The 71,497-nt window shown below is 28.9% G+C and overlaps 7 protein-coding genes across 22 annotated transcripts; all 7 read left to right on the forward strand.

Annotated features, from left to right (window-relative positions):
• Positions 1-353: 353 nt before the first annotated feature.
• Positions 354-7,463, forward strand: LOC111678826 (protein white-like). The gene is made up of 7 exons (XM_023440242.2): positions 354-808; positions 5,091-5,325; positions 5,397-6,051; positions 6,118-6,249; positions 6,313-6,502; positions 6,562-6,693; positions 6,755-7,463. Exons 1-7 carry the CDS (start codon positions 731-733, stop codon positions 7,367-7,369), a joined length of 2,037 nt encoding a protein of 678 aa, XP_023296010.2. The 5' UTR covers positions 354-730; the 3' UTR covers positions 7,370-7,463.
• Positions 7,464-8,125: 662 nt separating this feature from the next.
• Positions 8,126-17,996, forward strand: LOC111678827 (transmembrane protein 120 homolog). Of its 8 annotated transcripts, XM_046946934.1 has the most exons (10): positions 8,241-8,624; positions 8,839-8,982; positions 10,953-11,226; positions 11,293-11,411; positions 14,784-14,913; positions 14,985-15,124; positions 15,200-15,417; positions 15,494-15,720; positions 17,211-17,363; positions 17,675-17,996. In XM_046946934.1, exons 3-10 carry the CDS (start codon positions 11,152-11,154, stop codon positions 17,789-17,791), a joined length of 1,179 nt encoding a protein of 392 aa, XP_046802890.1. In that variant the 5' UTR covers positions 8,241-8,624; positions 8,839-8,982; positions 10,953-11,151; the 3' UTR covers positions 17,792-17,996. The 8 variants fall into 8 exon arrangements, with proteins under 8 accessions (XP_046802892.1, XP_046802896.1, XP_046802890.1 ...); XM_046946936.1 differs by lacking the exons at positions 8,241-8,624; positions 8,839-8,982 and adding an exon at positions 8,126-8,162; XM_046946940.1 differs by lacking the exons at positions 8,241-8,624; positions 8,839-8,982 and adding an exon at positions 8,145-8,162 and having other exon boundaries at positions 11,060-11,226.
• Positions 17,997-22,416: 4,420 nt separating this feature from the next.
• LOC111678831 (syntaxin-4) lies at positions 22,417-28,593 on the forward strand. 6 transcript variants are annotated; one of them, XM_046947191.1, is made up of 10 exons: positions 22,417-22,766; positions 23,157-23,412; positions 24,862-25,084; positions 25,224-25,331; positions 26,876-26,969; positions 27,044-27,286; positions 27,753-27,826; positions 27,927-28,064; positions 28,121-28,231; positions 28,299-28,593. In XM_046947191.1, the coding sequence occupies exons 3-10, from the start codon at positions 25,052-25,054 to the stop codon at positions 28,368-28,370; spliced, it is 873 nt and encodes a 290-aa protein (XP_046803147.1). In that variant the 5' UTR covers positions 22,417-22,766; positions 23,157-23,412; positions 24,862-25,051; the 3' UTR covers positions 28,371-28,593. The 6 variants fall into 6 exon arrangements, with proteins under 6 accessions (XP_046803147.1, XP_046803151.1, XP_046803146.1 ...); XM_046947195.1 differs by lacking the exon at positions 23,157-23,412 and having other exon boundaries at positions 22,417-22,720; positions 24,951-25,084; XM_046947190.1 differs by lacking the exon at positions 22,417-22,766 and having other exon boundaries at positions 22,793-23,412.
• Positions 28,594-32,278: 3,685 nt separating this feature from the next.
• On the forward strand, positions 32,279-39,007 carry LOC111678835 (syntaxin-4-like). The gene is made up of 8 exons (XM_046946435.1): positions 32,279-32,663; positions 32,736-32,849; positions 36,897-36,990; positions 37,229-37,471; positions 38,047-38,120; positions 38,188-38,322; positions 38,387-38,497; positions 38,570-39,007. The coding sequence occupies exons 1-8, from the start codon at positions 32,631-32,633 to the stop codon at positions 38,642-38,644; spliced, it is 879 nt and encodes a 292-aa protein (XP_046802391.1). The 5' UTR covers positions 32,279-32,630; the 3' UTR covers positions 38,645-39,007.
• A 5,394-nt stretch (positions 39,008-44,401) lies between these two features.
• On the forward strand, positions 44,402-46,130 carry LOC111678836 (syntaxin-4-like). The gene is made up of 7 exons (XM_023440268.2): positions 44,402-44,506; positions 44,569-44,685; positions 44,837-44,930; positions 45,005-45,247; positions 45,399-45,472; positions 45,753-45,890; positions 45,950-46,130. Exons 1-7 carry the CDS (start codon positions 44,468-44,470, stop codon positions 46,079-46,081), a joined length of 837 nt encoding a protein of 278 aa, XP_023296036.2. The 5' UTR covers positions 44,402-44,467; the 3' UTR covers positions 46,082-46,130.
• Positions 46,131-48,655: 2,525 nt separating this feature from the next.
• On the forward strand, positions 48,656-53,841 carry LOC111678837 (protein cramped). Of its 2 annotated transcripts, XM_023440269.2 has the most exons (9): positions 48,656-48,898; positions 48,960-49,283; positions 49,363-49,768; positions 49,923-50,126; positions 50,186-51,489; positions 51,554-51,721; positions 51,892-52,366; positions 52,438-52,586; positions 52,646-53,841. In XM_023440269.2, the coding sequence occupies exons 2-9, from the start codon at positions 49,044-49,046 to the stop codon at positions 52,745-52,747; spliced, it is 3,048 nt and encodes a 1,015-aa protein (XP_023296037.2). In that variant the 5' UTR covers positions 48,656-48,898; positions 48,960-49,043; the 3' UTR covers positions 52,748-53,841. The 2 variants fall into 2 exon arrangements, with proteins under 2 accessions (XP_023296037.2, XP_046802584.1); XM_046946628.1 differs by having other exon boundaries at positions 48,656-49,283.
• Positions 53,842-64,961: 11,120 nt separating this feature from the next.
• Positions 64,962-66,018, forward strand: LOC124418858. Of its 3 annotated transcripts, XM_046946545.1 has the most exons (3): positions 64,969-64,983; positions 65,115-65,212; positions 65,266-66,018. In XM_046946545.1, the coding sequence occupies exon 3, from the start codon at positions 65,282-65,284 to the stop codon at positions 65,906-65,908; it is 627 nt and encodes a 208-aa protein (XP_046802501.1). In that variant the 5' UTR covers positions 64,969-64,983; positions 65,115-65,212; positions 65,266-65,281; the 3' UTR covers positions 65,909-66,018. The 3 variants fall into 3 exon arrangements, with proteins under 3 accessions (XP_046802499.1, XP_046802501.1, XP_046802500.1); XM_046946543.1 differs by having other exon boundaries at positions 64,962-64,983; positions 65,115-66,018; XM_046946544.1 differs by lacking the exon at positions 64,969-64,983 and having other exon boundaries at positions 65,018-65,212.
• Positions 66,019-71,497: the final 5,479 nt, after the last annotated feature.

Below are 71,497 nucleotides of genomic sequence, written 5' to 3' on the forward strand. Positions count from 1 at the left end.
TAATTCAGTTCTAATTCAGTTCGAGTTCAGTTCTTCAATTGCATCAACCATAACTTTTTCTTACACCTAAGATAAAGAATTTGTCTACATTGTTGAAAGAAAATAGATTTTTTTGATAACACATCTTAATTTTTTTGATGATTATTTCCTTATCAATATCCAAATAAAAAATAAAGAGCAAGGTACATATTTGGTGAACCTAACATCTATGGGATTTAGCATTTACATTTATTGTTCTCATTTATTCTCTCTCTAACTAGTCAATCAGACATTCACTTACTCATCTTGTGGTGGTGCACCCATAAAAGTTGCTACCAAATAACATTACTTACTAACAAACTAACTGACTTGCCGGTTGGATGACTGAGTGGCTAACCAAGCTAACTTTACTACTCAGTACCTGTACTAACAGTTAATTCCACAAAAATATTTCTTACTTACCTACCAGTCGTTACGCGTAACTACTTAAGTTAAGACCTCAAAAAGATTAACCTGCAAAGATAATAAATAAGAAGAAGTTAAAAAAAATATTTAAGTTACAAAATATTTCTAAAGGAATATAATAGTGACAAACTTTAAGTCACAATATATATTTATAAAAAAACAACAACGACTACATAAATCTTAAGTGATTAAAGTTTTTCTTCCTTTCCAAAAATATTTTATCGAACTAAGTAACGTGTAAAAAAAACAGAAACAACTGATACAGGAAATTTATTAAGTGTTAACAATGGGTCAAGAGGATCAAGAATTTTTAATACAGGAACATAAAAAGCGTACAGCCACCTCTGTGGAAAGTCTAAATAATGTGAGTACAAAAGAGATTTAAACCAAACAAAAAGGAATAGGTGAATAGAACAGTGGAATAAATATAAAACAGATAATAAAGCACAAACACAAAAACTGCGTGTTAAGTGAAGTTATTTGACCAATGACCTTTGTTAAAATTCAAATTTGTTTACAATAAAGCAATTATATAAGTGATAATTTCTCTTTTTGTCAATTGTTAACAATTGTATTAAATTATTAAAAATTAAGTTCTCTATTTTACAGGAAATACTTTGTGAGAAAAAAATAAAAGAAAAGGACACAATTACATTTGTTATGAAAAGTTGTACTTGTGTGAGCACAATGTATTTTTTTTTTTTTTTTTTTTTTTTTGCAAAAATTCTTTATGTGTAACAAACCAACTGCCGCAATCATTTGTAACAAAACAATATGTTCATGTTGCACATACATGTTAAAGGAACATTAACAGAGCTCGAAAAATCATGATCGTATTAGATATAAAAATTGGGTTCAGATCTAAATTGGGAATTAGAAAATGGGATGATTTCTTTGATTGAAAAATCGTTATCATTTTTCAAGGCTCTAAAACAGCATCTGTATAGATAGATAGATAGATAGATAGATAGATAGATAGATAGATAGATAGATAGATAGATAGATAGATAGATAGATAGATAGATAGATAGATAGATAGATAGATAGATAGATAGATAGATAGAGAGATAGATTGATAGATAGATAGATAGATAGATAGATAGATAGATAGATAGATAGATAGATAGATAGATAGATCTCGGACTTTCTTACAAGAAAAGACACAAAAACTTCTTTGACCCTTTAAAACTAGGACCACCCAAACTTATATGTTGTGAATGTTTGATTTTTTTTTTAAATTTGTGAAATGTATGTATATATGAATGAATGGATTTATTGTATGAATGAATGAATGTAGAAACGAATGAATGATTGCATGGATGGATAGTTAGTTGAATGGAGAAGGATGGACTTCAAGTAGAACAAGTACTTGTACATGCACACATATGTACGGATAAATGTATGTATTATTATAGCATTGTACTAACCAGAGCTAGTCATCCAAATATATGTAAATACAAACATTCATTCACACAAAACACTTGGTTTTTGGAGGCTCTATTCAAAATTGAACACATTCAAATGAAAATATATAACGTCAAAGAAACGGATATTGTATTAAGTATGTAGTATATATTTGAGGGTTCAACTATTTCAATAGGTAACTGGACACAAGTAAAGCACTGGCCTATAAAGCATTATAATATTTGCTTAATTTGAAAATACTGTCTACCGATTATTGAATTTCACCAGAGTTTTACTAGATAAGTTATTTTATAAACAATTTTTAACTTAAGTAGACGTTCTTACAAAAATTGCATAAAGAACAAAAATAACATTTTTACTACCTCGAAACATAAGACCTTGGCAAAAAAACAATAAAAAATCTTCGCAGATAAAGATGAAATTCTTTTTAACAATTATAAAATAATTATAAACTTTCTGTCTCAATGGCAACTTACTAATCTACCCACTTTAGTGAAATAAATAAAAACTACAATTGAACATGAATATAATGACAAAATATAAAAAATATTTAAAAATTATAAATGTGCGACTATATTATACCCTACCATAGTGTATAACTTATCTTCTTTAGGAATAGGGGTAGTGGGAGAATGTATGAAATATGAAACATTTTAAAGCGTTACAAACATATGTACATTAATTAATCCTTATCCAGAGGTGTAGGGTATATAAAAATAAAAAACAAGTTGAAACGGACACAATGTTGAGTATTGAAGCGAAAAAATACAATTGTAGGCAAACGAATAACAAACTCAAAAGAAAAAACTTTAAATATATACACACATACTTCAACACACTCTTCACATCCCTACAAATAAATGAGATTATGCACCTACATACAAACATCTGTACATACGTATATGCAGTAGAAGAGACTTACTTACATACCTACCTACATAAAAGATGAGCTCCAACATGTTCCAACTTCCCCACAAACATACACAAACACTCATCTCTTATAACAGATAATAATAACATAGGAGAGGGAGAAATATAAACAACAACAAAAATGAGGTTACTTTGTGGTCGGTAAATAATGCTTTGTTAAACATGGTACAACTCTGACTGACGACTGTAAATGTGATTCTATTGTACAATCTATTGAGATTGTTTTGTTGTTATATTGTTAGATGATTAATCTGTAAACTAAGTCATTTTTGACTTCTTTTGATAACCTAAAAGTAAATAATAAGTTAAACGCTTGAAAAATGACTTGAAAATTATCCCGATATATGATTGAAAACTGAATATTTGAAAAACAATAACAAAATGTATAACAATCATAAATTGATCATCCTGGTGTTTAAAATATGATGGTTTTAAAAACTTATTTTGTGGTCATATTTCAAGCAGTTGAAAGATCTAAAATTGTTCTATATGTAATTGTTTTTGCTTGTAATGAAATAGCAACACTTACACTTAAAAATGTGGCCTGCTGTAGGTTAGTGGTTAGTGTTCTAGTCTGGTGGTGGGTTTGATTCCCACCTGAGACACTGGTTAAGGAGCGCACAACAGGCCCGATAGAGGCCTATGTGTATTTCTTCGAATTTGATGTATATACATTCTCTTTTCAAACTAACTAACTACATTAAAAATGACTCAAAACCGATTCAAAAATGAGTCGAAACTGATTACTAAACTGAAACTCAGAAAAGACTCTTTTTGGAAGAGTTAGCAAAACATTTTGTGTGGCCTAAATGTATAATGTATAAGTATTTGAATTTGTGTAATATTAATAAAGTCGATTTTAATTATAATAATTTTATATGATTAATGATCTTCTACGGAAGATATTTGGGCGACTAATCACTAAACTAAGTCTAAACAAATAGGCCATTCAGGTGTTTGAAATATGATTGTTTAAAAATTCAGTTTGTAGTTAAATTTCGCGCAGTCAAACTGTTTTCCGTTGTATTGTATTTATCAGTAACAAACATAAAAATTACTCAGAAAAGACTCAAAAATGACTATAATATGATTCGAAATAACTCAAAAACGACCAGTTATTTGGCTCATTAATGACTCAAAAAAGATTGAAAAATTAGCCATAATTAATCAGAAGTGGGACTCATAAATGACTCATTAGAAGATTCATTTAAAAGGGTACCATTTTCTCCCGATGAATGTTTCATTTATGATCAGAAAATGAGCGCATATATGATCATTTTAATCGTACAGGAGAGTCATAAATGACACGAATGTGATCAAAAAATGCTAGCTGGGTAAAGAAATGCTGATGATATCTTGTAGGTGCCCATTTATTATGAGGAAATGTTGTGTTTTTCCAGTTTATTGAAATTTATCTAAATCATATGAAACTCTGTTAAATTTTAAGAGATTTCCTAAATCAGCATTTCCCATATCATCATAATGCTTATTTTTTGCCCTTAATCCAGTTTACCAAATTTGGACGTCAGAACAACCATTTTGTATATCTTTTTGTTATAAATACAAGCGGGTCCACCCTAATGTATGTATATATATTTAAATTCACGTGTGTATATCTGTTAAATTTTAAAATTTAAATTTATCAAATAAAAAACCAACAAACAAACAACAAAAAATATTGTTTGTTGTTCATTTAATCTGTCATTGTTCTCATATGCATGTGCATGTCGAAGATATCTTTTTGTCTGATTATTTTTGTTACGAATTTTATTTATTTTCAAATTATCTAGATTTTTTTCTTTATATAAACATATATTTATTTACATATGTATATATGTACATACATGCAGGTATTCTTTTACAGCATTTATGTAATCAATCACAGCATCACTGATAAAATGCATTAAACAAAATTATATTCTACAAAAACACATTTTCCCTAAACCGTGAATGTAGTCTTATTAGGGTCAATTTTAAGGTGGGAGATTAGAGATAACCCGACAATATGAGTGCTTAATGCACCGCCATTCTAATTAAAACCGAAAAAAAAACTTTTAAATTCATGATTAGTACAAAGTCTTTAGTTTGGCCTATAGTCTAGTCCGTATTCTATTAAATAGTGTGACCTATAGCCTAGTCTATAGTCTACTCTTTTATCTAGTCTTATCTATAGTATGATCTGTTTCTACGTTTATAGTCTATAGTGTTAGCCAATACAGGGTTAATCAACAATATGTAAATAAAAACAATTTTAACATTTCTATTTACTTCCTCTGTTCTTTAACATTCAGACTCCGGGAACACTTGAAGCATCGGCTATCAATAGCGGTTTTAGCAAAAGTTATGGTTCTTTAGTTTCCAATGAGTCCGCCTCTGAAAAACTTACATATTCCTGGTGTAATCTAGATGTTTTCGGAGAAGTTCATCAACCAGGTTCGAATTGGAAGCAGTTGGTAAATCGTGTCAAAGGGGTATTCTGCAATGAAAGACATATACCTAAGCCTCGTAAACACTTGATAAAGAATGGTGAGTCCTTTTTCATAGAAAAAAAATACTATTGATCTTATTTTCCTTAACAATTTTGTTGATATTAACAGTCTGTGGCGTGGCCTATCCCGGAGAATTGTTGGCGGTAATGGGTAGTTCTGGAGCGGGTAAAACTACTCTATTAAATGCCTTAGCATTTCGTTCGGCTCGTGGAGTACAAATCTCACCTTCCAGTGTACGCATGCTTAATGGTCATCCTGTAGATGCCAAAGAAATGCAAGCCAGATGTGCCTATGTCCAACAGGACGATTTATTTATAGGTTCTCTTACCGCACGCGAACATTTGATCTTTCAAGCTACCGTTCGTATGCCACGCACTATGACCCAGAAGCAAAAACTACAAAGAGTCGATCAGGTTATACAGGATCTGTCGTTGATTAAATGTCAAAATACCATAATTGGTGTACCCGGACGTGTTAAGGGTTTATCGGGGGGTGAACGTAAACGTTTAGCTTTCGCCTCGGAAGCCCTAACCGATCCTCCGCTCTTGATTTGTGATGAACCCACCTCGGGTTTGGATTCGTTTATGGCTGCAAGTGTGGTGCAGGTTTTGAAGAAATTGTCACAGCGTGGTAAAACTGTTATCTTGACTATACATCAACCTTCTTCGGAATTGTTTGAATTATTCGATAAGATCTTATTGATGGCTGAAGGCAGAGTGGCTTTTTTAGGTACTCCTGTCGAGGCGGTAGACTTTTTTTCATTGTATGTTTGGAATTGGACAAATATACTAAGATTTTTTTTAATGTTATATTTTTAAATTTCTCTTAGCATTGGCGCCCAATGTCCTACCAATTACAATCCAGCTGATTTTTATGTTCAAGTCTTGGCTGTTGTACCCGGTCGAGAAATAGAATCTCGTGATCGTATATCCAAAATTTGTGATAATTTTGCAGTGGGAAAGTACGTTTAATAGTTTTATATTTTGAAACAATCCATTCAAGATATATTTTCATCAAATTCTAGAGTTTCTCGGGAAATGGAACAGAATTTCCAAAAGATTGCTGCCAAGACGGATGGTTTGCAGAAAGATGATGAAACTACTATACTTTACAAGGCCTCTTGGTTTACACAGTTTCGAGCGATTATGTGGCGTTCTTGGATATCAACATTAAAGGAACCATTGCTGGTCAAAGTGCGCTTGTTACAAACAACGGTAAAAATGTGAATCGAGTATTCTTCCGAATCTAACTAACCATTCATATTGTTTTTCAGATGGTTGCAGTTTTAATTGGTTTAATATTCTTGAATCAGCCCATGACCCAAGTGGGAGTGATGAACATTAATGGCGCCATTTTCCTTTTTCTTACGAATATGACTTTTCAAAATGTTTTCGCTGTAATCAATGTATGTTTTAAAGGTTTTAGAAAATTTACAATATTTATTAATCACATACAATCCGTTGCAGGTTTTCACCTCTGAACTACCGGTCTTTATGCGTGAAACACGAAGTCGGCTCTATCGTTGTGATACTTATTTTCTGGGTAAAACTTTAGCCGAATTGCCGTTATTCTTAGTGGTACCATTTCTGTTTATCGCCATTGCCTATCCCATGATTGGTTTACGTCCCGGCATTACCCACTTCCTCAGCGCTTTAGCTTTGGTTACTCTGGTAGCCAATGTTTCTACTTCCTTTGGTTATTTAATATCTTGTGCCAGTACCTCCACTTCCATGGCTTTATCGGTGGGTCCTCCTGTAACCATACCTTTTCTGCTATTCGGCGGTTTCTTCTTGAATTCCGGTTCTGTGCCTGTGTACTTTAAATGGTTATCCTACTTCTCATGGTTCCGCTATGCCAATGAGGGTCTCTTAATTAATCAATGGGCCGATGTACAACCGGGTGAAATTACCTGCACCTCTACCAATACCACCTGTCCCAGTTCGGGTAAAGTTATTTTGGAGACTTTAAACTTTTCGGAGACAAATTTACCTTTCGATTATATGGGTTTGATTTTGTTAATTTTGATCTTTCGTATTGCTGCTTATGTGGCTCTGAAAATGCGCACCAAACGTAAGGAATAAAGAATTTGGAGTGGAAAAGTTGGTTACATACATATTTAGATTTTAAGATTTAAACACAGATTACTGTAAATAAAGATATATAATATATCCATTATCAATTGGTGATTTTTATTTGATTTTAAAAACTGGGGGATAATTAGTTCTGCTCTAGTTCAGTTCAAGTTCAGCTCCAGTTCAGTTCTAGTTCAGTTCAAGTTCAGCTCCAGTTCAGTTCTAGTTCAGTTCTAGTTCAGTTCTAGTTCAGTTCTAGTTCAGTTCTAGTTCAGTTCTAGTTCAGTTCTAGTTCAGTTCTAGTTCAGTTCTAGTTCAGTTCTAGTTCAGTTCTAGTTCAGATCTAGTTCAGTTCTAGTTCAGTTCTAGTTCAGTTCTAGTTCAGTTCTAGTTCAGTTCTAGTTCAGTTCTAGTTTAGTTTTTATTTATTTAATTTAATTTAAAATTAATTTAATTTTAAAATTAAGTTACCGATATATATTATTTTCTTACATTACAACCCTGTACGAATTTAGTACTTTTTTATATCATGTGTAAACCCAGTCTGTTTTAATTCACCATTGATAAGCACTGACAAACAGCTGTTAAAGGTGAAAATGTTTGACAATAGTTTTTTTTCCATTTTAACCCAACACAATAAACATACCGGCATAGAAAAAAACAATAGAATTTAGAAGAAAAAGGAATACAATTTTGTGAAAATTTGTCACAATTCTATTAAATAGAATTAAAAATAAATTTGAAGTCATTTTGTGTTTAAATAAGTGAGCAGTGTTGATAAAAATTTTAAAAAATTTTGAAGGTAAGCTGTTTTGAGAGACAACGTCATCAGATGCTAAAAGCAAAAATGGAAAAAAATGCCGTGACGTTTAGACAAAAGTTTTTTTTATATGTATGATGATATGAATAAAATAAAATAAATAAATAAAAGTGGTGTGACGGGAACGTGCATTAAGAGAATTAAGCTTTTTTTGCGGTTGCTGCTTATTTTTCCATACAAAATATAAAAATATTTTTTGCTTATTGGTTTACCTTTGGCTTTCAGAGCAGCAGAGTGCTAGAGAAAAACAAAAGCAATAACAACAACGCATTTTGTATAAAGAAGAGTGTATAAAAAAAATAAAATAAAACTAATCTAATCAAGAAAATATAAAGGAGAAAAAAGTGAATACGAAGAAAAATAAAAACAATTTTGCAAACAACACAAGAGGTTTTAACTAAATAATTATTAAATCTACAAATTGTTGAACAGCAAAAAACCACAGTAATAACAGCAACAACGACAACAACAACAATAAAAAGTACAACTAAACATACAAATCATAGTCCGAATTCTGCTGGATAACAATAAACTAATAATAATACAAAATTTTGCCATTATAAGTATTGTTGTGTTGTTGTTATTGTTTTAGATTATTCAATTTCATATTTTTATTTGTTTTTTTTTCGAGAGTGAGTGATTTGCTGGCTTTTTTTAGCTGGTTCCCCACTATGGATGTCGAATAGTTGAAAACAGTTATTTTCATAGCGCACACAAGGTGCCAAGCCAGAAAAATATTATCGGTAAACGGTCGTCGAGGCGCTCGGTAGTTAAAGAAGTTGTCAATTCTTAAGTGTAAACGGTGAGCTGAAAGTTTCCTCTAGGCTTAAGGGTCATAGGAAATTTCAGTATAAATTTTGCTATAATAAGAAATATGTCAAAAAGTGTATTTTGTTGTTGTAGTTTTTAAAGGAAATTTAACACGTGTAGCCATTAATCATATAAAAAAAAAAACATTTTATTTTTTAATAGAATTTGGAACTCAAATTCAACAATTTTGTAAATTAGTTTTTTACAAAACTTAAATTTTTTTGTAAAAGCTTTAAAACACACAAAGATTTGTGTAGTCATGTTAAATCTCATCATTTTATTGTTTTAGTGAAACATTTTTTTTGGTGCTGCTGTAGTTTTTGCTAGTGTTGTTGTTGTTTTAACTGCGTACTTGACAGCCAATGAGTTCAAGACCCTCAACATATAAAAAAACACTATACTTTAGTCATAAATATTGGCAAAGGTAAAAGGTTTTTTCGTGATATTACAGTAAAATTTTAAAATTTAATAATGTTTAAAAACAAAAAAAACAATTGTATTAGTACTAGTTCTAGAACGCATGATTATATTCCGAACTCGTTCTACTTTGGCGTTGACACGAATGATTTTGTTCGGAATAGTAAAATTTGGAAGTGTTATTGAGTCCACACTCGTTCTTTGGAACGTTTCCGAAACTAGTGCTTTAAATAATGGTTTTTGTTCGATTTTGCCAAATTCGGACCTTGTTCAAAATTTTGCGAGACTGTTGAGGAATTATTATTATTTTACCAATTTTTATACCCTACACCACTATAGTGGGGAGGGTATTATAAGTTTGTGCTGATGTTTGTAACATACAAAAATTTTGGTCCAATACCCACCTTAAAGTATACCGATCGATTCAGAATCATTTTTTTTTTTCAGTCGATTAAGACATGTCCGTCCGTCTGTCCGGCTGGCTGGCTGTCCATGTAAACTTTGTGCGCAAGGTTCAGCCCGCAATTTTCAAGATAATTTGATGAAATTTGGACTAAGCCTATTGAAAATGGTTGAAATCGGTCCATTATTTCACATAGCCCCCATACAACCGTACCTCCCGATTTGAACTTTTTATGCCATAATTACGTCAAATATTATATTATCTCTCTAAAAATTGGCACAAATATGTTTTATATAAGTATAATTGACACTGCAGATTTTCGTAAGGATCGGCCCTTACTTGACCCTAGCCCCCATACAAAACTCCCTTCAAAAAATGTCTTAAACGTCTAAAATTGACTTGTAACCATTTGTATCGCAATGAAACTCAACAAAACTAACTGTTATTTAAAAATATATCCTTTTCCCAAATTTACCGCGGATCGGCCCATATTTGACCTATAAAAAGCCTCATTTAGAAATTTTAGTTTTTTATCAATAAATTGCTTAAATATTTTGGAATTATGGTAATATTCAAAATAAAAGTTTTTTTTAAAAAATAAAAATTTTAAAAATATACTCATGGTGTAGGGTATTATATGGTCGGCCATGCCCGACTATACTTTCCTACTTGTTTTTTTTAGAAAACTTACTTACAATTATTTTACATAAAACTCAACTGTAAAGCAATTTGTTGCACAGGATACAAGAAACCAGTAGCTAACTTCCCCAGTAATACCACAAAAGTGATATTTGCAAAAAACAGCTGTTTATGTTTTTGACTGAAAAGTTGACAATACTAACCAAGTTAACTGATCCTAGATCCATAACTGAAAAACACAACCATCGGTTAAAGTCAGTCCAAATTTGTTCCGAGTTTAAACTAACAACAAGTTAAAACTGGTTTAATTGAGTAGTAAGAAACCCGCCCTTAGTAACAATTCTATGTGTTCCATTATAGCATGTTTTTTAGATTAAAACAAATATTCTTTACTATAATACTTTTTCTCCTAACCAATAATTTTTTAATTTTTTATTTTAATATTTTAATAACATCTAAAACTAATTGACAATATTTTACCTTGTCTGTTTTTATTATTATAGAAGATCACTCTCTCTCTCTATCTCCCTCTCTTTGACACTCTTATAACAAAAATAAAAAAAAACATATAACTGCAACTAAAATTATTAAAACAAATCATTAACCCAAGGTTATACAACCTACAAGATCAAGGCCGTTTAGAGGCATTATTATTTAAATTTTAATTACTGGCGTGATCATTTTGCAAAACATACCACAACAATGGCCAATAATAATAATATAGATACTTTAACAAATGAATGGGATGAATTAAATCGTGAATTTGTAGATTTGGAGGTAAGTTAAGAGAAAGTTAAAAAAAGAAAAAAATAATTAAATTAAATTATTTTGATATTTTTGTAGGACTGTAATCGCAAATATATTGAATTGCTGGAACAATTACATTCTCATCAACAGAAATGTTTTAATGAAATTAAACATCAACGTTATCGCATGAATCAAATAAGCGCCTCTTTAAAACAGTAAGTTTTGTTTTCTTTTATCGGTTTAAACTTTTGAAAAATTTAAAATAATTTCGTAATGAATAAGCAATTTAGGTTTAAAATGTATTCTTTAATTTATTGAAAATTTCTCATTAATATTCAGATATTTCATAGTACTAAACAAAAACAAACAAAGAATTCCATTAGTAAAAACAATTTGTTTACTAATTTTATGTTAGGGTTAAATAAAAGTGCAAGTATTTGGTATTTTTGTTTAAATTATACCATTAGCATAGATTTGCATTAAGAATTGTGATAATTTTGTTTAATGAAAATATTCTTCTTTAGTTAATCTCCATTAAAAAAAAGTTTAGTTAAATTTAAAAAATTAAAATTATAATTTTTACATAAAAAAGTGAACACTATTCAAAGATGATTTTATCTGATGTTTACAGACATTGATTGTAAACGGAAATTTTAAATTTGAAACCTTAAACTTCATTTAAGCGGGTTTAGTTAAACTTGCTTTAACTGAGTTTAGTTTAAATTCAAAAATTTTAAAAGCTTTTTAAAAGTTTTTTTTTTTGTCAAATTTTTAAACAAATTGTTTTAAACAATTCATAAAAATAAAAAAAAAAATTAACTCGAACATTTGTTTTTAAAACCTTAAACTTGTTGTTATTGTTGTAAAAGTTAAAACTATACAATAATCTAGTTAGGAGGTTCTAAATCAATATGCAATCCTAAAAATTTGGTTACTTTAGCTGGATGCGTCCATAAATCCCTTGGACAGAGTGAAGTAAAGTTGGCCGAGCAGTTTAATAAGTGATGGGAGTCATGACAATCCTGTCCACATGCAGGACATTCGTTGGGCACGACACAGTCCATACATTCGTTCCCACGACAATTGAATCTTCGCTCCCGAACGACCCGATTCTCAATCGGCCAAAGATTGTCAACTCAGCAACAGCTGTATCAACCGGAAGTTTTTTCCCCAGGGAAGAACATTTAGTTACAGCCAACCTGTTACAACAACAACACAGTCTATACGTGACCAGTAAGCATTGAGCGTGTTTTTCCATTCCGTTCTTAGTTGTGCCAGAACTTCACTTGTTTCTTGTTTGCGATACGTGTCAAGTGGGTATGGCTGGGTTGACAATCCTTGGTCGTTGTTCGTTGAACTTCGAGTCGTTCCGGTGTGAAGAACCGATTGTCGTGGGAACACTTTCTTGTTTGTTTTCCGCGAATGCTTCCTTCAAGTAATATATTCATGCTGTATTCTGTGACCACCAATTCATGGCGTTTCTATGAATGTTTTTAAAAGCTGTTATATAGGATTAGTCCTCTTATAAGGATATGTTTAGCTCTAATATATGTTTACCTCGTATATATGAAGATCCTTCCTGACATGTCTAGGGGGAGTATCCATCTGTAGGATGTTTAAGAAGGAACTGTTAAGTCAACATGACATTGTGTTCCTTGCCTGGGAGGATCTTCGTTTTCTCATGCAGACGATGTTCTGAGGTAATTTGTAGGGAGACCATTACAGTCCTTAGGACTAGCATTTTGGCAGCTTTAAATGTTTCTCCCCTAAGTATCACTAAACGAAGGTGAACACTCCGGAGCAGCATAATTAACAAGTGGACGAACAAACGTTCTATATGTAGCTAACAAGGTTTCATAAACTTTGTTTAAGCGCGTTTAGTTAAACTTGTTTTAAAAGAGTTTAGTTAAATTTCAAAAAATTTGTAAACAATTCTTTGTTAAAATGTAAATTGTTTCTCAACAAAATTTTTGACATAGTGTTCCCTTACTGCGAGGATCTTCGTTTTCTCATGCAGGCGATGTTCTGAGGTAATTTGTAGGCAGATCATTACAGTCCTTAGGACTAGCATTTTGGCAGCCTTGAATGTTTCTACCCTAAGGCCGGGTTTCTTACTCCTCAGTTAAACTAGGCTTAACTTGCTGTTAGATTAAACTCGGAACAAATTTAGGCGGACTTTAACCGATGATTGTGTTTTTCAGTTTTAGATTTTAGCTTAGTTAACTTTGTTAGTAATGCCAAGTTTTCACTCAAAAACATAAACAATGAACAGCTGTTTTTTGCAAACAATACATTTGTGAAATGGAAAATTTTGGAAAAATGTTAAATAAACATTTAAAACAATAATAAATAAAACAAAACAAATCAGAAAATTGCAATTTACTTAAAATATTAAGTTTTTGTTCTTCCGAAATCATTGTTTTATTGTTTTTGTTAATTGTGTTTTCTCACTTATAACTTGAGTTTAATTGACCAATTACACTCAGTTAAACTAAGATAATGAATAACTTTACTGATAACTGAAAAACACGAAACATATTTTAAACCAGATTTAACCAAAGAATGAAGATTATCTTTATCAGAAAAACTCGCCCTAAGTATCACTAAACGAAGGTGAACAACGCGGAGCAGCATAATTCACTATTGGCCGGTTACAAAAATTTTTAAACTTTGTTTAAGCGCGTTTAGTTAAACTTGTTTTAAAAGAGTTTAGTTAAACTTGTTTTAAAAGAGTTTAGTTAAACGCGTTTTAAAAGAGTTTAGTTAAATTTAAAAAAAAATTGTAAACAATTCTTAGTTAAAATGTAAATTGATTCTAAACAAAATTTTTCTTTTTTAACAGTTTTAACATATTTTTTTAAATATTTATTTTGGATACAAAGTTCTTAACAAGATTTCCTTATTAATTTTATATCCAGCAATAATTTGATTAAATTTCTTTTCAATTTCTATTTTATGAAATAAAACAATGCCGCTTATTCAAAGATAATGTTTTATAATTGCTTTTTATGCACTTAAGGAATTTTTCTTTACATTCAAACCATTTCGTTTTATTATGGTTATCGATATCTATTATATTTATTTTCAACAATTTTGTGAGTAAAATGAAATTTGTACCTTGGATTTCTTGTTAATATTTTTCGACTTTTCTAAAAAATACGATAAGAATTTGTTGTGTTGTTAATTGAATTGACAGAAAAATAGCTGTTATAAAATTATTAGTAAATTATTAATAAAAAAAATACATAAAAAAGAAAACAAAATTTTGTTGTTGGGTATCCAAGCCCCAAAAATAAAACAAAAACATTTATAAATGTTTGCAGGTGTATTTCCTTTTTAACAAAGTTCTTAATCAATCTTTTAATGTTTATTTCTATTTGACCATTTTGCCATTTAAATGATAAGAAAACTTATGATGACATTTATAATCAATAGCAATATTATGTTTTGCTTGTTTTCTTTCTAAAGTTTATAGAGATAAAGAAAAATTTTTAAAATGATATAAACATTTTGCAAAAATAAAATTTCTCAAAAATTTGTTTTTAATTCCTTTTTACATTAAAACTTTCCTTTCTCTCCTTTTATAGATTCAAAAACATCCAATCACCCGAAGAAAAAGAAAAAGTTGCTGAATTACAGAAAAATACTTTGAAACGTAAAGCACAACTTTATGAAATTGAACAGTCATTACCTGCAAAATCGGGACGTTATCTAAGAGTAAGTTTTTTTGTTTAAATAATCAAAAAAGAAAAAAAAAACAAAAACTAATATTTCATTTTTATCAACAGATAATTTTGGGTGATGTTAATGTCTCAATTCTCAATAGAAATGATAAAGTACGCTATAAAGATGAATATGAAAAATTCAAATTGATACTTAATGTCATAGGTCTGTTAATGGCATTTGTTAATTTGATATTTAATTACAGGTAAAATTGTTAATTACATTTCTTTACTTAAAAATATAAACAAATATTTTATATTTATATTTTTTTCGTCACTAGAGCCCTCGAATTATCTTATATTTTCTTGTTAGTTTGGTACTATTGTACCTTAACTATACGTGAATCAATTTTAAAGGTAAATGGCTCTCGCATTAAGGGATGGTGGCGGGCCCATCATTTTATCTCCACCGTGGCAGCTGGTGTTTTATTGGTTTGGCCTCAGGGTGAACATTGGCAATTGTTTAGAAATCAATTTATGTACTTTAATGCCTATATAAGTAAGTCTACCATATTTGTTTTCCCTTTCTGAAGTTATATTAATGCTTTATTCTGTTGTTTCCCCTCCTTTTTTAGGCATGGTCCAATATCTACAATTCGGTTATCAAAAGGGTTTACTGTATCGTTTAAAGGCCTTGGGTGAACGTCATAATATGGATATTACCATTGAGGGCTTCCACTCTTGGATGTGGCGCGGTTTAAGTTTCTTATTGCCTTTCTTGTTCATGGGTTATGCCTTCCAGGCCTATAATGCTTGGACTTTGTATAAATTGTCTATTACTCCACCAGATGCACCATGGCATGTAAGTGTTTGGAAAATTTTCTACAAGTAGCATTTTAATATTCACAAGACTTCAAAAAAAAAATGGTGAAAATATGTTTTTAATGAAAAAGCTTTTTCGATGTGTATAGAAAAGTTTTACGATAATTTTTTTACACAAAAATTATTTTTCAATGAAAAAGCTTTTGCTTTTTATACTAGAACGTTTTTTCAAAATTAGTTTTTAAGCCTTAAGATTAAAAAACAAGCTTTTGTTTAAAATAAGATTCGAAAAAGCTTTTTTTTTCTAAAAACAAAAAGCTTTTTTATAAAATAGTTAAAAGGCATTTTTGATAAACGATTTTATCAAAACTTTTATTTTAAAAAAAATATATTCGAAATAAAAGCTTTATAAAAAAATTTCTTTTCGAAATAAAAGCTTTATAAATAAAAAGCTTTTTATAATAAAAGCCATGTTAATAAACAATTTTATCGAAATACATAAAAGCTTTATAATAAAAATCTACTTTTTTTAAATTAAAGCTTTTTTTAAATTATTTTTTAACATAAATACTTTAGTTTTAATAATGAAATATTTAGAAAAGCTTTTTCAAACTTTATTTGCAAAAATAGTTTTAGCCTCAAGATTTATTCTAACCTTTCGTAAATAAGCTTTTTTATTAAAAAAATTAAAACTTTTATCTCAAAACGGTTTTTTTCAATAAAAAATTTTAGAAAAATTGTTATTAAGCGTAAGAAAAATGTTTTTTTAAAATAAAAAGCTTTTCTGAAATAAAAGCTTTTTTGAAGACAAAATTGTTTAAGATAGAAAACCTTTTAATAAAAGATTTTTCGAAATAAAAGCTTTTTAATAAACAGCTTTTTTTGAAATGAAAGCTTATTTATTTCAATAAATGCTTTTAATAAAACTTTTTCAATAATGTTTTACATTTAATTTATTAAATAAGCTTTTTAAAAAAAATAAAATTTTAATGAGCTTTTTTTCCAAAAAAGTTAAAAAAAATGTTAGAAAAAACGCAAATAAATTGTTAAAATAAACTTTTCTATAAATAAAAAAAGCTGTTTTACCTAAAAGCTTTTTCATCATATCTTATAATGAGCTTTTATATGCATTAAAAATGAAAATTATTTAGATTTTAAAGATATTATAAAATTTTTTTCTTTTAATATTTGTAAATTTTTTCGAAAAACCTTTTGCAAAAATATATTTACAAAGCTTTTTTTAAGCATTTTTCAAAAATGTTTAAAGACCCCCTTTTTCACAGTTTTAATAAACATTTCTCTAACTCTTTAAAAAATATCCTTTTTTGTTATAAAAAAAGCTTTTTTCAATGTACTTTATAAAAAGCTTTATTTAAAGTTTCCAAAAAAAAAAAACATTTGGCTTTAAGGTATTTGTTTTTTTTTTTTAATTATTTTCTAAATGTTTTTTGCCAAAAAGCTTTTTTACATTAAAGCTTTTCATGAGAAAATTAGTAAATTTATTTATTTATTTTTTTTTTTCTTTTCCAGGTTTCTGCTTTGAGCGGTTTGTTCTTCTTGCTATTTATTGGCAACATTACTACAACTCTGCTGGTGGTACCCGAAAAGATACGTGAACGTGCCAAGGAACGTTATCGTTTGATCAGTATGGGCAAATCAATGAAATTGCGCAAACAAATGAAGGTGAATTTCAAATAAGAAAAGCATAAATATCGGATTTCTAATTGTTTAATAGAATCAGTAACTGAAACCATAAACAAATTAAGGAAATCATATTTGAAAGATCATTAGATATTCTAAAATTAAAAACCTTTTGTTCAAAGTCTAACGACATTATCTTGAATTTATGCACAAGTGCAGTGCAGTGCAGTAATTCGGTTATTGATTTTTCGAACAATTTATCACTGACAATGACAATCGGTTTATACTTATTGATGAGAGTCCAATACACACGTTTCATTATATTAATATATTCTTTAATTTTCTCTTTACAGAATAGCATGAGCGAATCTGAATTGTCCTCTAAACAAGCCACTACCACTACATCACCCATGGCCGATTCTACCACATCATTAGACTCAACAACGCCCGAAGACAAGAAAAGCAACTAGTGATAATAATCTATAAAAACACACACACACAAAACTATTAAAGGAAACAAGAACTTAAGTTCCATTAAATTAAATAAAAAACCATAATTTATGAAACAAAATACATAAAAAAGTAACATGCAGACTTAGAATATTTATAATAGAAACACTAACCTACCGAAATATGAAATTGAAAAAAATAAAAAAAAACATTTCAATTATAAAATAATAATACAACAATTAAAACACAAACATAGTAAAACCCATACAATTTCAAAATAATACAACTTTTCATTTTAAAAGCATGTTTTAGAATGGAAAAAAGTATAATTTTGTAAAAGAATATTATAAAGAAAAAAAACAAAAGCTTTAAAGTTTGACAAAGTGTTTGGCTTAATAAAAATAAAGCCAAACTCTTTCTAACTTTAAAAGCTTTTCTCTACTGATATTTTAAAGCTTTGGTATTTTAGTTTTATAGTTTTGCTTAGAAGTTTAAAAAACTTCAAAGGTGATTTGTAGTATAATTTTATTAATTGCATCATTTTTTCTTCAAATTTGCTCAAAGTTTTGTAAGTTCCATTACAAATTCAATTATTTCTACATTTAAAATTGTAATAGATTAAAATGTAATGTAGAATTGTTTTTTTTTTTTTTTTAATTTCAATATCCTTATTTATAGTGTTATGATGTAATTATAGAGAAACAAAAAAAACTTTAGTTTAAATCTTACTCTTTGTTTAATTTATTATTTTATGTAGTTTCCTCTTTTCTAACTTTAAGTTATAATTAATTACTTATTATTTATAAATATCATTTGTTAAATAAGTCTGTCAGTTAAAGCTCAGGAATATTCATTCCAGAAAACAAAACTAAAGACGAAAAAATAAAAAAAGATTGCAGCATTCTCTTAACACAAACTCTATGAGCTAAATGGAAAACCAAATCACTAAATTACACACTTTAGTAATACAAGTATTTGTAACATTTCTTTTTGTATTATTTCAAATGATAGCATTTAACTGGATAAAACTAATAAAACAAGTTAATTTAGCTTAAATCATTTAATGAATTGAGTTTAATTAATATTTATATAGAAAAAAATCCTCCCAATAAATCATCATTAGAGGAATAATTACAAATTAAAAAAAATTTTATTAATATTTAAAAAACTGAGAGAACCCAAACAAAAAATATGTTTAAAATTTAAATGTTCTTATTTTAAATTATTAAATAATAAAATTTAAGTAATTGTGTAAAAATAAAGTGGAATTTTAACAAAACAAATAGGACAAAAATGTTTAATCTTTTTTACTATTTCAAGGGGAAGAGCAATGGAAAGCTTGTAAAAATAATAATAGATAGATAGATAGATAGATAGATAGATAGATAGATAGATAGATAGATAGATAGATAGATAGATAGATAGATAGATAGATAGATATATAGATAGATAGATAGATAGATAGATAGATAGATAGATAGATAGATAGATAGATAGATAGATAGATAGATAGATAGATAGATAGATAGATAGATAAATAGATATAAAGAAAGAAAGAAAAATATATAAATAGATAGATAGATAAATAAAAGCTTTCCTTTTTTAGCTAGCAACCGTTTAATACTAAATCATCTTTAAAAACTTAATTAATTTACAGAACAAATTCTCGTAACAGAAATCAATGTTTATATTAAAATACAACAAAAAATGTGTAACATTCCATTTTGCAATTCAATCTTAATGTACAGACATTGTGTCCCTTAAATATAAATGCATTTTTATGTTGAACAATTAATTTATTTTATTTTTACAACTTACTTTAGCTTTAACTTTTCATTTAATAAATTTCAAAAATCATTGAAAAAATAACAAATAGTTAACACACCTGTGACAAGGTAATGTAATTAATTTTCTACCATTTTTAAGAAAATTTTTTAAACGAAATTAAATCACAATGTTAATGATAAATATATATTTTATTCATTTTATACATAAAAAAACACAATATTTTTATGTATGTATTAACAGAAGCACATACATTTAAATAACAGTGTTCTTCCATCAATCATCAATCATCAATCATCAATCAAATCAATCCATTAGGGATCAAAGTGCTTTGACTTTTTTCGATATTAATTTCAACAAAGATATGTATTTACTCGTTTATAAGTTAATGATATAGTGGAAATGTTATTTGCAATTTTCTATCTTTGAATATATTTTCTCAATATAATTGCCTTGATTGGTCAAGTAGTGTTGGAGCTGGTTTGATGAACATTAGTAAAATGTTCATATTTATCCCCAAATGATTTGATGTATTGTACACAAAAGCAATCGCGCAAAATTTGATTGTAGTAGGATAAATTGGACCCTCAAGTATGGAAATATTATTAATGCACTAAGCTTCCTTCCCAAAACTCTTAATTATATGAAAATATATGTATTTAAATGTGTTCTAAGCAATTGAGCTTTTTTATAGACCAGCAAACAAATCAAATTAAGAGAAACCCTTATACATGTATTAACTAAACTATAATTAAAGTAAATTTGTTAAATCGATTATCATAAATTAAAGTTTATATAGAATCATTTACATCATCATTATCATAGTGGCCTCTGGTAGGTTAGTGGTTAGTGTTCTAGTCTGGTAGACCGAAGGTGGTGGGTTCGATTCCCACCTGTGGCACTGGTTAAAGAGCGCACAACAGGACCGATAAAGGCCTAGGTGTATTTCTTCGGATTTGATCCTCCTTTCAAAATAACTAACTATCTGACTAACTAACATATCATCACTGGGGAGTCTTACAGATTTAGTTGACACGCCCCTATTTAGTTAACACGCCCCTATTTATGTCTTATAAATGTGATACATGGACAGATATTTATGTCCATATTTTAACTCCCATTTTGTCGATTAACTTTTTGTCTTTAAAATTAAAATATTTGATTAAATTTAGAAAATATTGCAAATTTAAAATGAAAGTTTTTGTAAAACTTAAAAAAAATAATAATATTGTTTGCTGGGTTATAAATTTTACTTTACAAATCCAATTGAATGTAATAAAATCCATGACAAAGAGGCCAACGTCATATAGACTTTCAGACGACTATATTGACGCAAAATTTCTTTTGATGATTTTTAGTTCTAAAATAAACAGAGCTGTGCGTGCATAAGTTATATTGTTCTATAAGATGCATTTTCATAAAAACATATTTATTATGGTGATAATAGATTTTTAATGTTTTCTCGATTGGACCGATATTTCTACAGAGGATTTCAAGTTTTTCATCCGAAAATAGTTTTTTGTTAAACAATTTAGGGGAATTACAAATTTTTGCTATTTTCTCGACTGAAACATAATTTTTATTATGTTATTAGCCAGTTCAGCCAAAAACTCCCCTTTAAGGGGATTCCTTTTAAAAATTACTTTAAATTTTATAACGGATCATTGTTTTACATATTTTGTTAATTATTTTTTCATATTTCTCAAATCTTCACTACTCTGAGTTTCATTGATTCCTTTTAAAATTTTAGATTTGTTTAACCATTACTAACATTTTGGTAATCCCATGCCTGTATTAAGAGAATTTTTAATAAGTTCTCATATAAATCAATAATTGAGAATGATTTTAATAAAAAAAAAACAACAACAACTTGCATACTTTAATTGTGCAATACAAAATATTATTAATCAGTTGTGGTTGTTGTACATATTGTTTACATTAGAGTGTATTAAAAAGTATTGGCAGAGCTGGAGCTACAAACCATTATTACTCAGTCTTAATTAATATGCACACTGGCAAATATTTTAACATAGTAAATATGAGTAAAATAATGTAGCTGGATATGGTCGACGTAATAATACTCTACATCAGGTATGATAATACTCTTCAATATGTATGAAGAAATTGAAAAAGGTATAACAAATAAAAGTTGGGATGAATTGAGAACCCTCTGGAACTTAGGACAATCATTTATTTATTGCATTAATATCTATCTATCTATCTATCTATCTATCTATCTATCTATCTATCTATCTATTTATCTATCTATCTATCTATCTATCTATCTATCTATCTATCTATCTATCTATCTATATATCTATCTATCTATCTATCCATCTATCTATCTATCTATCTATCTATCTATCTATCTATCTATCTATCCATCCATCTATCTATCTATCTATCTATCTATCTATCTATCTATCTATCTATCTAGCTGTCTGTCTGTCTGTCTGTCTGTCTATATTTCTATCTATCTATCTATGCTGTCATGGAACCACTAGTATTTACTTAGTAATTGATAAACGCAGGAACAACGGCACATGGTGGAACAAAATATGGAATACATGTTCCGTTATCTTTAGATACATTCCTATTAAGCAGTCCAATAGATAGAGTCGAAGTTGTAATTTCGACAAACCGAAAGTTTTTACAAAACAAATAGTATTATTACAAAAATTATCCAGAGTCTATTTATAAACTTTAAGTTGTCTACGAAACATTAACATTTAGCCGTTGCAAACATAAGCACGAAGGCGTAATACCCTACCGATTTTAGTAGAGTAGTTTATATTAAACTGATTAAAGCTTTATACGGTCTTAATATACACGATTATAAAGAGAATATTTATTATATTATCGGTGTGTGAAATTCGCTAATCGAGATCTGAGAAAAATATAAAAGTTTTTTCTTTTCAAATATTATGTCAGATTTCTTGACTATATTAAGGAATTTTGCGAGTGTCGAAAATTGTACTAAGTTTAGTTAGAACAAGGCGAGACGACGACGTTATAGAAGCTTACAAAGATAAAACTGTTTGTGGAATAAATAAGTAGAATGGAATTGAATTGAATTGTGTGCTAAAAAAAATAGAAGACAAGAAGAGTGTTTGGAATGAATTATTTCTCTTTATGGGTTTTAGTTTAGCACCGTCTATGACAAAGTAAAGTGTAAAGTGAAAAAAAAACTATAACAATTGAAAATAATACGTGTGTAAAAGCAAAAACTACATAAATTAAAATACAAACAAATTACTAAAGCAAAGAAAGCAACAACAATAAGAATAAACTACAGAAATAAGGGCAAAAAATAAAAATAATCAAGAATAACATAACATGACTTGAAATACTTATTTCTTTGAAAATTTTATTTTTGTGATTTTGTTTTGTTGTATTTAGTCATTGAGACGACGATGACTACCAGAGCTACTACAGCTACTATACTAATGACTATCAACCAACTGACTGATAAACAGTATTCATAAGTGTTTGACTGCAAATCAATGCTGTTTTTTTGCACTTGAAACTAAAAGATACAAAAACTAACAGATAAATTTCATTTTATAACATTAATAACAATAAAACTAATTATTTGAAAAGAATATTAAAGTGTTCCAAAAACAAAATTACTTAAACTACTCAAGACTTAACGTTGCTAAACGAAATTTTACACTAATTTAAAAAATAAATATTATTAACGGCAACAACAAATTACAAAAAAAAAGACCTTACTTACTCTCTAGCTTTACCAAAGCAAAATCTTATCAAAAAATTCTGAAATTGTGAAAAAAACTGATAAAAACCTCACACTCACACACACTAACTGAGGAATTACAGCAATTTTTGAAAAACATAAGTAATTGAGCAAAAATAAACTAAAATAGTGAAAAAAATTAAAAAGAAATAGAGTATGTAGTACAATTTACTTTTAAAAATAATAAAAATTAAACAAATAAATAAATTTGCAATGGTATTAGTAATTAGCAGTGTTGTCAATTTAGTGCTTAAAGCAACAGTGTTGGAGATTTAAAAAAAGTGCATGTGATACGTTAAGGTCGAATACCCACCACTAAAACATGTAACGAATTATTAGAGAATATCTGGCTAAATATCGAAGATATTAGAGTTCTCTTAAAAGTTTTGAAACGGCAGACAGACGAACAGAGATCTTAGAGTTCTCTTTCAAGTTTTGGAACGGCAAACAGATGGACGGATATTGTCTCTTGATGTTTCTTTTCATTGAGTGATTAGACCCATATCAGGTAGTTTTGATTAGCTCTGAATATTTTGCTATAAATAATATTCCTCTAGATCGATCTATGATCTTTCCATTTGTGATCCTTTCATCTGCGATACTGTTGATAGTTTGCCGTTCAAAAACTGGATTAATTTTTTTCCAATAGCGGATGGATTGACATTTTCTTCTAAATTTCAAACTTTTAACTGTAAACAAGTAGGAAAGTATAGTCGGGCATGGCCGACGATCATATGACACCCTACACCACGTGTCTAGTTTAAAAATTATTTATTTCTTATAAAGAAAATTTTATGTTGAATTTTCTATAATTTCAAAATAATTTATTGATAAAAAACTAATTTCCTACAAGAGGCTTTGTATGGGATTTTAGGGTCAAACATTGGTCGATCCTCATTAAATTGGAGAAAATACTTATGAAGAACTTATTTGTAAAAATGTTTAATAAGATTAATAAATTTGAAGTAATTATGGCATAAAAATTTAAAATCGGGAGGTCCGGTTGTTTAGGGCCTAGGAGAAATAGTATAACAGTTTTAACCATTTTCAATAGGCTTTGTTCCTGCTTTTGGTTTAAATCTTATTAAATATATTATTGAAAATTACGAACTGCATATTTTTGGAGCGGGCGCCTGTCTCACCGCAATGAGAGTATTCTCCAATTTCTCATAAAACAAGTAATTTCATTTTTATAAAAAATAGATTAAGTTTTTATTTTCAAAAGTCTATTTTTTAATGCTATCGATTCAACAACAATAACAACATCTTATAACAATGGTATTGATAAGTTTTGATTTAAAAAAGTTTTTGGTTTAAAGTCGGTACCTTGGTTTAGGTCCCGTCTTAATTTCACTTTAATGGCAGAATTTGGGCAATTTTTTACAAGTATCAAAAATATTTAGAAAACATTGACATCGCCCTAGGATTTGTCTTTTGTTTTAGGCAAACGGAAGGACAAAGCTGTAAGAATGATGAGTTCTAAGACCAATATTTTGATATATTTGGTGGTGGGTACTTGAATGAAAATAAGCTTAACCCAAACTTTTTCAGTTAGCGCTTTTTTAAATTAAAAAAAAAAAACGTTTTCAACACTATTATTTGACTATTCAATTAACTGTTGTTTCACACTTGCATACCAGCCAGACACAATACACAGATACTCTGCTGCTGCTCTCAACTACCTCTATATATGAACAACTAGAGAACAAACCAAAAAATTTAAAAAAACACACAAAAAAAAATGGCAAGAGATCGATTGCCAGAATTAATACAGGTAAGCTAGAGTTATACAATACGCAACGTTATCAACATAGAACAAAAATAAAAACAAAGAAATTTTGAAATATAATTTAAGAATAAAAAAATAAAAATTCATTATTCATTTAACTTATTCGGCTAATTACTTTTCGCAGCGCTCAAATAGCTGTAATTCAACGAATGGTACAACAATATCGTTGGAAAGGCAAAACTCAGCAGCCAATATGCAACAAAATACACCCGTAGATGCCATACTAAATCCGGTAAGTAAATCTTATAATCTAATAGCGGTCACGAGACATTTGTAGCTTTTTATAGGATCCAGTTTCTTTTTGTTTTTTTTTTTTTTTATTTGTAAAAATAATTGACCCAGTATTTTGAATTTTTTATTATTCTAAGTATAATTTCATTTAAAGTGGCATCTTTTTTCTTTAAATAAAAACAAATTAAAACCAGCTTAAATTTTAAACTTTAATAATACCAGTTTGTTTTTACAACAATTAAATATATTTAATTTATTCTTGTGCTCGTTTTTTTCATTTTATTTCTATATTTAATAAGTTTATAAAGAATCTTTATATAAAATTATTTTCATATTGTGCAGAGAAAAAAAGCAAACAATTACTAATATTTGTACGAACTCATTTAAACATGCAAACATAAAGACATACACAATGCTCGCTCTACTATAAATAAAAACAAGTAAGAAGAAAGTAATACGAACGGTCAAAATCGGTCAGATGAGATACCCTACACTAAATTTTACATCTTTAAAAATCTAAATTGCAAAGGATTACTCAATGCAGCTTTAATAAAAAACAGTTCATAACTAGCCCAATAAATCGTCTAGAAATTCGTAATTAATAATTTGATCTTTAAAATAAACAAATTCAGAAAATTTCGGTTCGATGTTCGGCATAGTCAGAATATGATTTTCATAAGATTTAAACATTCATTACACATTTTTTAAGTCGTTAATTCTTTACATTTACGATAACGGTATGAATCTAAAAGGTTGTTTAACGATAACAGTAACTAGGCAGCAGTAGTGACCCAACCTTGATTTTGATAATTAGAAAATTATTTACTCATACGACCGGAATTATGTTTGTCAACACAACTATATAAAATGTTCTTTTATTTAAAAACTAGTTGGTAGATACTCTGTCATTATATTTGTTTAAAAGGAAATATGTTCATTCAGTAAGTCATTCATATTTATTCTATCTTCTAGTTCTAATTTATTCTGTTCTAGTTCAGTTCATGTTTAGTTCATGTTCAGTTCTAGTTCAGTTCTAGTTTAGTTCTAGTTCAGTTCTAGTTCTAGTTCAGTTCCAGTTCAGTTCTAGTTCAGTTCTAGTTCAGTTCTAGTTCAGTTCAGTTCTAGTTCAGTTGTAGTTCAGTTCTAGTTCAGTTCTAGTTCAGTTCTAGTTCAGTTCTAGTTCAGTTCTAGTTCAGTTCTAGTTTAGTTCTAGTTCAGTTCTAGTTCAGTTCTAATTCAGTTCTAGTTCAGTTCTAGTTTAGTCCTAGTTCAATTCTGGTTCAGTGAGATGTGAATTCTATTGAAAACATACTTTATGTACTTAGTATACATTCTAATAAATGCATATGTATATGTATGTATTTCCACACGTAAATCATTTTAGAAAAGCCTAAACAGATAAAAATTTAAATACTAAAATTATCTTTAAACCTTAAACAACACATTCATCATTAAGTCAATAAAATCTCAATATGTTAATTAAATAGAAACGTTTCACTCATACTCTTGTACATATTTTTCTTTTTTTATTTAAATAATTGATAGTATTCGGAAATACGCACACATTTAGCACAAATAGCTGCAAATTTGGAGTCAATGAATCGTATGACACAGGCAGCAAACATACGAAGTTTTAATGGTAAATATTTGAATTTTTAGTTTATTTTAAATTGTAACGAAATTCCTTTTATTTTGATTTGTTTTTTTTTTTAGAAAATGAAATGGATCAATTGAGAAAACACAACCTGCGTTTGGGTAATCAATTGATGACAAAATTTCAGGAGTTCAAAGCAAATCTACCGGCCGAAAATGATTATACGCTAGAGGCGCGTATGAAGAGAACTCTGTTCTATGGTCTGCATCAGAGTTATATAAATATGTGGACCAAGAATGAGGCATTTTTACAGAATTATGAACAGAAGTTGAAGAAAAATTTACAAATGCAATCGAAGATAAGTGAGTATTTGGTAAAAGAAGGAAAAAAGTTTAATATACTTTAAGGCGTAGGATGCAAAATTGTAACATAGCTTTTTAGAGAACCAAAGCATTAAATTATAATAACATTGTAACTGTTCAGTTCTAGTACAGTTCTAGTTCAGTTCTAGTTAAGTTCTAGTTCAGTTCTAGTTAAGTCATAGTTCAGTTCTAGTTCAGTTCTAGTTCAGTTCTAGTTCAGTTCTAGTTCAGTTCTAGTTCAGTTCTAGTTCAGTTCTAGTTCAGTTCTAGTTCAGTTCTAGTTCAGTTCTAGTTCAGTTCTAGTTCAGTTCTAGTTCAGTTCTAGTTCAGTTCTAGTTCAGTTCTAGTTCAGTTCTAGTTCAGTTCTAGTTCAGTTCTAGTTCAGTTCTAGTTCAGTTCTAGTTCAGTTCTAGTTTAGTTCTGGTTCAGCACTTTATTAATTAGCGTTTACATTTTCTATTTTTAGTCAATTGTAATGCCACCGAAGAAGAAATCGAAGAATTAATTGCCAATAAACAAACTAGTCTATTTGTAGGAAATGTAAGTTCTGCTAATGAAATCACATCTGTTAAATTGCCAACAAATTATGTTATCGTTAATATAGCTTTCTTTCGCCAATATTCCATTTCTATCCATATAGATTTTAGAAGAAACCGAAAAGGAACGCAAAACACTGCAAGATCTCATGGATCGTTTCAATGAACTCAAGAAACTAGAGAAATCCATAGAAGAAGTGCATGCATTATTTTTACGGATACAATGTTTAGTAATGGAACAGGTAATATACATTTTTATGGAATATCTATAAAAAAATCTTTAACTTTTATAATTTAGAGTGAAACCATACAACGTGTTGAGTTCCATGCCCAACAGGCCACTCTGTTCGTAGACAAGGGTGCTGATGAACTGGAAAAAGCTGATAAATTACATAAAAAAGCTTTGAAGGTAAAATTTATTAATATATATTTTTTATATAAAAAATTAATAAGTTTTTTTATTTTTTTTATTTTAGAAAAAAGTGATGCTTATTTTAATCGCTATTGTTGTATTACTGGTGCTAATTTTAATTGGTGTATTTTTGTGATGTCTGTTTTAATTAATTTTTCGTTTTAGTTTTAAACTATTTAAGTACTTTATGTTATAAGTTAATTTAACTTATTTGTGTGCAAAATAAGAAAAAGTATTAAAGTCCAAAGAATGTCAATTTAAACTAAACGGAAGTGACTTTCGTTTTAGAAAATTTAACTGAATAAAATAATTAATGTTTATGTAGAAAATATTAATAAATTTCATTACAAAAATATAAATTGAAATGAGTTATATTAACATTTTATATGAAATCGGAAGGAGTTATACACATTTGTAAACAGCGATCTATAGATGAAATAGTGATATTATCTGATCAATTTTAGTTTTCACCAAAAATTTATTTCGCTATCACCTTCCTAAAATCGTATCTATCGTATGGAAACTTTTTTCAAACTTTGAATTTATCAATAATTTTTCAAAAATATCAAGAAAAATCCAATTTTTTCAATTTTTTTTTAATTATTTTCTTTTCTGTAAATTGAATATTTTTCAAAAATATTAAAACGATATTTGAGGCTGTAATATTGACCTTTCAGATATTTCTTATTATTTCCAAGAAATTATATTATAAATTGTTTGTGATCAACAAAGTTTTTGTTTCAACAAATAAAGGATGTTCCAAAATGTGCAATATAAAAAAGTCTGTTAAATGAGTTCTTTGACTAAGGATCTCTGTTAATTCAAATCTTGTGACACCCTTTACAAATTTTAATAAACATGTGAATATTGAACTTTTTTTTTAAAAAAAGTTGCATTTTATTTGCATAAAACATCAACAATTTTTCACATGAGGTAAACAAATTCTGTACATTTTTTTGACAAAGAACATTCTGGGTTTCACATTTGTAATTTGGTTTAAATATAAACAAACCTGTTATTGTTCTGACTAATAGCAAGGAATTTACCGCCACGATGTAGTTAAAAAACACATAAAGCGCGATAAGGCGTTATAATTATCTAAGATGTTATAGCTAACGAAATGTGTTAACTGTACAGCAGCCAAAAAGGGATTCAGTTTGATATCGGGCGACTGTAGTAAGCACTTACCTAACTACCTATTTGTATGCGAATGTGGTAAGTAATTGCATCTCATATCAACAACGTGTTGAAATAATGCTATTATGTATGTAAATATTATAATTTTAAATTATGTTATTTATCACACCTACGTCCATCCGAATTTGAACTGGTCTATAATACTCTGAAAATACTTCCTTTTAAATGTTCAATAAAGAATTCTTACAAAAATCCGTCGAGTTCAAATTGCAGATTTAACTAAAATGTTAAATATATTAATCTAAGCTTTAAGCACTGTAATCGTTACTTTGTATTTAACATTTTCCTTTGTCACAAACAATGTAAAACCGTATTCCCTGCCACTTTCGATATAAGAAGATTTAAATTAAATGTTCACAAACACTACTCCCTCTATCCTCCTTCCCACAACCTATTTTCCTAGTTCCAACACAATGCTTCGCATAAGTAGGAGTCATCCCCTGAGTATTGGTACAATTAAAAAACAAAAAAACAAATGTATATAGGGCGTAGTTGATCATATGATACCCTACACCAATCAGTCAGTATGTTAAAAATGGGAATTATTAAAAAAAATAAAGCATTTGATTTGTATTTGAACTTTATTACGGAATTGGGCAAAAAAAGATATTTTTTACAAGAAGACTCAAAGGAAAATATGGCCCTATCCTTGTAAATGTTGGTAGGGAAAGTTATGTCTACTTCAAAGTTATTTATGTAGAATTTAAAAGTGTTATTAGTGTTTGTAAGTGAATTTTGAACTTCAAGTCATTTTCTGAAGGGGAGTTTGTATGGGGACTAGGGTCAAATGAAGCCCGATCATTACAAAAATCGGTAGTATCATTTAAAGTTATATAAAACTAAGTGTTATCGACTTTTGTTGACATAATAGATCATTTAAATTAATTATAAACCCAAAGGCCCTATTTGGGGGGTACAGTTGTATGGCGGCTAGTCGAAATAACCATTTTCAATAGGCCAAAATAAGCGTGTGTGCCAAATTTCATCCAATTATCATGAAAATTGCGATCAGTACCTTGTGCACAAGGTTTAAATGGACAGCCAGCCAGTTTAAATGGACATAGCTTAATCGACTCAGAAAAAGATTCTAAGGGCGTGTTTTACAGATAAAGATAATCTACATTCTTTGTTTAAACCTAGTTTAAAATATATGTTCGTGTTCACTTATCAGTAAAGTTACTTATTATCTTAGTTTAACTGAGAGTAATTGGCCAATTAAACTCCAGTTATAAGTGAGAAAACACAATTAACAAAAACAATAAAACATTGATTTCGGAAGAACAAAAACTTAATATTTGAAGTAAATTGCAATTTTCTGATTTGTTTTGTTTTATTAATTATTGTTTTAAATGTTTATTTAACATTTTTCCAAAATTTTCCATTTTACAAAAGTATTCTTTGCAAAAAACAGCTGTTCATTGTTTATGTTTTTGAGTGAAAACTTGGCAATACTAACAAAGTTAACTGAGCTTAAATCTAAAACTGAAAAACACAATCATCGGTTAAAGTCCGTCTAAATTTGTTCCGAGTTTAATCTAACAGCAAGTTAAGCCTAGTTTAACTGAGGAGTAAGAAACCCGCCCGAAGCCGATTGGTATACTTTAAGGTGGATATAGGACAAATATTTTTGTATGTTACAAACATCAGCACAAACCTAATATACCCTCCCCAATAAAGTGGTGTAGGGTATAAAAAGCAAAATAATGAAAAAAAAACATGGCGATGGAATTTGTCGTAAAAACGGTTTAATTGATTGATTGAAGTTCAGATGCCGAATTAAGTACTTCAACTGTTCGTGTAAACCTGGTATTAAATATAAAACAAAAAATATTTTTCGTTTCCCATTTCAGGGGAATACCCTTGTGTAGTGGTGACATAATTGTAGAGTCTTTAAAGCAAATAAGATATATATTTCAATACTTCAATATATTCACTGCACAAAGAATCTCAATTTTTGTGAAGTTGTAACAAAGCGAAGATACCTTTATTTTTTAAATTTTGTTGTGTCTTCTGAGAGTCGACTTTAAAATATAGTCTTAACCTCTCTGGGTTTCAATTTTTCAAATTTTTCGGCCTGTATTATTTAATATCTTCTTACATATTTCATATCATTTTAATGGCTTATCATATCGAGATAAAGAAGTAAACATATTAGAAGAACTTAAGAGAAAGAAATTATCTCTTTAATAATCCTACACGCAGAGAAAAAATATAGTTGTGGTAACCATAATCTAAGGGCAACATATTATGGTTAGAATTATGGTTAAATTTAAAACATATTATGATCATTATTAGTATAATAACTTATCATATTATGATTAAATATAGTCCGAATATTTCATCATAACATAGTGATAATGTGATGTTGTAGCATCATATTGTAGTTTCAAGCTACCACATTATGGTTCCATGTAATCATATAATGGCTTCATGTAATAATTGTTGTAAAAATAATTATTTTTCAGAGAATCATTCTCTAATTTATAATTGTCATAAACATATAAATGTTTTCAGTAACTAAAATATTGATGAAGATCAATAAAAATAACAATTGTTTGGTTATGACAACAAATTATTGTTACAAAAAACATAGAATAGTTTTCCTAACCATGCCGAACCATGTTTTTTCTCTGCGTGTACTTTTTGCAAATAACTACAATGTATGTATTTACTTCCTTTACTTATTGTGAATGTTTTAATCGTAAGGGTTTTCCCAAAGCGTAGCAATTTTAACTACCGATACTGTTTGCGGTTTTTTTTTTCAAAACATACAACTTTTAATAATAACCATATAATACAAATACAAACATTATTTATTTATTGTGCTTTTATTTTTCTTATTGAGAAGAAACAAATCTGTAGACACTCAAACAATTTTTTTTTAGTTTATCCCCATCTGTGCCAAGTAAAACAACATTGTGAGATGAGATGAAAAAAAAAGAAAATAAATTAAATTAAATTTCATAATCTACCTTAAAATACAAATAACTGCAAACAAATTAAAAAAAAAAAAACAACAAACGCGGTTTAAACAAACAGTGAAAGAAAGAACAAATTAATAAATAATTAATTAAGTTGCTGTATGAGTCAAATAACAATAATTTTGTCATACAATACATGACAAATAAACGAACAGTATTTTTAGATTTAATAAAAAGAAATAAACTAAAATAAATAAAAAATAAAAAAAATAATAAACATGATTCGTGATCGTTTGCCAGAACTAAAAGAGGTAAGTTTTTAATTTAAATAAACTTAATAAAAATAGATCTGTGGCCACTTAATAAATTCTTTATTTGTGTAGGTGGGATGTACATTCCACGCTTCTACGGAATCCCTGGTTCTAATTGAAATAGAGGATGTAGAAGAAGAAGTTGTTCGTTCGCATAGTCCAGTAATGGATGCTTTACTCAAAATGGTAAGCATAAATACTCACAGATACATTTGATTCACAAAACAACCAAACAAGATCATTTAGAGATAGAGAGAGAGCAAGAGTGCGCTAGTGATAATGTGAGCAGAATTTTAAAATGTAAAAGTATTTTTCTGATGAGAGCAAAAAAAAAATTAATTATTTTAAGTTAAAGAGAGAGTATAAACAATAATAAACAGAAAGAACACATACAAAACAATAAATAAATTCACAACATTTATATAAACCAATTAAAAACGTTCAATACGTCATGATTTAGGTAAAATATTTATACATATACCCTATATATTTCTATGGGGACTACTTTTTATACCCTACACCACTTTAGTGCGGAGGGTATATGGGTTTGTGCTGATGTTTGTAACGCACAATAATATTGGTCCTATACCCATCTTAAAGTATACCAATCGGCTCAGAATCATTTTCTGAGTCGATTTAGCTATGTCCGTCCGTCTGTGCGTCCATGTAAACGTTGTAATCAAACTACAGGCCGCAATTTTGAAGATAATTGAATGAAATTTGGTACATGATCTTCTATTGTCTCAGGGACGAACCCTATTGAAAATGGTCCATTATTTCACCTAGCCCCCATACAACTGTACCCCCGAATAGGGCTTGTAAAAATTGTACTCAATCTACAAGTCGCAGTTTTGGAGATAATTCAATGAAATTTGGCACATGATCTTTTATAGTACTGTCGACGAAGCCTATTGAAAATAGTTAACATCGGTCCATTATTTCAGCTAAGCCCGCCAAATAGGGCTTTTAAGTTCATAATTATGTTTAATATACTCGTATCTCGACAAAAAGCTGCAAAACCAAGTTCTATACTAGTCTTGATGACTCCGATGAACTTTATAATTATAAGGCCTCACTTGACCCTAGCCCATCTTAAAAGCCGCCATCAAAATTTTACTTAAATATCCACAGTTTTATTAAACAGTAAATGACTTTAGTATATCTTAGGCAAGATACAATTCAACTTAAATGTTTTATTATGAAAGCAAAATTTTTTTTATTCGTATACAGGTGTAGGGTATTATATGGTCGGCCTCGCCCGACTATAACTTCTTACTTGTTCTGTTTATGAATTTTTTATTAAATTTTAACAAAATAACTAAACAAATAAATGCAAAAAAAAAGAAAAAAGTTGAAACACCACTTGAAAAAAGTCGGTCAAATATGATCATTAGCTACTTGATTAAAACCGGAAAGTATTTCAGATGCTTTTTATAATATTTGTGCGAATTTTAAAGTAGTTTAAAAATAGCGATATTACCGTTAGTTTTTGTTCTCTCTCTCTCTCTCTTAGATCTCTCAGTTTTTGTTTAGATATCTCTCACGTGTTTTGCCAATATATTAAATTAAATTGTATATATAGTTATCGTAAACAGAAAAGATCCCAGTAGACATAAGGAACTCAAAAACAAAAACTGCAGCATTTGCTATTAAATTTTTTAATTTTTTAATATCTAATTAATAATTGGGGACATTCACCCCAAAACTGCTGGTTTCATTTATAAAAAGTATTTTTTTTTCTTTTAATTTATATTATAACATTTGGTTAATATTTCTATTTGTATTGTTGCTATTCAGCTATCAAAATTAATTTGCAAGTGCATGCAAATTAAAGTCTTATTTCAAAATTTGGTTTATAACAATAATACAGTGGATACTTTAAATGTTGGCCATTTTTTTTTCTAAATATGAATTTTATAAATCATACATAGAAGAACAATATGAAAGAATAAGACGAATCCGAAGAAATACATGTATATCTCCACTGGGCCTGTAGTGCGCTTCTAAGACTAACCACTAACCTAACAAAGGTCAAATTACAATCACAACTTTCGTCAAGTCAAGCCGATCGTAAAAATCGATAACACAAAGTAATTTTTAACCAAGCATCTTCTAACAAATGCTAACCTCTGGTATGAGGGAAATTTTAAGTCAAAATTCGAGTTCGACGAAATTTGCACAAACGTTAAGGCGTTTTACGCTTTTCAATCTTTTCGCGATTTCGATTTTTCTTTAAATGTTTTTTAACTCTATTGCAGTTTAGAAACCAAAATTTTAAGTTTTTGTTTAAATGTTTAATAGTTTTCTTTCATTATTTCATATTTTTATTCTACACAATACAAAATACAACCCTGATCAGCTGCCGACGCTTCAGGAGTTGAAAGTCAGTCGTAATTCAGGTCTGAGTTGGGGAACAACTCTCGCGTCATCGCGATTATTTCTTAAACAGGTTCAGGCTTGTGTTTGTTGCCTGGCTTTCGAAAGTTTTGCGTCTCGCTCGCACTGGTGCAGCGCATTACTTAATATAACTGTTCAAAGTTATATGTTGTCAGTCACAAATTTTATCGGTCAAGAATTGCCGGACTTTGATGGGTTCAAATTTGGACATTTTTATTCAAATGAATGTAACTTTTCATCTATTGTGTCTGGCCTACTATGCCATAGGTAGTTCTAACCTTAGTGCAAAATTTCATCCAAACGGAAGACATCGATTTTTTAATTCCCAATATGAATAATTTTACATCGTTTTTAAAGCTAGGAAAAGCATTATTTAACGAAAATTGATTTTTATCACTTAAATATAGAATTCACCTTCGGGAGTATACATAAAGGCTTGTCATTCTATTTGCAATTTATACATTATAGTTTTCCGATTGAAGTTGATTTTGCCATGTCCGACTAAGTGTTGAAATCATGTTTCAGGTCTCCACATATTTGCCAGACCCGAAACTTCAATAATTTGATTAGACTCTCTTTCGAGAAGAACGCTATTTAAAATCAACAATCGATTCCATTTAAAATCAACAATCGAACCCAGCAAAAATTGTATTAGTTCCACAACTAGTTCTAGAACGCATGATTATAGCTCGAACTCGTTCTACATTGACGTTGAGACCAATGATTTTTGTTCGAAATTGTCAACTTCGGAACTGGTTCTGAGGAAGCGTTATGGAGTGGACAGTCGTTCTTTGGAACAGTTCCGGAACTAGTTCTTTAATCAATGATTTTTGTTCGAATTTATCAATCTCGGAACTAGTTCTAGATTCGAAAGTGTTTTGAATATATAAAACATTTTTTGAACATTTCTCCGGATCGATCCTGAATTGTTCATATTTGCCCTCAAATAAAACCCTATTCGAACAATAACTTAATCGTATATAACTCATTACTAAATTCTAATATCGAGATACAATCCTGAATATATACAAATCATTACGTGAATTAATTTTCCGAATCGGTCTATAATTGGTTATATCTCCCATAAAAAGTCAACTTTCCAAAACACTTAATTGTAAAAAACTCATGTGTTAAGAATTATATTCACATACAAGTCCTCACGAATATGTTCGGTATTTGTATATGCAAATCATTTTGCAAGACTTTTTCTGGAACTTATAGAATGAAAATTTCTTTAAATTATCGATTTGTGATTAAAACACTAGCTTATTGATGAAGGGTATATAAAATTCGGCATATTCGAATATGCAACTCTAAGTTGTTAATCATCCTTTTGGTTTCTTACCTCCAACATGTTTTTAAACGGAAATGAATACATATTATCAAAAATATTAATTTATGCAGTTTTCTTAAAAAAATTACAAAACTTTGGGGATTCCCCTAAAATGTCTATATATATTTCAGCAAATATAAAACAAAAACAAATAAGAATTATTATTTTTTGGGGTATTTTTTTATGTTCAATATAGTAAACGGGGAACTACACTTATGTAGTTGACCACTTATAAGGAATAAAACTTATCAATTTGTTCAAGGGGCAATAATTTCATAAGCTTATGTAAATTATTTAAAAATATTTCTTAAAATTATGCAAAACATATTAACTATACTTTAATTTTGTTTCTTAAAACCTCTATAACAGATCCTATACTTTAAACTATATTACAGTATCATTAGATTAATATATTAAACCAACATATCAGTTCATAATTTTAAAAATTATATTAATTTGAACTTTAACCTATTTTTCAATATTTTCTTTTTTTTTTCAAACAGTACAACGAAATACTCCTTGAAATCGAACAAATATTACAGAATATCGAAACGATGAAAGTAATGACTCAAGCTAAAAATGCCAAAAATTTTAAGGGTAAGTATTTAAAATTCAAAAAAAATTAAGATCAAATAAATGTGAAATGTGTCCATCCATACCAAATGATCAAACTAAATGTTTGCTAGTCAACATTTTAGAAATTAAATGAAACACGTGAATTGTACTTACTAAAAATTACGTGACACTTTCAATTAAAATTCTATTGTAATAATTATATATTTCTATTTTTAATATAATTCAAAAATTTCTCATACATTATTTAATCTCATTTCAGAAAAAGAATTTTATAAATTACGTCAAACTACCATACAGATTGGCAATAATATTATGAGTAAATTTCAATTGATTGAAAGTACACTGCCACCGGAAAATAACTACACAACATTGGCACGTATGAAGCGGTCCTTGTATTATGGGTTTTTCCAACATTACGTGATAATCTGGAGTAAAAATGATGAATTTTTCCATGAGTATGAAAATAAATTGAAGAAAAATCTACAAATGCAATCGAAAATATGTAAGTTGTAAAGTTATGGTCGATTCTTTAGAGCACCACTATAAATAAGTAATATCCAAGGGTCTTGATAAAAAAGTTAACTCATGTTATGTTGATCCATGAAAATTTTGTCTCGTATGTTATTTGGTAGAGTTTTATATACATTTGTATTGAAATCGACTAAAGTTAATAAATTGTATCCTACTATAGTGGGGCTCCAGATACGTACAAGTAGCAGGTCAAATTTGACACATATTGGCTAAAGTACCTAAAAAGATAGATAGATAGATAGATAGATAGATAGATAGATAGATAGATAGATAGATAGATAGATAGATAGATAGATAGATAGATAGATAGATAGATAGATAGATAGATAGATAGATAGATAGATAGATAGATAGATAGATAGATAGATAGATAGATAGATAGATAGATAGATAGATAGATAGATAGATAGATAGATAGATAGATAGATAGATAGATAGATAGATAGATAGATAGATAGTTAGATAGATAAATAAATAAATAAATAAATAAATAAATAAATAAATAGATAACAATATAAAGATCAAATTTATAATATTCCTTTTCAGTAAATTATGATCTCACAGAAGAGGAAATTGAAACTCTAGTAGCACACAAACAAACAACTTTATACACCGGTAATGTAAGTAGTAACCACATGGTTATCACAAAAAATACCAAATCTTACAACAACGTTTAATTTTTTGCAGATCCTAGAAACGGAACATGCCCGAAAAACATTGCAAGCGCTGAAAGATCGTTTGGGAGAATTAAAAAAATTGGAAAAATCAATTGAAGAAGTTCACACATTATTCTTACGACTGCAAAACTTAGTAGTACATCAGGTAATTTCATATAAAAATTTTAATTCAAAAAAAATTACAAACTTTTTTCAAAAACCATTTTCAGAGCGTCATCATGCAACGCATTGAAAAACATTTCGATGATGCCCGAAATTATGTGGAAGAGGGAACCAAAGAAATTAAAGAAGCTGAAATTATCCAGAAAAAAACTCAAAAAGTGTGTAGTATTTCATAGGATTTTTCGATTTATAACCAAAACATTCATTACAATCGTCCTTTTCAATTCCAGAGCAAGCTAATTTTTATTATAGTGGCCATTATTGCAGTATCGTTATTTTTACTTATTGCTCTTTTGATACGATGAGTTATCAATCAAGATCAAAAATTGGTGTAGAGAGATCATAAGTCTTTTTAACGAAATAAACGCGGTGCTAAATAACATTCAGTACATTCAAAACAATTTGCAAAAGTAATTGTACTGCAAAATTGTTTAATTTAAGTTAAATTTATATTTATTGTATGTAAATAGCATTTAAAGAATTTATTATATAAAAAGTACATAATTTAATACCTATGTACATACATATGTAGTTATACAGTTAGACAAAGAATAGTTCCTACGACTATGAAATCTTTGTTACAAATGTTATAAAGTAGTCAAAGTTTATATTATTTATTTTTGATAAAAATATATAAAATGAATATAAAATCTTAAAAGAAAAAAATTTGTAAATTCAATGCTTTTCAATTTTTTAGTTTTAAAGAAGGTTGTATATACATAAAATCCGAAGAAATAGACCTAAGCCTCTATCGGCCCTATTGTTCGCCTGTGTGGGTTATTTTTATTAGGAGAGTCCAATTATGACGTTGTATATTAGTAATAAAGGACTTCTCGATTCTTTTGTATTTGTAACCAAAATACAGACATTTTTTTAACATACTAAGTAAAAATACCAAAAATTAGAGTTAATACCCTTCAACTTCGTGAGAAGGGTATATATAAGTTTGTCATTCCGACCCTATAAAGTATAAACATATGGATATTCAAGGTCCTTATAGATAACGGAGTCGATTTAGCCATGTACATGTCTGTCTGCGTGTGTGTGTATTGAAGTAGAGGTGCTTTACTTGAGTACCTGTCGCTTATCCCTATTTCATGATGGTGCTTCTGCAACAACTGGGTAAGTATAAATAACAACTCACCACTGCCCCTTTATGTATCTTACATGCAGGTCGCAATTTTTTTACATGGATAAAGTCGTAAAGTCCATGTAAAAGCACTTTGCTCGAGTACTTGAGCTATCTAATCTCTGATCATTGCTGCCCCGTTGCATAACTTCCGAGACGTAAAACATCACTTCCGTTTACAACTACACAGATGGGGTGGCCTTTGTTGATTTTGAAACAGCACCTAGCGACGTAACCGGTAGAACGAAGTGCGAATCCATCAAATAAGTCGAGGCTTTGTTATTACTCACAGTGACACACTGTGGTAATTCTGATATGAATAGAGTTTACTCTGAACAAGGAAAATTTTATGGTATCACTTGTGTACAATACCCAGCACACTTCTCTTTTATCCGACACATTCATTTAGGTATACTGGTGAGATGAGGTCCGCATACCTCTACATCCATCCCGTATCATATACATCTGGCACCAACTCATTTCAAACGCTTAGTCCCACAGGCAACAGCACCGAACTTATCCCCAAATATTGACTTTACCTTACATCAGTCTTTTAACCGCAACTCACTCTTCCCGCGATTTTGGGTTTAAACCACAGCCACTACGTGGTTCCCGAAGAAACCTCAACCAACTGATCAGCCAGGATATAGTCCTGCGGGCAACTGGCCACCCGTAGTACAAGATTATGTTATTCTCTTGTAAGGCCCTATGTCAAAATAAAAGCATTTTTATGTATAATTTTTAACATTTCTTTTTGCGTTGAAAAGAAAAATCTTGTAGACTTTAAAATTGTGTTGTTTATTCTTAGCTGCGATCAGTAAAACAACAAATGTGTGATCAAAGGGAAAGTTTGTTTTTTTTAACATAAAATATATGAAAAGAGAAGCTATTTCATCATCAAGAATTATTTGGTGATGATCAACGGTTAATATAAGATTCCAACTACTATTATATTGAAAAAGGATCAGTTACGCAATAAACCGTAATCGAGATCGAATATTCATTAATATTCAAAAGAAATTTCAATTACTAAATCAAGCTTTAATGTACTAACTGAGTTTTTGTGTTGGAAAACGAATTTGATCAAAAAAATGTTGTTAAACAATAGATCACTAAAATGATACGCAATCGTTTGTTTGATCTTAAAGAGTTGGTGAGCTTTGAAATAAAAAAATCCGTGACTGAATATAAATAAATTTGTTATTCGTAGGAGACGCATTTAGACGCATCCACAGAATTTCTGATTATAAATGAAAATGACGAAATTGATGAGAGTTGGAGACATGAGTACTGTCCGGCAATGGATGTCTTATTTAAAATGGTAAGTTTTAAAGGGGAATAAAGTTATTTAAAGGAAACTGCTCTAAAGCTTTGAACATAACTGCGATTTATTTTATAAATTTATATAAATAATAAAGAACATACATATATACATAAAAATCGGCCAGTAAATTTGCATTTAGTTAATAGTCGTCTTTTTAACTTCTTGCATTTTATGTCGATTTTTCGACTTTATTCAGTTAGTTAAAAGTCGACTTTTAGACTTTTCGACTTTAAGTATTTTGTAAATAGTCGACTTTTTGACGTTTTCGACTTTTTTTCGACAATTTTCGATTTTCCGATTTTTTTTTTACTTTTTTCGATTTTTTTCCACTTTTTGACTATTTTCGACTATTTTTGACTTTTTGACTATTTTCGACTTTTTCCGACTTTTCGAGTATTTCAGACTTGTAGACGATTTTCGACTTTTTCCAACTTTTTTTTCGATTTTCAACTATTTTCGACTGTTTGACTATTTTTATCTTTTTTCTACTATTTAAGACTTTTTCCTACTTTTTCGACCATTTTCGACTTTTTCCGACTTTTTTACTATTTTTGACTTTTTCCGACTTTTCGACTATTTTCGACTTTTTCCGGCTATTTTCGACTTTTTGATTATTTTTGACTTTTTCCGACTTTTATTTCCAAAGTCGACTTTTCGACTTTTTTTACAGACGATAGTCGAGTTATCGACTTTTTTGGAACAAAATAGCCGACTTCGACTTTGTTCGATTATTCGAAAGTCGATTTTTAGAACCCTACTATGTAGTAATTATTGAAAAGTAAGTTCTTGAGCAAATACAAGTCATTGCAATGTTTTGCTTGGACTATTTAAAATTCTAAAAAGGAACATTATTTCAATTACTTACAATCCTTGTAAATTAGCTCAAGTGTAGCAAATTACTGTTTTAAGGAATTTGTACATATTCTCTAGCAAACAGCATCATTAACACTAGTTTTAATAAGTTTGCAAATGCAGATTGCTCTGAAGTATGATCAGGGGATTAAGTCTAGAAGAAGTTAATGATCGTTTCCTCAAGTGTATTAAATCACTTCTTGGTATATTTTGCAAGGATAGTTTGCTATGAATAATTAAAATCGCTAAAAACTACAATCAAGCGATCATTTCTAGAAAAATTAAAAGTTCATAACATGTGTTTCTAGCTGTTTATTTTCTAGATATAATAAAGATTTAGTTAGGTCTATAGCTTGTTTTTGAATGGTATCTGTTCTAGAGATATCTTGTAAATTTACTAAAGTCTAGAAAATCACTGCTAAGTTTGTAGATTCTATTTGATTTGTATTTATTCTAGATAGGTTTGTAATGTCTTGTAAATTTACTAAAGTCAAGGAAAAACTTGCACTTGAGCTTTAATAGAATATTTACTGGACTTGGTGAATATACAAGGGTAGTCTGGATTGAAATAAAAAAAATTACTAACACTATAGCATTTTAAGACATTATTTTAAAACGTTGATGATATTTGCGTCAAGTAAGTATACGCTTACTTAGAAGTAGTTTGTAGTTATGGTCGCCTGCAAGTAAGAAGTTATATAAGTAGTCTACTGTATAACAAATACAAGTTGTTGCATCGTGTTTTTGCGGGTTAGGTAATTTTTTTAAATCTGAATGAATAAGTATTCAAAGTCGGATAAATTCGAATTCAAAATTTTAAAAAAAGTCAAAATTGTTTTGTGATCAAACGATTAAAAATTTTAATTTAGTTCAATATTTGAGAATCTTCTAATTTCGACTGTTAAAAATGTATGGATCTCAGAAACAAAAAAGAGTTTCTTCACCAAACTTTCAAAGTTATATCCACATATGTATCTTTATTTAGTTATTAGTATTTAAATTGTTTTTATACCCTATACCACTTTAGTGGGGAGGGTATACAACTGAACTACCGAATAGGGCTTGTAAACCTTGTAATCAATCTACAGGTCGCAATTTTTGAGATAATTCAATGAAATTTGGCACATGATCTTTTATGGTACCGTAGACGAATACTATTGAAAATGGTTTACATTGGTCCCTTATTTCACCTAGCCCCCATACAACTGAACACGCCGAATAGTTTTGTTTAATATACTCATATCTCGATAAAAAGCGGCAAACCAAGTTCTATACCAGACTTGATGACCCTTAGGAATTCTATTATAATATATCTTCATATGACTCTAGCCCCTGTGAAAAGCCCCCATCAACATTTTACTGAAATGTCCACAATTTTATTTAACAATAAACGGCAAGGTACAATTCAACATAAATGCTTTATTATGACACCTTAATCACATTTTATTTTTGTAAAAAGTGTAGGGTATTATATGGTCGGCCTCGTCCGACTATAATTTCTTAATTGTTTTATTTTCTTTTTATTTTAGAACACGATAATTTTAGTTTGCCTGAGCTTATTTGCTGCAGCAACATTATTTATACCTCGAAAGAAACAAAATTAAAGAAAAATGGATTAAATTGCTATTTTAAAAAGGATCTCTAAAAGAATTTCTATAAAAATCATTTCAAAATCAAAAAAAAATAAAATTTTTGTAAAAATCATAACGTATAAAAGATGTTTTCGTAAGATAAGACAAGAAATCTAAAAATACTCGACATTTAGACTTATCGACTATAAGTATTTTATAAATAGTCGACTTTTTCCGACTTTTCGACCTTTTTCGACTTTTTCCGACTTTATTCAACTTTTTGACTTTTTCCGACTTTTTGACTATTTTCGACTTTTTTCGGACTATTTTTTTACTTTTTTTTGAGTTTTTCCGACTATGTTAGAGTTTTTGACTTTTTTAAAATTTTTGACTTGTTTCTACAATTTTCGAGTTTTCGACTTTTTCCGACATTTTGACTATTTGACTATTTTCGACTTTTTTCGGACTATTTTTTTTACTTTTTTTGAGTTTTTTCGACTATTTTAGAGTTTTTGACTTTTTTAAAATTTTTGACTTGTTTCTACAATTTTCGAGTTTTCGACTTTTTTCCGACTTATCGACTTTTTCCGACTTTTTGACTATTTTCGACTTTTTTCCGACTATTTTTTGAGTTTTTCCGACTATTTTAGAGTTTTTGACTTTTTTTTAAATTTTTAACTTGTTTCTACAATTTTCGAGTTTTAGACTTTTTCCCACATTTTTCGACTTTATTCGACTTATCGACCTTTTTCGACTTATCGACTTTTTTCGATTTTTATTAACAAAGTCGTCTTTTTTCACAGACGATAGTCGAGTTATCGACTTTTTTGGAACAAAATAATCGACTTCGACTTTGTTCGACTAAAAATCGATTGTTCGATTATTTGAAAGTTTTCAAGATATAAATTTTTTTTATTTATATTGCAAGTTCGTCAATTTTTCCCAACGTTTATAAGGAGTTTGTTGGAAGAAATTTTTGTATTTAATATGGGAGAAAATATCTCTACATTTCTTTTTTAAAATAACTGCAAAACTGAAATATTGCGCTATTAGCAGAAATTCTTTATATTTTCATTCTAAAATTAAATAAAAAATGCAAATATTATTATAATTATATATAAAATAAAATCTAGTCATTGCGGTTTTAAATTAATGTAATTATTGCAAATAAAAAGAAAAATTAATTAGTTTTATTTCAACCATAAAAGAAACAACTTTAAACAAGAGAAAAAAAAATAAACTTTAGAAAAAAATGATTAAAATTAAAGATCGTCTGCCAGATTTCAAAAAGGTTGGTGAAAAATGATCATTTGTTATTAGAGGTGATCTTATTGATCAATTATTTTTTTATAGAATTTACAAATTCAAGATGTTGATAAAGAACTATGCAATTACGAAGTGATAGTTGAGGAAGAACCTGAACTAGAATATAAGCCATACAATGGACCTGTGGGTAATTTATTGAAAAGGGTAAGAATGTGGAAATATGTACATAATTGTAAAATAAATTTATTTAAATTTAAGTCCTAAAATAATGTTGGAATTCTTGGAATATTCTCGAATAAGAAGAAAATCTAAAAAAGATAAACATATTAACAACTTTTTATTCTACTTTTTCCAGTATTTATACATTTATGTTAATCTAAAAGAAATTGAAAATCTTTTGCTTAATATGAACTCGATGACAACCGCAGAACATATAAATAATTTTAATCGTATGTATTAAAAATTCACTCATAAACATATTTTAATATTTTCTAATTTTTCTATTTTTTTATTGGAAATTTAGAAAAAGAATTTAATAAATTACGCGCAGATAGTATTAAGATTGGTAATGATATTATTAAAAGATTTAAAAAATTGGAAAGTAAATTACCGGATCCGGAAGATTCTAGCACATTGGCACGCATGAAACGATCTCTGTACTTTGGTTTCTTTCAACAATACATTTTACTTTGGTCTAAGAATGAACAATTTCTAATGGATTTTGAACAAAAGTTAAAGAAACGTTTGCAAATGCAATCACAAATTTGTAAGTATAAAAATATATTATTATATTATTCATAACAATTTATTAAAGGTTTATAAGAAGAAATTATTTGAGTAAATCTTTGATAAATGTTTATGAATAAGACGTGTAGTGTTGTGCATAATTATATTTAATAAAAATATTTTTATTTTAGTAAATTGTAATTTATCAAATGACGACATCGAAACTTTAATAGAAAATAAAAATACCAATTTATTTATGTCAAATGTAAGTTAAAAGAGCACCACTTATTAGAGGAAGGTATTTCAAATGTTTTACTAAAAGCAACTATAATAACCGCAAATTAACTAAAAACCTAAAACAGTTTTCAAAAACGTATTAAAAACTAAAAATAACTGATAATCTCTTAAAGTTGCGCATGTGGACAAGTTGTTTTTCTATTATTTTTAAATATTTAAAGTCGAATATATTTATTAGTTACAACATTCTGATTTAATATTAATAATAAATTTTGTAATTTAATTTTCTCTCAACCCATTATACACAGATTCTTCAAGACACCGAAACCGAACGTAAAACTTTACAAGAACTTCAAGATCGTTTTGAAGATTTAAAAAAATTGGAAAAATCCATAACAGAAGTTCATAATTTATTCATAAGTTTACAAACTCTAGTGGCCGAACAGGTAATATTTGTTTTTTTTTCTAAAGAAAAATTATATTATTTTTTGTATTTCATCAACAGGGTGACGCTATACAACGTATTGAAACCCATTTTAATGCAGCCCGCGATTATATAGAAGATGCTACTAGAACAATTGAAATAGTGGAGAAAATGAAAAAGCAAAGATGTTGCCGAATTTGTTGTTGTTTTTAAACTTTGTTAAATGACCTTCTAATTCTATTAAAAAAAATACTTTATAAAAAACTCCAAAAATGTTTTAAAATTCATTTAAATTTATTCTATATTACATCTGGCATCTTTTTTTTCTAATATAAAGTAAAACTTTTGAAAACTTCAACTTTCATTTCCTGTTAATAAGGAAAACGTTACTTTCTTAAACTTACCACATCCTGTCACTTCCAAATATTTAAAAAGCTGGTATCACAATCTTTTTGACATAATCAAAACACTGGCAACTCTCTACTTAAAATTCTTCTAGCGCGCTTTTAATTGACAACTTAAAAAAACACCACACATACACACACACAAATATAGAATTTGTTAAGCTTATTTTTGCACATAACTATTTGCTTTAGATTTCATATTTTTTAAATGACTTTCATATTAAGTGGATAAAACTTAAATTTTTCTATAAATTAACACAAATTTCAATTAATATTAAACACTTTCAACGATTTAAATCAATTAATTAACAGAGCAAATTTACTTAAGCAACCGTTTGACACTAATAAAGAAGACGAAACTTTAGGAAATGAAACAGGAGATAGGTAGGTTAGGTAAGAAGGGCAGCCACTCAAACAAACGTGAGTGGCTCACTTGGGTCCACCTAGTTGCGGTCCCGTTGTGTTACCCTAGTGGTCGTAGGAGTTCAATTGATTCTCACGAAGGTAAGTGGGTATAACAAGAACTCATATTTGTTTGAGAGTGGTAATACAGTTTGACGGTGGTATTACAGTACAACGGTTAATATTTCTTTCTGCTACAGTTTATATTTGTTTATAAAATCTGCTTTTTAAAATGTACTTGGTGAAGGGTATATAAGATTCGGAACAGGCGAATATAGAAATATTACTTGTTATCAGATGTGCTTTTAAAAATTGTTTTAGAAACAAGAAAAATTGGTCTATAAATAACGGTGACATGGTCAAAATTCAATTCCAAACTTGATTAAAATTCTTCGCTGTGTTAGATAGACAGATGTATATCAAAAGAATGATATCTCCCATTGATATACAGAGTTTCTACGTGTTCGACTAATATACGGATATTTGTGAATTTAAAATAAAGAATTTGGTATTTTAAAGATTATATTCTTTAAAATACTATACTCATTTATTTACCTTTAAATTTATTTTGTAATTCCAATAGATTCCATTTCTGTAGTAACTGAAGCGTTTCCGTAACAGCTGTTTTTCCATATTCGCAATGAGGTGTTGTTGATCTCGATTTAACTGTAAGAATGTTGAACGTAGAAGAAAATAATAAGACTGTTATTTTAATGAAATATATTAGCCGACCCCTTATCAACAGTACCCGAAGCAGGGTTTTTAACCGTCTTGGCGGTTTGGGCTGCAGCAGCTTTGGAGGTACTTGCTGAGAAGTCCAGAGGTACCTCGCTACTTGGTGAGCAACTACGGATTTTTTTAAATTTAAACAGGAGATGAAACAAATCGAATTTTTTTGCAAATACAACCTTGTTGTGCAGCATGCTTGCCATATTTTAGATTTTGCAATAATTTTTGAATAAAATTACATTTTTGTTTTTAAATTAGTAATTGATTACTTATTTTTACTTTTTTTTTAATAAAATTGTAAAGGATAAAATATAATCCCAGAAAACATTTTTTATTAAGAAAGTCAGCCATGCTAAAACTTGTGTGCAATCAAATTACTCAGCTGCGATATTGTGGAAGTTTACTAATTACTATCATCAAAACTGCTTACGAGCGGTGCGAGGTCACTTTTCAAAAAAAAACTTACAGAAGAGACTCGTTCCCACGATAATTGGATATCCGCTCTGGAACGACCCGATTCTTAATCGGCCAAAGATTGTCAACACAGCAACAACTGTATCAACCGGAAGTTTTTTACCCAGCGAAGAAAATCCAGTTACAGCCAACCTTTGCAACAACAACAGAAGAGACTTCTGGAAGACTCTTGGAGGAAAAATACTGGCAAAGTAACTTCTTGAAGTGACTTTTAAGTGTCATCTTAAAGTGATCCTATCTTATCTTTAAGTACGATTATATGGTCGGGTAGACCGAATGTCGGGTAGACCGTAGGACTATTTTTTTAATAATAAAGCATTTAAGGTGTTTTGTACTGTGACTCCGATTAATTTTCGGAGGTTAGGTTTATAGGTAAGACAATGACACTGAGCCGATTAGTATAGTTTTAAGGTGAGTGTTGCCAATATTAAAACAAACACATTATACTCACCCCACTGCAGTAGTGTTGGCTATACAAAACTTGAAAAAAATGTTTAAACTCTTTTACTAAAAAATACTCTAAAATAGTACAACTAATTTAAAATACCTGTTAAATGTTGAGAAAATAGGCGGGAATCTGTATTAATCTTCAAACTATTGACTTTGTATAGGCTTTGGAATCTATTATAAACATTATTGTCATCCAAATGTTTGAAGGGATAACAGTTAGACTTTGTTTACAAACAAACTAGTTGGTGCTGTGAGAGAAACAAAATGGAATGACAAACCAGCAAAACAAACACGTCTGGCATCTTTATTCTTAAGTAAATACAACAAAACAAATTTTAATTGAAGAGGACAATAAATAAAAACGCATAAATTTTTATTTTGGCTTTATAAATAAAGCAAAATTTTAATAATTTTCCTATATTTTTATGTGAAAATATATTGCAAATTGTGCGCCTAATGCATGTGTTTACAAAATAACCCAAAAGTTAATATTTTAAAGTGAAAAATGCTCGAAAATTCTTAATAAACATTTGACAGCCATCTTGGTATTTTGTGTGTTTTATTGGAGGAGGTCTGTGAAAAAGTCTCGATTTTAAAGACCTTCTGATTAAAATAGATTAAAAATTTTCAAGGTTTTTGGCAGAAAAGGATCTAGAAATTATTAAGCAATTAATAATTTTGGCAAATTTAATACAAAAGTTTTGTAATATTTACAAATGGATAAAGGTCAACTGCCTGCAGACAAATTAATGAACTCTGAAACAAATGCCGATGATGGTTGCAACAATCGAGATGACGTAGCTGTGGCAGCTAAAAAGGAAAAATTAAATGTTGTGTCCAATGTGAGTGAGACAATTCCAACGCAGACAAATGCCAACATTCACCCAAGCAAAACCAATTGGCGTGGCAAAGAGTCTCTTGAACGAAAGCAAGATGTTATTAAGACTGTACCAGAGGTAAAGAAAAAGATTTACGCATTTGCATAAATTTAAATGCAATTACTTTCACTTTGTGATTTTTATGTTTGTTTTGCAGGCAGACACTGAGGAACTTTTGGGTTCTGTTACCACCTACAATTGTCATGGCACACGCACTAGTGCGCGTGTTATACAGAAAATGCGCCAAGATCAACAAACACGACCGATAACCCCACCACCCTCAGAACGTGAAGGCGGCCGTAAAGACGAACGTACTGCTGCGCAAAAAACACCTTCCCAAGTGCGTGCCAATCGTCCCACCTGGTCAAATATTGAACGTAATCATTTCTTTGATGCTCTCAATGAATTTGGCAAAGATTTCGAGGCTATTGGCAATTTTATTAATACGAAACTAAAAAGACGCAGTCCCGCCACCGATGTTTCTTTCAAATCAAAGGATCAAGTACGTCAGCATTATTATCAAACGTATCATAAGATTTGTAAATATATACGATTTTCAGAGGGTGAGTTAGAAAACAATATAATTTTTTAATAAATTGCTTAATTTTCGAAAAATTTTGAAATAATTATAGCAATTATAATAACTTTTCCCACTAAGAATTATTCAATAAAAATTTAACATCTTTTGTGCAATTACTGAAATTTTATTTCTTACAGAGGTTCGTAAACCGGTTCAAGAATTGTATGCCCTTATAAACTATGGTGAAATGCGACGGAAATTGCAATTTGTTACCGATAAACATTTTATGAAATTACGAAATCTCATTTATCATGGACACATATCTGTACGTTGTAAAGGCAAAAATATACGCATTAAAACGCCTTCATGCAAAGCCTTAAGAAGACTCAATCAATTAGATGGTGAGTAGAAGAAGAAATAAATTAAAATAAATATATAATAAACAACTGTTTTAATCTAGACACCCTGGAGGATATACGTTTACCCTCTAAAATTGAAGTGATTATAAGTCCCGCTAATATGGAAGCCTTTGGACGTGTTCAAACAATTGCTCAAAATCCTAGATGTCGTACCACCGTGCCATTGCATAAAAAACTTGTAAATTTTATAAAAACCTTCGAGCACAAATGGCGCAGTATGGATGTAAGAATAGCTGAAGAAGCTAAACTTATGGTCACACAAGAAGCCTGTACTGGACAGCAACAAACAACAACAGCTACACATTTACACGATTTAAATGTGCAGGATAGTGAAATGTGTTTTTTACCCAAACCGGGAGTAACCATACACCGACCTTTACTTAGTATTACCGAATACTTAAGTAGCGTTAATATATGTTTAACAGCTTATGAAGAACGTATGGGTGTAAAGGTAAAAGGTGAACATTTGAATGCTGAAAGAACTAATCTACAGTCGGCCACTTCACATAACAACATATCAAGCAGCAGTAATAAACGTTTACGCACTGAAAGTGGTTCTGAGAAACGTTCACCCGAGCAATTGAAAAGATTAAAACCCATGGATAATTCTTATGAAAACCTAATAGCTACTGTGGAGGAAGCTCAACTAACATCGAATGAAAATGATTCCTTTAACATTGCCAAAAACGAAAGTAGTGGCGATGAATTAAGTGATGAAATACATGAATTACTTTCGGATTCAAATGAACTTAATACGAGTAAAGAATTTCTTGTTAATACAGAAAATCTAAACCCACCGCCACCACTACCACAACCACCACAGCCGGCAGTAACATCTACAACTGCGATCGTCTCAGAAATTACAAGTGCAAATTGTATATCACAACTCACAACGGCTGCACGTTCTAGACGTACACTGGCCAGCAAACCATCACGTACAGTATTTAAACCTCTGCTCAATGACGATGTTATACAACGTATACGAAGTGGCTGGACCTCTTCGAATGCTGGTGATATAACAATAGGCGATTTGTATGTAGTTTTTGGTCATGATTCGAAATTACAATTGGACTACTATTGGATGCCTCCCAATCCGTCTGCCAAAAATGAATCTCAACCTAATGAATTGACAGTTAATATAACGAAACAACATCTTTTAACGAATTCAAAGCAAATTAACAATAACAATTGTTCTAAAGATTGTGATGAGGGAAACTTGCAAAATTCTTTACAAACATCGGCCTTGAGTAATAAACTGAAACAACTTTTATTAATAGCAAATTTAAGTGATCGCATGCGTCGCCGCTCCTGTACATGTGATCGTAGTAATGCTGCCAAGGTTAAGGTAAAAATATAAATTTTTAGATTTTTATTTTATAAATAAAGTGGATTTTTCTTAAATTTTTTAGTTTGAAAGAGATTTAACAGGTCGTACATTTATTGCTAATAAATCTTATGCCAATTGTGGTGTTAATAGCACTTCGGTGGGTGAAAGCAATAGCGGCAGCAATGTATTCAGACAACCCATGATACCGGTGCGTAGGACGTCTATAGATCCTGTTAAGCAACTCACAACGGTAAGTAGTCTAAGAAGGTATTAGGAATATTAAAATTGAAAGAATATATTCTAAGGATGCTAAGGATATTATATAAATCTTGCGCAATAGTTTTAATATATTAAATTTTAGAATAAATTAAAAAAAAATTTCAAACTTTCGAAAATTTTAAAAAATTTTGTTTTTTTCAGCTAACACGACAAAAAATGTCCAGACAGGTTCTCGTTCAAAGACTTTTGTTACCAAGTAATGGTAGTGCAAACGCTACGACTCAATTGAGCAGCAATCTAACAGCAACAACAAACACACCAATACCCGTTACCTCCAGCATCGGGTCATCATCAGCAGCAGCAACAACCGTAACAGCAGCGATAAAAAGTAAAGAAGTGCCTTGGAATCAGGCTGATAGATATAAGCCACAAACAACAACAGCCACAACAATCACCACTACAACTACATCAAATCAAAATCCTCAACAACCCGAAGCCTGTAATACAACATTTTTAAATTCATTAACACTTAACAATTACGAAGAAATGCCCCAAACCTCAACATCACTTTATCAGCCACCATATAAAGATTTACTCGAATCCAGTGAGGACAGAATCGATGGTTCTCCCACTTCTGGCATACCTTCGGTAGATAGTGCTTTTGATGAAAGTTCTAGTAAGTATTTATTTGTTGGATTAAATATAAAAGATGTTCTTTAAATAAATTTTATTGCTTTCTTTATGTAGACAATAGTTTTTTAAATGGTTTGACTCCCATGCATCTTTTGCGGGAAACCTCTTCCAATTCAAAATGGCTAGAGGATAATATAAATGATTTTTCTTTAACCAGTTTATTGGGTCATCTAGATGAAATCAATTCTAGTCGTGATATGCTGGTAGGTTTTAAACTTTTATTTTTTTTATCACTTGTTTTCATTGCTTTTACTTGTTGCAGGATCCTTCTTCAAATCTATCGGTTATAAGCGAAAGTAGTGTGGATTATATGCACAAATTTCAAGAGTTTAAAGCCTTATTTCAAAGTGATGAAAAGGATTAATCCTTTAGCGAATTTATTAATTAATTTCTTGGTTTTTTTTTCTACATTCTCTCAAATTAACAATGCAAAAAAATTCTTTGGCCAAAAAATGTTAAAAGAACGAAAAATTAATTTGATATTTTTTCTAAACAGTAAAGTAAATTCATTTACAGTTTTTTTACCACTTAAATGAAATCTATTGTGTTCCCTTTTAATCTAAATAACTTTGTTCAACAAAACAACCAAAACTGTGAATGCCTCTAATATTTTATTATTATATAGTTTTTTTCTTGTAACTTTTTATCTTCCTTTCTTGTTGTTGTTTGTTTTCTACTTTTTCTTTGACTTGTTTTTAGCTTTCCTTAATATATATTTTTTCTTTCTTTTAACACATTTAAGTATTATTAATTTAATTATTAAACATTATGCTATTTGGACGTATTTTCCTTTTATTATTTAAGTTTAAGTTTAAAAACAAAACTACATATTTCTAATTTAAGCTTAATTATTACTAATGTAAATTACAAGAAAAACTAAATTACACATAAAATAGACTGTAGAAATTATTGTGGAACAAAACAAAAATACATCTTTAAAAATTAAAAACAATCTATTTATAAAACAAACAAAACAAAAAACTGGTGTTCTGAATATATTTCAAAATTCGCACATTTATTCGAAAATTTTTAAAAATAATTTTAAACTTTTATAGGAACATTTTCAATTAGATATATTCGAAAACTCGAACTTTCATAAGTTCGAAAATTTGAAATGTTTTTAAAACATTTAAAATAATCTCAAGATTATGATAATTCATTTTAATTTTTTAAACAATTTCCCTAATTTTCTAATTTCGTAGTACGAAATTCGTACATAGAAGTTTTGAAAATAATTTAAAAATGTTCACTATCCGCGTTGAGGCAGAAACGCGTTTTACGCTTTTCAAACTTTTCGAAAGTACACAACACGCGTTGTACGCGGCAACACGTTATAGGCTTCTGTCAAAAAATAAAGTTGAAATAGTGTATTTTCATTTAACAGTTAGACCTGGTCCACACTAGGAAACTTTCATTGAAAAACTTTTTCTTAATTCTCTTTTGAAGTTTCCTTACACCTGGTTAACACTAGGAAACTTTTTTTTTTTGGGAAACTTGATTTTTGTGTGAGAGAGGAAGAGAAAGAAATATTAACCATCTCTTTCTCTCACACACAAATTCAAAAGTTTCCTAGTGTGAACCAGGTCTTAATGTTAAAACTACGTATAAATTGCATTGATTTGTTGTTTTACGAATGAGAAGAATAACAAAACAAAAGAAGTTTCCGAGTACGGGAAACTCTTTTTCTCTCACGCAAAATCAAAACTCTTAGTGTGGACCGGCACAAAGTAAATTTAGTGAGTATTTCGAACAAAAACAAATTGCCTGTGGTTTTGTAGACGTTTGTTGTACAACTTTATTAATTTACTTTATTAATTTACTTTGGACCGGCACTTACACATTGTAGTTTGTAACGCCTCTTCTGTGAAAAGTTTAGCCACTTTCAAGTTTTGAAAGTGGCTGAACTTTTCAGTCTTAAGTCTAGTCTATAGTTTTGTCCATATCCTAGTCTACAGTTTAGTTTAGTACTTTAAGATCAGAATAAATTATATTTTTGTTTATTTGCGATAACATGTTTTTTTTTTTAGCTTGGAAATGGAAAAAGATAAAAGGAAAACAATGAAATGTATGTGTACTTACTTGTTTATTAATACAAAATAATATGAGTAATTGTTATAACAAGTAAGAGTGCTATATTCGGCTGTGCCGAATCTTATCTACCCTTCACCATAGTGTATTTTAAACATATTAGTTTTATAATTATTAAACTTTTTCCCGACTACATTATTATTACACCAAAAGCAAAACAAAATGAACAACGACAACGCCAAACGAAATAAAAAACAAAATACACAATGCAATTAAACCAACAGACATCTAAACATACAAACCGAAAAACACAAAAAAACCAAAACAAAATAAACAACGCAATAAAACCAAACTACATCCAAATATACGAACAGAATTCACCAAAAGAAAACGAAAACAAAATAACTCAATGAAGCCAACAGCATCAAAACATACAAAACAAAATACACCGATGAATAAAACCAACCCAGCAGTTCGACAAAGAGTCAATGCATACGAAAATGATGATCGTAATTCGTATGTTTTGGGTCATTCGTCACGAATGTACCCTTTGTAATCGAGAATGAAGACAGCAGTCACTTTAGTGTCCTCTCTGTAAGCGGGAGCGGAGACAGTCGTCTCTTTACTGTCCTCAAGTAACATAGAGATTATACTCTTAAAAGTTGTTTTTTTTTTTTTTGTTGTACTTCCGAAAGTAGTTATTTTACCCATCTTTTGGAGAAATGATTTTTACTTTCTACTAATATGCCACCATCTGGTTTACTCAAATTAATATCTTTCGGGTCAATCGTCACATTATTGTCCCATAGTATTCTAGAGAGTAGACATTTGAAAATTTTAAATTTTAGTTCCATTAATATCTTACCACCTGGCTGACTCCAATTCGTATGTTTTTTGGACTTTCGTCACAAATAAACTCTTTGTAAATGAGAATGAAGACAGTCGTCACTTTAGTGTCCCCTTTGTAAGCGAGAGCGGAGGCAATCTTTACTGTCTCTTTGTAGGGTGTAGAGTGACGATTGACTTCCTCCACCTGGGTAGTCAGGTGGCTAGGGGCCACCACAAGTAGTAGGTTAAGTGATCAGTTCGGGACTGTCCCATCGAACGGTTGGGCAAATACATCTCCACTCACATGTACATCCTTTTCCAATTCGCGGTGTTGTTGTTGCATATTTAACAATCATGAAAAAATACGTCTTTTTTTGATGAGATTTTCAAAGGTTGTCTCGGATTTTTGCTCATATCTCCGTTATTTATAGACATATTTTGCTGATTTTAAATAGCGATCTTCTGGAAAGCATGTCTAACAGAATTATTAATGATTCGGATCTCACCGATGTCTGGGGTCCTCTTAAAACTGATTTCAACAGACAGTCTGGCTGACGGATAGACGGACAAAGCTTAATCTATTCAGCTATCTATAAGGATCCAGAATATATATAATTTATAGGGTCAGAAAATTATATAATAGAAATTATAAACGGAATGACAAACTTATATGTATATACCCTTCTTACGAAGGTGAATGGTATTAAAATCAATCTACAAAGAGGAAGCATGTTTATCAAAAGTTTTGTCAAGTATTTCGAGTTGTAAAATATTTATTAAACTTTACACCACTTTAGTGGGAAGGGTATATTAGGTTTATGCTAATGTTTGTAACGCACAATAATATTGGTCCTATATCCACCTTAAAGTATACCAATCGGTTTAGAATCTTTTTCTAAATAAATTTAGCAATATCCGTCCATCCATGTTAAGATCGGTCCATTATTTCACCTAGCCCCCATACAACTGAAACCCCGAATAGGGCTTGTAGACATTTTAATCAAAATACTGGTCACAATTTTGAAGATAATTCAATGAAATTTGGCACATGATCATCTATTGTCTCAGGGACGAAGCGTATTGAAAATGCCTATTATTTCTTACTTGTTTTTAATCTGTTTGAAAATTCTACAGACTACTATATTCATCATATTACATACCATATTATATTATAGCATTTTAATAAAACTATTTATTTGGTAATTTTAAAATATTTTTATTATCATGGCGCATAAAAAGTTTAAAAACTGAAAGGATGCTTTAATCTATAATCTAAACAATTAAAGAGTAAACAAAATATTTTCTACTTCTTACTTAAACATTGCTCGAAATGTTTCATATCAATATCATCAAATTTAAGGGTATGTTCATGACCCAGCAGTGGATTATAGATCTTGAAACATTTAATAAGTTTACCCGTTTTCTTATAATAACCAAAACCATATAAAATCAATTTATAGAAATTTTTCACATGAATATTTTTATCATTACGAGAAAGTGATGAATATTTAGATGTTTTTATTTCATACAACACTTCCTGATCAAATATCAAATCAGCATTTCCCTCAAAGTATTTACAGTTGATCGATGACTTCATTTCGACATGCGAGTAAGGAAGATTTTTAAAATATTTTATGATCTCTTGTAGACTTTCGTTGTCACATTCGACCTCTGCTTTTGGTAGGGGATCATGAAAGGATAATGTATATGTTAAAGAAACCAATTTAATGCTTTTTAGAATGTCCATTGCTTGATTTTTGGGATCTTTAAAAATTTCATAATGATTTGATATTGCTTTTGATAAGTAGCAACAAACTTTGGAACCATCCTTTAAGTGTCCGGTTCTTTTAGTACTAGTTCGGTAACATCATCGGTTAGTGGTATTTGATATTGATTGGAGAGTACTTTACGTATAAAATAATCCATAAATATGCCATAATTGCTTATAAGTTTGTTTTTAATTATGCCTGCAGGGTAATCGAATTCACGTCCCACCTTTTTGGTTTGAATAACACTATTCCTTGTTAAGATTTCTATAAAATTTTTAAGTTGTGGATATTTGTGAAGAGATTTATTGGCGATATTAGTGGCATTCTCCATGGTGGTAAAAATATAGGCTGAATAAATGGACAAATAAAATTAATTTAATAAAATAGTAAAATAATTATGTAAATTTAAACATATTTGATCTAAATATTTATATTTTTTATTACTTTAATATAACAAAGTGGGAAGTCCCTTTTTTTAAAACAAGAATATAGTGAAAATTTCCACAATACACAGTTACCGTTTATATTTTCACTTGCAAAGTTCACTACTACCAATAAATACACACACTATAGCACATAAAAAGATAAAACTATTTTACTTAATCTTTATTAATATTTCAAATTAATATTTACATTTAATTTCTTTGAAAGACGAACGAACAAATTCAATTCACATCAGTTACTGAAATATAACATAAATATTCTTGAACATTTATAGCACGACGTTTCGATTATATTAAATACGATTCTTTTTATAGCAAATATTTGAGGGTAATACCCCGTTTAATAATTGTGCAATGCATTTCTTTAGTTTAATTGAAACACACAGGGTGATACATTGATAGCAAAATATATTAATTATAAGGTAGTGTTGTCGATAAATTCAGAAATACAGAGCAAATTCATATTTTTATTATACCCTTCACCTTCGTGAGAAGGGTATATATAAGTTTGTCATTCCGTTTGTAATTTCTATAATATGATTTTCCGACCCTATAAAGTATATATATTCTGGATCCTTGGTAATTAAATAAAGGAACTTTGGCATTAAATATATCTGCAGAAATAAATGTCAATATTAAATCATGGTAAAAACAGTGGGGATTTTTTAACAAAAAAAAACTTTAATTGCAGTTAATTGCAACACATTTTTTTTAATTGCGATTAAAAGTAAAGATTCAGGATCAATGGCCTGGAAATGGAAATTTTTTCATATTTGAAATATGAAAAAATTTCGACTTGTAATACTAGTTGTCAATATTTACTTTAATGTTATGTTCTCAGGTTGAGATGAGGTGAAATTTTCAATAACCTATATTTTACAAAAATTTCTGGAACGATATGTATTAATTAGGTTTATCAATTATTCGTGTTTAAATTTATTCGAATAAAAAGCTACAATAGTTTTTTTTTGAGTAATCGATTCGATTTTAAAACTACTAAACCGATGAAATTTTCACTGCGTGTTCCTTTATATTTAGAAGGAACAATAGGCTACTGTTTGTTTTAAAATTTCAAGTGGGCGAAATGCCACGCCTATATGAAGAAAATGTAAAATTCGTATATTTGAGATAATATAATAGTAAGAGTTCTCAAATTTTATGATTATTTAGCACAAAAATTGGGCGAATTAGCATTAGGGGGCGTGGCACCTTCCACATACAAATAAAATACAAAAATTCGCTAATCGTGAAAACTATTACAGTTAGAATCTTAAAAATTTGCAAGAGTAACTCTAATATTTTGGGAAATAAATTGAGGAACTACTAATGTAGGGTGGACACCTCCCATATTGATAAAATTTAATTAAAATTAATTAAACTAAATTCTTCGAATTTTGCACCAAGAACTTCAATATTTAACTCAACATTTTGGAGAAAAAAAGAGGATTTTCATCATGGAGGGCTTGGAGACCCCATCTGACAGACAGAAAAATTCGTATATCTGGGAAACTATTAGAGCTAGAATTTTACATGAAGAACTTTGACATTTATAGGAACATTTAGAGAATAACGGGCGGACTAACGTTTATTTCGGAAACTAATAGAACAAGATTTTTATTAATTTTTTAAGAAGAACTTTATTATATTCGTACATTTTGGAGAAAAAAAGGGCGGACGGTGAGCCCCATATAAATTAAACAGAAAAAAATCGTATATCTGGGAAACTATTAGAGTTAGAATCTTCAAATTCTACATGAAGAACTTTGACATTCATATGAACATTTGGAGAATAACGGACGGACTTTGACTGGCACCTCCTATATGAATTAAATAAAAAATTTCGTTTATATGAGAAACTATAAGATTTTTTAACATTTTTCATCAAATTATTACAAATTATACATCTTGAAAACTATTAAAATTAGAATCTTCAAAATGATATGGTGGATTTTTTTTTATTTTGTATTCGATGTATAACTTACGTCATTTCAATTTTATTTCCTCGATTAATCGAATAATTTTTATTCGAATGACAACTCTAGTATTAATGTAATATATGTATATGGGAAAAGTAAAAACAATTGCAAATCTTAATCTCAGTATAATATTTTAAATGAAATTGTCTCGAAAAATACCGTAATTTAGAGCAAATTATTCTATACCATTTTTAAAAACTTTCTATTTATTATAAAAAGATGTTCGTTTAAGGGTTAATTTCACTTTTTTCGGTGTCATTATTATATATTTTTTTCTACGTTTCATTTTAATCGCTTGAAAACAAAATAATTTTGGAATTTTATATTTTGCTACATAAGTCATTTGTCAGTAGGACTAAAGATGAAAATGTGTAAAATTGGCAAGTGATACTACTTTTTATACCCTACACCACTTTAGTAGGATGGGTATAATGGATTTGTGCTGATGTTTCTTTTAAATAGGAATATTGTCCTATACTTTAAAGTGTACCAAACGATTCAGTATAATCTCTCTTCCACCAAATCACTATTTTGTCCAAAAACTGTTAAAATATTTCGCAAAAAAACTTAACTCTTAAAAAAGTCCACTTTTTATACCCTTCACCTTCGTGAGAAGGGTATATATAAGTTTGTCATTCCGTTTGTAATTTCTATAATATAATTTTCCGACCCTATAAAGTATATATATTCTGGATCCTTATAGGTAGCGGAGATGATTAAGCCATGTCCGTCTGTCTGTCTGTCTGTCTGTATGTTTGTTGAAATCAGTTTTTAGAAGACCCCAGATATCTGCGAGATCCGAATCTTCCATAATTCTATCAGACATACGACCGGCAAGAAAGCTATTTAAAATCAGCAAAATCGGTCCATAAATAACGGAGATATGAGCAAAAAACCGAGACAACCTCTGAAAATTTCATATAAAATTTAGATTTTTTATTCATGCTCAGACAGAAACTGCAAAAAACAAAATACATAACAATACGGTAAATATTGTTATTGTAATTTGTTTATAAAAGCAAAGCAGAGCAAGAGTAGCAGAGCGAGAGCAGCATTAATGTTTTGTTATTGGCTAGAAATATGAAATTAAGTATGTAGAGCCTGGATTAAGTGAGAACCTATAAAAGGGGACTTTCTGGTACTTTTTCGTTCTTCAAAAGGTATTTTTTTGAAATTTCTATAATATTGAACCTAGAAACATGAAATTAAGTATGCATGGCCCGGATTAAGTGAGGACCCAAACAAGGGGAGTTTTTGGTACTTTTTCGTTTTTCAAAAGGTACTTTTTGCAATTTCTACAATATTGAACCTAGAAACATGTAATTAAGTATGTATGGCCCGGATTAAGTGAGGACCCATAAAAGGGGACTTTTTCGTTGTTCAAAAGGTACTTTTTGCAATTTCTACAATATTGAACCTAGAAACATGTAATTAAGTATGTATGGCCCGGATAAAGTGAGGACCCATACAAGGGAACTTTTTGGTACTTTTTCGTTTTTCAAAAGGTACTTTTTGCAATTTCTACAATATTGAACCTAGAAACATGTAATTATGTATGGCCCGGATTAAGTGAGGACCCATAAAAGGGGACTTTTTGTGTACTTTTTCATTCTTCAAAAGGTACTTTTTGCAATTTCTACAATATTGAACCTAGAAACATGTAATTAAGTATGTATGGCCCGGATAAAGTGAGGACCCATACAAGGGGACTTTTTGGTACTTTTTCGTTTTTCAAAAGGTACTTTTTGCAATTTCTACAATATTGAACCTAGAAACATGTAATTAAGTATGTATGGCCCGGATTAAGTGAGGACCCATAAAAGGGGACTTTTTGGTATTTTTTCGTTGTTCAAAAGGTACTTTTTGCAATTTCTACAATATTGAACCTAGAAACATGTAATTAAGTATGTATGGCCCGGATTAAGTGAGGACCCATAAAAGGGGACTTTTTGGTACTTTTTCGTTCTTCAAAAGGTACTTTTTGCAATTTCTACAATATTGAACCTAGAAACATGTAATTAAGTATGTATGGCCTGGATTAAGTGAGGACCCATACAAGGGGACTTTTTGGTACTTTTTCGTTTTTCAAAATGTACTTTTTGCAATCTCTACGATATTAAACCTAGAAACATGTAATTATGTATGTATGGCCCGGATTAAGTAAGGACCCATAAAAGGGGACTTATTGGTACTTTTTCGTTTTTCAAAAGGTACTTTTTGCAATTTCTACGATATTAAACTTAGAAACATGTAATTAAGTATGTATGGCCAGGATTAAGTGAGGACCCATTAAAGGGTACTATTTGGTACTTTTTCATTCTTCAAAAGGTACTTTTTGAAATTTCTATAATATTGAACCTAGAAACATGTTATTAAGTTCGTATATCCCGGATTAAGTGAGAACCAGTAAAAGGGGACTTCTTGGTACTTTTTCGTTCTTCAAAAGGTACTTTTTACAATTTCTACAATATTGAACCTAGGAACATGTAATTAAGTTTGTATGGCCCGGATTAACTGAGGACCAATAGATATATATATATATATATATATATATATATATATAGATTTGTCTTCTTACACATATATCAAATTTTTAATTATTGTACAAAATAATAATGCATCTACAACAAAGGTGAAGGGTATATTAGATTCGGCATAGCCGAATATAGCACTCTTACTTGTTTATATATGGAGTTTGACTGTATGCCTACACTTCATCTTAAATGCCTTAAAACCTTTAAAAATGTTTAACTTTCATAATGGGATACGATAAATTGTCATCAGCTTGAGAATATTTAAAATATTTAAAAAATATTTCGAACTTATGTAAGTTCGAATATATCTAAAATAAGCCTATAGTCTAAAACTACATGGAAAATGTTTAACATTTCGATTTTTATACCCTTCACCTTCGTGAGAAGGGTGTATATAAGTTTGTCATTCCGTTTGTAATTTCTATAATATAATTTTTCGACTTTATAACGTATAGTATATATTCTGGATCCTTATAGATAGCGGAGTCGATTAAGCCATGTCCGTCTGTCTGTCTGTTGAAATCAGTTTTTAGAGGTCCCCAGATATCGGCGAGATCCGAATCTTCAATAATTCCGTTAGACATGCTTTCGAGTAGATCGCTATTTAAAATCAGAAAAATCGGTCTATAAATAACGGAGATATGAGCAAAAATCCGAGACATCCTCCGAAAATTTCATCAAAAAAACCACATTTTTTATGCTTTGTTAAAAAAGCAACAACAACACTGTGAATTGGTTAAAGATGTACATGTGCGTGTATTTGGTTTTATTCAGCTGTGTATTTTTTTGTATGTTTGCAGTAATATGTTGATAATACAGCTCTGATATTTGTTTAAGAGTGGTAATACCGTTTGACGGTGGTATTACAGTACAACTGTTAATATTTCTTTCTGCTACAGTTTAGATTTGTTTGTGTGTATGTTATGTGTGACATGTGTGCAGAGATACAAAATAAATAAAAACTGTTTTTTAAAACATACTTGGTGAAGGGTATATAAGATTCGGCACAGCCGAATATAGAAATTTTACTTGTTAAAACAGTAATAGTCTTAAAAAACATTTAAAGAATGTTCAAAATGATGCGTGGTGTGTAACTTGCCGCTTAAAAAGCGTGAAAAGTATTTAAGTTCGAAAGCTTTTAAAATAAACTCTAGATAATACAAATTCATTAAGAAACTATTTTACTTTTATTTTGTAAACAATTTCTTAAAATTTTCAAGTTCAACCTTAAAACAATTGAAAATAATTTACAAATTATATAAAAATTTTAAAGAACGTACAATTTATGAAACTAATTCTAAACTTTTCCAAGAGTTAAAATTTTCCATTCAGATTTAGAATATAGGCTTATTTTAGGTATATTCGAACTTATATAAGTTCGAAATATTTTTCAAATATTTTAAATAATCTCAAGCTGATGACAATTCATTAGGATTGTCATTCGAACAAAAATTATTCGATTATTTGAGGAAAATTTTTTGTTTTTCTTCGAACGAATAAAAAATTTTCGATTTAGAATAAAGAATAATTCGAACAATTTTTGTCGAATAATCGAATATTCAAATAAAATTTTATTGTTACTTTTTACCCATATTTTATAATAATAACGAATACTAAATCAGAACTACTGTATTTTTTATTACTACTTTTTGCAATATATTAAAATTTATATTTTGCAACTAATGCTTTCTGTTTTAGAAGTAATTCTAAAAAGATTTAGTAAAACAGTTCCTATAACAAGACATGATACAACCACTGATACATTGTCAGAAGATTCTTTACATGCGACTTGTAAAGTGTTCATGTAGAATTTCGTTTCTGTACTGGTATTTTTAAGCGAGTTATGTGGGAGGTAGAATCGATTATTGACCCATTCTCATAATATTTTACAAAAATATTTTGTTTCCTTAAAATTTTTTAAATAATTTCATTGTCATCCGCATTTTTATAAGCCAGTTATCTGCTTTATAGTGATTTTCTGAAGGGATAAGGTTCCTACGTTAAATAAGGTGCTACGTTAAATCGTAGACATATATTGCCCATTTTAATGCTAAACAAAAAGTATTTGAAGTTTTTGGCAAGTTTTATTTATATTTTTTAAAAAATAAAAACTTTTATTCGTTATTCTTTCGAATAATTAATTTTTAAAATTTAAATATTGTAAGTTTTTATTCGATTGAATTTTTAACATAATAATAATATACTTTTAGTTTTATTTCAAAGTTAAAATCTTGATAATTATTTTAAAAAATTTAAAGGCTACAAGACATTGGTACTTGTCGGGCGAGGCCGACCTTATAATACCCTACACCTATATATGTATAAAATGTGATTTAGTTTGCATAATAAAGCACTTAAGTTGAATTGTACCTTGCCTCAGATGACTAAAGTCATTTACTGTTTAATAAAACTGTGGACAATTAAGTAAGTGAAATGAGGCCCTATAATAAAGTTCATCAGGGTCATCAAGACTAGTATAGAACATGGTTTTGCAGCTTTTTGTCGAGATACGAGTATATTAAATATAATTATAAATTTAAAAGACCTATTTGTTGGGTTCAATTCTATGGGCCTAGGTGAAATAATGGACCTATGATAATTATTTTCAATAGGCTACAGTACCATAAAAGATCCTGTGCCAAATTTCATTAAATTATCTCCAAAAATGCGACCTGTAGATTGATTACAATGTTTACAAGACCTATTCGGGGGTACAGTTGTATGGGGGCTAGGTGAAATAATGGACCGATCTTAACCATTTTCAATAGGGTTATAATTGTGCGTTACAAACATCAGCACAAACCCAATATACCCTCCTCACTAAAGTGGTGTAGGGTATAATTAAAAAAAAAACTATCAATGTATCACCCTGTGTGTTTCAATTAAACTCAAGCTTTAAAAAGAAGCGTATTTAGTGGTAGTAGTGAACTTTTCCAGTGAAAATATAAACGATAACTGTGTATTGCAAATTTTCACTATATTCTTGTTTCAAAAAAGGGACTTCCCACTATGTTATATTGAAGTAATAAAAAATTTTATAAAAAATATAAATATTTAGATCAAATATGTTTAAATTTACATAATTATTTTACTATTTTATTAAATTAATTTTATTTGTTAAATTTTTCGGCCTATATTTTTACCACCATGGAGAATGCCACTAATATCGCCAATAAATCTCTTCACAAATATCCACAACTTAAAAATTTTTAGAAATCTTAATAAGGAATAGTGTTATTCAAACCAAAAAGGTGGGACGTGAATTCGATTATCCTGCCGGCATAATAAAAAATAAACTTTTCAGGAATTATGGCATATTTATGGATTATTTTATACGTAAAGTACTCTCCAATCAATATCAAATACCACTAACCGATGATGTTACCGAACTAGTACTAAAAGAACCGGACACTTACGTAAAGGATGGTTCCAAAGATTGTTGCTACTTATCAAAAGCAATATCAAATCATTATGAAATTTTTAAAGATCCCAAAAATCAAGCAATGGACATTCTAAAAAGCATTAAATTGGTTTCTTTAACATATACATTATCCTTTCACGATCCCCTACCAAAAGCAGAGGTCGAATGTGACAACGAAAGTTTACAAGAGATCAAAAAATATTTTAAAAATCTTCCTTACTCGCATGTCGAAATGAAGTCATCGATCAACTGTAAATACTTTGAGGGAAATGCTGATTTGATATTTGATCAGGAAGTGTTGTATGAAATAAAAACATCTAAATATTCATCACTTTCTCGTAATGATAAAAATATTCATGTGAAAAATTTCTATAAATTGATTTTATATGGTTTTGGTTATTATAAGAAAACGGGTAAACTTATTAAATGTTTTAAGATCTATAATCCACTGCTGGGTCATGAACATACCCTTAAATTTGATGATATTGATATGAAACATTTCGAGCAATGTTTAAGTAAGAAGTAGAAAATAATATGTTTACTCTTTTATTTTTTAGATTATATTATATTAAAGCATCCTTTCAGTTTTTAAACTTTTTATGCGACTTTTTATGATAATAAAAATATTTTAAAATTACCAATTAAATAGTTTTATTAAAATGTTATAATTTAATATGGTGAATATAGTAGTCTGTAGAATTTTCAAACAGATTAAAAACAAGTAAGAAATTGTAGTCGGACGAGGCCGATCATATATTACCTTACACCTTTTACAAACATAAAATGTGATTTAGTTGTCATAATATACTTAAGCCGTTTATTGTTGAATAAAATTGTGGACATTTAAGTGAAATTTTAATGGGGGCTTTTCATAGGGTCTAGGGTCATATGAGACTAGACTGTAGACTAGACTATAGACTAGACTATAGACTAGACTATAGACTAGACTATAGACTACACTATAGACTAGACTATAGATTAGACTATAGACTATACTATAGACTATACTATAGACTAGACTGTACACTAGACTATAGACTAGACTATTGACTAAACTATAGACTAGACTATAGACTAGACTATAGACTAGACTATAGACTAGACTATAGACTAGACTATAGACTAGACTATAGACTAGACTATAGACTAGACTATAGACTAGACTATAGACTAGACTATAGACTAGACTATAGACTAGACTGTAGACTAGACTATTGACTAGACTATAGACTAGACTATATCAGCAATTTTGGGACCACCCTAATGTACATACATATATTACAACTTATTGAGGCCTAGAATTATATTGTAGAAATTAACGAAATAACAAACTTGTATACTTTTCTTACGAACATAAAGGGTATACAAAATAGATGCGATATATACAAAGCAACTAAGTCAGTCGATAAGTTCTTACATATTTATTATATTCCATCCATTATTTTCTTGTCTTTTATTCGTTAGTTAAAACTAATTTAAAACATTTTTTTTATTAAGTATTTTTATTAAATGATTTTTTTCTTTTTTTTTTTGTAATTTATGATGAACAGAGACATGTTTTGCTTTTTTATTATTGTAATAATGTTATTTTGTTTTTTTTTTTTTGTTTTTTTCTTTTTTATGGAACAAATTCTTATTACTTATTCAATATATTTGTTTATTTTTTCTCTTTCTTAATGAATTTTAAATTTAAGCTAAAAATCAGTTTTAAGGTAAAGGGAAACGTGGGAATAGGAAAAAGGTTTTGGAATGGGGTGTTAATATTTATTAGTTAATTTTCTTTTAATAGTTTTAAAACTGAAAACTTTTTGTTTAAAAAAATGTATTAATTTTGTAGTATATAGTATAAATATTGATATATTTGTTTTTAAATATTTATTCAATGAATTGTTTAGTTTGTTTTTTTTTTTTTTCAAATAAAATATTAAAATGTTGAGATTTTTGTTATGATTTTTTTTATATAAATAACAACAATTTCTTATTAGTTTTTAAAATTTACAAGTTTCTTTTTATTCGAAATTTGAATAACTATACATCAACTACTCAACTCGATGGGTAGAGTTTTTCAGCAATTTCGTATTCGTGTATTTTACAAAAGAACTAATTATCATTTCAGATATTAAATATAAAATATTTTCAAAATTTATAATTATATATCAGAATTTTATGATTTTATATATTTCTAAATTATATTTCAGAATTTATCATAAATTTCTGATTTGTATTTTACAATTATTTCAATTGTTTTTTCATAACTTTATATTTCTTTTTAAGAAAAATTACTTGAAAAAGTACTTTTATTAAAATAAAAATTCGAAAATTTTGCATTAAAATTTTCAAAAATATGATTCGAAATTTTTTAAATAATATTTGAAAATTCTAAAATATGATTTAGAAATTTCTGAAATTGAAATTATAGAAATAGAAATTCAATTCTAAATTAAGCAAGAATATTACACAGGTCGACAAAATTTGAAATCCAGAATTTCGGCTTTTTTTTGAAAAAAAGCTGCGGTTTTTGTCACTTTTGAGACATTATAACAAAGCGAATTTAATTTTATTTGAAATTTCTATTTATTATTTTCAAGATAAAGGTTTAACTTTTGTTATATAAAGTTTTTCCTTAAAATATCATAACCAAAAGATAAAAGAGACTAAGGTTTTCTGATAAAGATACTTTTCATTTTTTGGTTAAACCTGGTTTAAAATATGTTTCGTGTTTTCCTGTTATTAGTAAAGTTACATATTATCTTAGTTTAACTGAGAGTAATTGGTCAATTAAACTCAAGTTATAAGTGAGAAAACATAATTAACAAAAACAATAAAACAATGATTTCGGAAGAACAAAAACTTAATATTTTAGGTTAATTGCAATTTTCTGATTTGTTTTGTTTTATTTATTATTGTTTTAAGTGTTAATTTAACATTTTTTCAAAAGTTTCAATTTTACAAAAGTATTGTTTGCAAAAAACAGCTGTTTGTTGTTTATGTTTTTGAGTGAAAAGTTGGCAATACTAACAAAGTTAACTGAGCTTAAATCTAAAACTGAAAAACACATTCATCAGTTAAAGTCCGCCTAAATTTGTTCCAAGTTTAATCAAACGGCAATTTAAGCCTAGTTTAACTGAAGAGTAGCAAACCCGCCCTAAGTTCGGGTTTTTCTGATAAAAATAATCTTCATTCTTTAGTTAAACTGGGTTTAATATATGTAAAGTTACTTATAATCTAAGTTTAACTGACTGTAATTGGACAATTAAACCTAAGTTTTAATTGAGAACACACAATCAACAAAATCCATAAAATTATGAATTCGGAAGAAGGAAGACTTAATATTTTAAGTAAATAGTTATTTTCTAATTTCTTTTTTCGATATTATTATATTAAATTGTTATTTATATATATTTTTTTTTAAAATTTTACATTTTACAAAAGTGATATTTGCAAGAAACAGCTGTTTATTGTTTATGTTTTTGACTGAAATGTTGGCAATACTAACAAAGTTAAATGATTTTAAATCCATAACTGAAAAACACAATCATCGGTTAAAGTACGCATAAATTTGTTCCGAGTTTAATCTAACAGCAAGTTAAGCCTAGTTTAACTGAGGAGTAAGAAACACGCCCTTAAACGTGTAAATTTTCAAAAAGTATTCGTATTTTTTCAATAAGGTTTGAATGTATTATACATTTTACAGGTTAAATAGGATCTGAAGTTCACAAAAAGCACCTTAACTTACTTTAGAAGATATGAAATTATCAAATTCCTTTTTTCACCCTAAAATTTGAATTTCCAAAAAAAAAATCTTTTTGGTGGATCTCAAAAATATAAAAATGTTTCATGTTTCGAAGTTTAATTCACTAACGCTATTCTTTAATATACATATATAAATAAAAGATGGCGACTTCGCTCAGTTATAACATCTTTAATTTGTGATTTTCAAATTTTAGTCAAAGATATCTCGAAAACCTATTGTGATAAAGAATTTCTGTAATTATATTCGCACTCAGGGCAGCTTAATCTCGTCGCCTGGTAAAAATGAAAAAAAGATAAAATATTTCTTAATTTAAACAAAATTTTCATAAAATTATCATTAAAAGCAAAGTTAGATTATGAATGTTTATTTTAAATTTCCAATTTCCATTTAATTTTTCTTTTATAGGAAAATTTTAGTTGTTTTTCTTAGTTTTTTTTTTAATAAATATTTTTATTTAAAGGGAAGTTTACAGGTTTTTTATAAATATTTTTTTTATTAATTTATTTCATACACTTAGAGAAATGTTGTTTGATTTCCTTTTTTGTATTATCAGCTGTTTAAGGATCTTTTGTTGTTCTTTGTTTTAATGTAGTATGTTTTGTTTTTTTTTTGTTTCATTTTTGTGACTCGAGGACAATTTTAAAACAAAAGGCACATTTATTGTATGAATTCTTTGTTTTTTATTCAATAGGCTGGTGATAATAAGGATTTTTTGTTTGTTTTTCTTTATAGTTTTTTTATTTATTTATCTTAAGAAATAAAACGTTTTTGTTTTTATTATTTTAATTAATATTTTTTTTCTTAAAATGTACTTTTTTTATACAATTCCTAATAATTTTTAAAATTAACGTCACTTTTTATATATTTTTATTTTAATTTTTTTATAAACAATTAACAAATTACATATGTATGTATGTAAGTACGAATTTAAATTTAAAAGAGTGTGTAAGAATGTAAAAGATAAACTTTTAACTAAATTGAAACAATTTACAATTGTTTAGCTAGGACTTACTAATTTAAATTTCAAATTAATATATTTTTTTATAATTTTCAAATAGTAATTTTTATATCTCGTCTTATAAGTGGCACATATGTATGTACGTCAGCTTGAGCTCAATTTCAATGAATTTTGGGAACGTTTTTCCACATTCTCTTCGAATGTCTTTAATAGGAATAAATTTCTGCAAAGATACCTTTGTAAAGCGTGGGTTCAGTTGAGGTACATCATTGCTACTGGCTGGATTTAATTATTAGATTCTAAGACCTCATTAATATACACTAAGATACATAAGAAGTCATAAGAATCACTTGCCATTATTATGACTTCACTTCAGATTTTGTATGAAGTAAACTACAACGTTAACCTAGCAATCTCCAGGATCTAAAAAATTAATTTATTAAAGAACAAACAAATTTATTGTTTGTGTTTAAATTGGGAAATTAACTTCCAATGATTTTAAATCCTGACCTAATGCGATTCGAATTTTATTCAACTGAAGATTTAAGATTTAAACTAGAACTAAACCAGAACTGAGCTAGAACTGAACCAGAACTAAACTAGAAATGAACTAGAACTGAACTAGAAGATACTAGAACTGAACTGGAACTGAACCAGAACTGAACTAGAACTGAACTAGAACTGAACTAGAACTGAACTAGAACTGAACTAGAACTGAACTAGAACTGAACTAGAACTGAACTAGAACTGAACTAGAACTGAACTAGAACTGAACTAGAACTGAACTAGAACTGAACTAGAGCTGAACTAGAACTGAACTAGAACTGAACTAGAACTGAACTAGAACTGAACTAGAACTGAACTAGGACTGATCTAGAACTAGAACTGATCTAGAACTAGAACTGAACTAGAACTGAAATAGAACTGAACTAGAACTGATCTAGAACTAGAACTGAACTAGAACTGAACTAGAACTGAACTAGAACTGAACTAGAACTGAACTAGAACTGAACTAGAACTGAACTAGAACTGAACTTGAACTGAACTAAACTAGAACTGAACTATATGACTGAACTAAAACTGAACTAGAACTAAACTAGAACTGAACTAGAATTAGAACTCAACTAGAATTAAACTGAACTAAAACTGATCTGTAACTGAACTAGAACTGAACTAGAACGGAACTAGAACTGAACTAGTACAAACTAGAACTGAACCAGATCTGAACTAGAACCACAAAAAACGTATTTTAAATTGTTTTCGAACATAAAAAATTTTATTTCAAATCTATTTAATCCGATTTTATTTTGTAACAGAAAGACATCTCTATCGACTTAATAAATTAAAAAATTAAATCGGATAAAAGTTTTTAAGTCCATTTTTTGGAGGTTTATTTAAAAATG

This window comes from Lucilia cuprina, chromosome 3 (genome assembly GCF_022045245.1).
Source record: "Lucilia cuprina isolate Lc7/37 chromosome 3, ASM2204524v1, whole genome shotgun sequence".
NCBI classification, from domain to species: Eukaryota; Metazoa; Arthropoda; class Insecta; order Diptera; family Calliphoridae; genus Lucilia; species Lucilia cuprina.

Coding starts and splice junctions, on each gene's coding strand:
- LOC111678826 (XM_023440242.2), top strand. CDS start 731: ATGGGTCAAGAGGATCAAGAATTTTTAATACAGGAACATAAAAAGCGT. Junction 809..5,090: donor CTGTGGAAAGTCTAAATAAT/GTGAGTACAAAA, acceptor TTTAACATTCAG/ACTCCGGGAACACTTGAAGC. Junction 6,694..6,754: donor ATGTTTTCGCTGTAATCAAT/GTATGTTTTAAA, acceptor AATCCGTTGCAG/GTTTTCACCTCTGAACTACC.
- LOC111678831 (XM_046947191.1), top strand. CDS start 25,052: ATGGCAAGAGATCGATTGCCAGAATTAATACAG. Junction 25,332..26,875: donor TAGATGCCATACTAAATCCG/GTAAGTAAATCT, acceptor AATAATTGATAG/TATTCGGAAATACGCACACA. Junction 27,827..27,926: donor CTAGTCTATTTGTAGGAAAT/GTAAGTTCTGCT, acceptor CTATCCATATAG/ATTTTAGAAGAAACCGAAAA.
- LOC124418858 (XM_046946543.1), top strand. CDS start 65,282: ATGGATTATTTTATACGTAAAGTACTCTCCAATCAATATCAAATACCA.
- LOC111678827 (XM_046946936.1), top strand. CDS start 11,152: ATGGCCAATAATAATAATATAGATACTTTAACAAATGAATGGGATGAA. Junction 15,125..15,199: donor AATTTGATATTTAATTACAG/GTAAAATTGTTA, acceptor TTTCGTCACTAG/AGCCCTCGAATTATCTTATA. Junction 15,721..17,210: donor CACCAGATGCACCATGGCAT/GTAAGTGTTTGG, acceptor TTTCTTTTCCAG/GTTTCTGCTTTGAGCGGTTT.
- LOC111678837 (XM_046946628.1), top strand. CDS start 49,044: ATGGATAAAGGTCAACTGCCTGCAGACAAATTAATGAACTCTGAAACA. Junction 52,367..52,437: donor TGCTTTTGATGAAAGTTCTA/GTAAGTATTTAT, acceptor TTCTTTATGTAG/ACAATAGTTTTTTAAATGGT. Junction 52,587..52,645: donor ATTCTAGTCGTGATATGCTG/GTAGGTTTTAAA, acceptor TACTTGTTGCAG/GATCCTTCTTCAAATCTATC.
- LOC111678836 (XM_023440268.2), top strand. CDS start 44,468: ATGATTAAAATTAAAGATCGTCTGCCAGATTTCAAAAAG. Junction 45,248..45,398: donor GCAAATGCAATCACAAATTT/GTAAGTATAAAA, acceptor TTTTTATTTTAG/TAAATTGTAATTTATCAAAT. Junction 45,473..45,752: donor CCAATTTATTTATGTCAAAT/GTAAGTTAAAAG, acceptor CATTATACACAG/ATTCTTCAAGACACCGAAAC.
- LOC111678835 (XM_046946435.1), top strand. CDS start 32,631: ATGATTCGTGATCGTTTGCCAGAACTAAAAGAG. Junction 36,991..37,228: donor AAATGCCAAAAATTTTAAGG/GTAAGTATTTAA, acceptor ATCTCATTTCAG/AAAAAGAATTTTATAAATTA. Junction 38,498..38,569: donor TCCAGAAAAAAACTCAAAAA/GTGTGTAGTATT, acceptor TTTCAATTCCAG/AGCAAGCTAATTTTTATTAT.